This window comes from Taudactylus pleione, unplaced genomic scaffold (genome assembly GCF_031769625.1).
Source record: "Taudactylus pleione unplaced genomic scaffold, aTauple2 ptg001032l, whole genome shotgun sequence".
NCBI classification, from domain to species: Eukaryota; Metazoa; Chordata; class Amphibia; order Anura; family Myobatrachidae; genus Taudactylus; species Taudactylus pleione.
The window spans coordinates 13,370,321-13,442,409 of NW_028285433.1; the positions used below are offsets into that span (position 1 = coordinate 13,370,321).

At 42.4% G+C, this 72,089-nt stretch overlaps 1 pseudogene; it reads right to left on the reverse strand.

Annotated features, from left to right (window-relative positions):
- Positions 1-27,404: 27,404 nt before the first annotated feature.
- Positions 27,405-59,829, reverse strand: LOC148454105 (serine/threonine-protein kinase PLK2-like; annotated as a pseudogene).
- Positions 59,830-72,089: the final 12,260 nt, after the last annotated feature.

Sequence of the window (72,089 nt, forward strand, 5' to 3'; positions counted from 1 at the left end):
TGCGAAAATGTTCAGTCAGACACATCTCAGTATGCGGCCGGCACAGTCACAGTAACACTGGCCTCAGGCATTAGTCAGGAGTAGCCGTATTATACTTACATCCCATGATAGCATAGAGTATAGAACAGTAGTGTGACTGTGTCAGTAGTAATTGCTGTACTCACATTCCCTTGTTTCTATATAATATACTAATATAATTATATATCATATATAAAATAATAGTCATGACAGTGTTAATAATATATGTGAAAGTCACAGTTTCAATATTAAAAGAAATGAAAATAAAAATTGCATATATAATAGAAATGCAAACAAAATGACAAATACTAACATCTGAAGTTTTCCCCTCTAAAAATCAAATGGGAATCATCTTCTCGCTAACTGTAATAATAGAAATAACATTTAAGTAATAAACGTTTTGGGTACGGGATGCCGGCACATGGTTAGGATACTGACACCTGTCGGTAAGTATCCTAACGGAACAGTCATCCAGCGCTCCCTATAAATAACTATGGCCCTCATTCAGACCCGAACGCAAGTGGCCATTCGTACGTTAGGCGTACGTACCGAAATATGTTAATTTAAGCGCTCGCTCGTAATTTCGAACGCAGCTAAACTTCCTCCCCAAAGTCTACCGACCCCTCCTCTAGCTAACGAGCGTGCCAAATAGCGAGCGTACATCCCCATTGTGGCTTGCAGGGAACGCACGCACAAGTACAAACCGGAAGTGGCCCTGTCAGATTCCGATTACCTGCTTGTTTATTCTGCCTACCTCCCTCAATCGTATCATGCCAATCAATATATCAATTAGCTTAATTGCTCGTCAAATTTTTTTTTTTTTTTTACATGCAATAAACTTTACTCTTGTCCGTGTTTGTGTTTACCCGCAGAATATGCACGGCTTAAACATTCGCTTTTATTTGTCAAAATACATGTTTGAGGCAATTATCCATTTGTTTTCTGTGTTTTTACCCACGCATATTTTACTGGGTTCATTTCTTTATTTAAATTAGCTTACGCATGTCACTGCATCAAGCCTATCATAACTCTCAATAGATTTGTGGCCCTGTCGAACACATGACTCATACACTAACCAATAGAATTGGTCCTGTTAATTACCCAAATACATTAGCCAATCAAAAATTTTTTCTGGTCTTTATTAAAATTGTTTTATTAAAAATACACCATTGCCATCATGAGAGCCTCGGCATTCACCAGGCGCGAGCTCCTGGTATTAACCGAGGTGATGGACAGGCGGATCACCAGCCAGCCTCCCCCCATCACCAATCGGAAAAAGCGTTCCGCATATGCGGAGGTACGTGGCCGCCTGCGTTCCTTCGGCTCACGCTGCCAGATCGACCAGCTGGAGCGCAGGTGGTCGGACCTGCAACGGCGGATGCCTCGCTTGCTGGCATGCTTTCGCATGCAGATAGCGGAAAGTAAGTTTATTTGACTATGGTTTTCATGTTTATCTTTGTGGCCCTAACTGCGTGTGCATGTTTTCATGTATGGCCTATTTATTATTTGTACTCATATCTGCATGTGCATGTTTTCATGTATGGCCTATTTATTATTTGTACTCATATCTGCATGTGCATGTTTTCATGTATGGCCTATTTATTATTTGTACTCATATCTGCATGTGCATGTTTTCATGTATGGCCTATTTATTATTTGTACTCATATCTGCATGTGCATGTTTTCATGTATGGCCTATTTATTATTTGTACTCCTATCTGCATGTGCATGTTTTCATGTATGGGCTGTTTATTCTTTGTAGTCATATCTGCATGTGTATGTTTTCATTTTTTGGGGTTCAACAATTAGCGTTTAACAAGGTGATGTTCTAAAGTAACCTCAATTTGTTTTCCATCATTTAGGGGCAGAGCGCAGACTACGGTGTCATCGCCGTCAAAGACGGCGCTCTCGGCCCCTTTCCCCAACCCCCAGCCAAACATCCTCTCCCCAAAATACCCTAAATTCCCCCTCCTCCCCAGCCTGCCCAGACCCTGTCGCACATCCCTTTGTGCTACTTCCCCTCCATCCCAATTCCCCCTCCCCTCCAACCACCCCTCTCGTGACTACCCCCTCGGCGGAATCCGTCATCACCCCTCCCACCTCGTTGGGGAATGTGGCCACCTCCGAGGAGGACGAGGGAGTTGGTTCTGGGCCAGCCGTCATTTTGAACGGTATGTTTCCCTTTTATCCTTTTTTGTAGTTTAAAATGTTTTGATCTAATCCTGTGTCTGTGCCTTTTCCTTTATTTGGTTTGTCCAAAGTTTGGGTATATCTCTGTTTGTCTTTACCTTTTACTGCTGATTTCCCCATACACATATCCCACATGGCAAAACAGTTTTGTTTTTTTTTTTTGTTTTTTTGGGTGTCCATTTTTGTGTCCTTTGGTTTTTTTGGTTAAATGTGCTTTTGGTCACACTATTGTCATTTTTGGATAGCTCTGTTTTGCTTGTTTTTTCAGGGTGTTTCTTAAATGATGTATTAAGCCCCACACTTTTCTAACCCACAGAGGACCAGAGGCGTTTGGCGGACCTAGCCGGGTGCGTCCAAGTGATGCGGGGCCACGTGATCGGCCTGCTGGTGGTCCTTGACCGTATGGCTGGGATCCTGCGTCCATAATTTTTTATTTTCTACCAAAATTATTTTTCCTAATAAAAAAGTTAAAGTTAGAGTTCAGTCTCATTCCTTGTCTCCAAATCTTAGATTGTTTACACTTACATAAGTAGAGTCTTGCAGCAAGTATTTGCAACTAATGTCACTAAGATTGTGTGTTGTAGATTTTTAGAAAACAGGCACATGAAACAGCTAACAGTAACAATCGGCTTGGGGGGTTTTTTTGTGTTACATTTTTTATATAGTACATTTTACATGTTCCAATTTTGGGGGCAACCTGCTTAGCCCGAGATTCCAAAGCATACTGATTGTACATAATACCTTTTGGTGTTGGTTTTGACCCAGAAAGCATATTTAAATTTTGAACAAATTGCGACATTACAGGATTAACCCTTAAGCAATTTTAACGTGGGTGAACCTGGTTACACTTGCTTGCAATGTTCAAGAAAATTTGCAAAATTACACTCTCAAAAAATGTATTCAACACATAACTAAAAAACCAAAGTGTTGGCTCACAAACAATACACACAGTGATAACAAAATGTACAACCCATCAAACACCATATGAAAAAAGTAAAGAAAAATCAAGAACTGGTTGACGAATGAGCATGCCAACATGATTCCACAAATTGGGTCCAGAATATATATCCAATGTGTCCCCATGAAGGTTTGTTTTGTGTAGCAGGAAGTAGTCATCGTTTCAGTCCCAAAGATTATGAAATCAAACAGAAGATGGGAAATAATAAACAAATTAATTAGATGGTCTCCCAAAATCCTTACCACATTGTGTCAAAGAACTTCTTTTGTGCCAATAATTACCTAAAATATCTGGCAACCACATCATCGCGTATGGCCCCCCCACATACTGACCTCCGACCAACCTCGGGGGGGCCATCCTCAGGCAAGGCATCCTCTGGCTGCATTGGGACACCACTCCTTATGGCGATGTTGTGAAATATCCCACACAGGACCACAATTTTCGAAACCATATCCGGCAAATACATGAGCTCGCCACCAGAGCGGTGGAGGCATCTGAATCGGCCTTTTAAAAGGCCGATACAGCGCTCCACCACTTGCCTGGTGGCTGTAAGTGCGGAATTAAAATTACTTTGTGGCCCTGGTGTGGGAGCCAAATAAGGTGTGAGCAGCCAGGGCGTGCAAGGGTAGCCACTGTCTCCTGTGAAAAAGAAGTGACAACATCAGGATCACTGTGTATCAAGCTTAACATTGTTATGTACTAAAGGTCTCCACTTACCCAGAAACCACGCATCACCAGCTTGTAGGTTGTTTAATTTTTGCCATATCCCTGATTGCCGGATGACGAATGAGTCATGTGCACTTCCGGGTAATTTTGCATTCAGGGACAGGATCTGGAGGGAGGCATCACATACCACCATTACATTCTGGGAGTGATAGTGTTTGCGGTTGCGAAAAATGGCCTCCAGCCATGCTGGAGGCTGAAGTTGTATGTGAGTACCATCCACAACCCCTATGATGTGTGGGAAGCCAGCTATTTGGTAAAAATTGGCCTTTGCCACACTAAGGGCACCCATATCCAAAGGCCTTTGAATAAAATGATGGAGGTGCTTGAAAAGGGCCTCCATCACTGCCCTCAGGATCCTGGAAAAGGAGGATTGGGAGATTCCCGCAACTATTCGCACCGTTGTTTGAAACGATCCTGAGGCACAGAAATGTAACACCGCCATAAATTGCGTAAGTGGTGGTATTGCTGTAGGACTGTCAATTTGCCGCTCAAGATCACTCTCTATTAATGAGAGAGTGTCTATGATGATTTGGGGCGGAAAACGGTAGCGTCTTTAGGGGTGGGAGACATGGTACTGGAGGGATTATGTTTGAGGTGCTATGCTTCCCCAGGTCCCTCTACGGTCCCTGCCAATCTGCAGGAGCCTCTGTGGGCGTGCTTTGCACAAGCACTTACGGCCATTGTGGTATGTTTAGCTGCCCCTCCTGTGTTTTTCTCCCTGGAGTTCACACAGCAGCAGCTTATGAACTCTCAGAGCTTGCTTTAGGCGGCTGCACCCATGCAGGTGCTATCTCCCTGGTGGGTTAATACAGTTTCCACTGCATTGCAAAATGTCGCAGAAGTGCAGGGGCAGGAGGCCCCTCAGGGCAGACCAGCTAAAAGATTTTTGCCGTCGTCCCAATCTACTCTATATGATGATGACGAGGTCTCATCTGAAGATGGGGCTGACTCCGACTTCTCTACACGGGAGAGGGAGTCCAAGTCCAAGATATATATATTCTGGGTCTGATACAGGCTGTCCGTGCGACCTTGGTCATAGAGAAGGATGATCCTCCAGCACCTAAGTCCAGACATGCCCTTTATAAGCCTGTAAAGGTGTCCGCGGCCATATTTCCGTTGTCCGACCAACTGGTGAACCATCAGGAGGTGGCATTGAAAAATCCTGGGAAGCGTTACCAGCCGCGGAAGCGTTACCAGACGCAGAAGCGTCTGGCCCATGCTTATCCCTTCGCTGTAGACTATTTTTCAAAATGTTAAACCTCACCGGCGGTGGATTCCCACGTCACGTGCTTGGATAAAAGCGCCACTTTCCCTATGCCTTCCACATTATCACTGAAGGATGACACTGATAGGAAGGTGGAGGTTTGCCTGAAGTCCATTTATTCCCTTTCAGGTGCCGCATGCAGACCAGCTATGGCTATCGACTGGTTGGCTCGGGCTATGGAATACTGTGCAAACAACCTGGAGGGGTCCTTGTCTTCAGATGCGACCAGGGAGGAGTTGAATCTGGTGGGCAACTTGCGAAATTCAGCTACCTATATAAATGAAGCGACCTTGGATGTCAGCTTATTGAATTCCAGGATTTCTACGGCGGCAATTGCGCTTGCCGCTCCCTGTGGCTTCGCTCTTGGAGGGCAGCTGCTGACTCCAAGAAGGGCTTGGAGAGTTTACCCTATATTGGTAAGGTTCTGTTCGGCCCAGATTTGGTCAAAATAGTGGATACACTGTTACAGCTAAGTCAGCTTGTCTGCAATCTGCTCCTGCTCCCCCAGGGTCACGTACTTCGTCCTTTCGGACCTATCGGGCACCAGGTAAGGCTAGAACCCAGTCCTTTCCTAGGCTGTCTACCACTAAGAAAATTACCAAGACTAAGAAAAAAGCCTGGACTGCGAGACGTCCAGCTGCCAAGTCCAATGACAAGCCCTCAACCTGATGGGGCGGGATCCCAGGGTGGGAGGCTGACTTCTTCAATTCACCCAGCAGTGGTGTTTGACTACTGCAGACACCTGGGTGAGAGAAGTGGTATCTCGGGGGTACGCCCTCTCCTTCCGCAGACGGCCTCCCCATCAGTTTTTCTGCACAGACGTCCTGTCAAACAAGGACAAGGCCTTGGCTGTTCAAAGGGCAGTACAATCCATGCTGCAGGCAGGGGTCATTGTACCGGTCCCGTTATCCCAGAGGGGAACAGGTTATTATTCCAGCTTTTTTCTGGTTCAAAAACCGAACGGATCCCACCGACCTATCCTCAATCTCAAGTCCCTGAACAAGTTCCTCAGGATGACTTGAAAAAGCAGCCGCAGGTGAAACGTAAGTTGGCGTCCCTGTGGCTGCTGTACTTGTGTACTAAACTTGAATCATATGTCGACACACTGACTATAACTATAAAAGGTTATTAGCCGCACTAAATACGTAGATGTAATTCACAGTAGTGGCAGAGGCAATACAGCGTAGTATATAAGAAAGGGTCCTGGACTGCACACCCTGAATATATATAATGGGTGGTGCTACTTGTTGAGACTATTATTGCAAACACAGAAACGGACAGATCACAGGTGCTCAACTCCAAATTACTGATTATATATAAATACATTATGCAATAAAATTTTGCAATGAATAGAGGTTTTTAGCATAATCATGGCCAAGGTTATGGGCCTACCCATCATATCCAGGTAACCTCTGTAGGGTAGGTCCCTAACATACTAGGGTTCAAATCTAGAGCGCAGGATACACCCAAACCAGCTCAGCCGAGCCACCCCAGGGCATCGCTCTAATGAGAAAAGTGAAGTGTAAAGTAAGAAAGATAAGAGCAGCTGCTGCTGCTGCATGTGTAGGATAGAAAAGTGAAAATACAAATATAATAAAAAACAAACAGTAAAAGTGTATAAAATGTGCAAAAAATGAAAAATGTTATAATGCAATGCCCTGAAGCAGACCAACCAAAGCAATCCAGGGGACCCATGCCCCAAAAATCAACCCAAAGTTGCACTACAGTATATAATTTGTAGGACTTACCTAAAATTGTGCCTATTACTAGTGTGCATTAACACTATACTCCGAGCACGGAAACCTGCCTCTGCCAGATTTACCACAGGGTGTGGTATACCTACTTTGAATGGTGTCGTCCCAGAGGTTACAACCCCCAAGTGTTCAGGGTATCCAAAGTTTTGGCTTTCCTGTGGGAGGGTTTGGACCTTGGTCTCCACCTTGCTTCACTGAAGGTGCAGGTCTCTGCCCTTTCAGTGTGGTTCCAGTGAAGGATTGCTCCTTTCTCTGATATCTGCACTTTCCTTCAAGGGGTCCTTCACATTCAGCCTCCCTTTGTCCCTCCTTGGGATTTGACTGTTGTCCTTAGGGCCCTCCAGGGCCCTCTATTTGAACCCTGGACTCAGTGGATCTCAAATGGCTCACTGCTAAGACAGTTTTTCTTCAGGCTATTGCTTTTGCCAGAAGTGTCTGATTTGGGGGCTCTCTCTTGTCGTTCCCCATTTCTGTTTTTTCACCAGAAGAGGGTGGTGCTTCGGACTAGAAATTAACTGCGTGGTGCCCGGATGACTCCCATCATCACCTATACCCCAAGGTCTCCTGAGTGGGTCTTTTTTAGAAAAATTATCATTGGGAGCCTATGGAATCTACTATCAACAGTGTTTGAAGGTTTTCAAAGTGAAGAGGTCTATCTAAAAGGACGATTTTGGACAATTGCTATATAAAAAAAGAGGTTTATCCAAAAGGGACTAAAACTGGACATTATTTTATAAATTGACTATTTACATATGGATATTCATTGCGCCCTCTAAGTATTGTTTGTTGTATCTAATTTGTCAGGTTCCCACTAACAGGGGTTCCACTTGAGGTGCAGCAATCTCTGTATATCACAGCGCAAGATAAGGGCATAATCTAATCCCATATATATACACACACACACACACATCATAGATATATATATATATGTGTGTATATATATAAATATAGATATATACACATTTCTCTATCCATGTTTGTGAGTTATCCTCTGTCTCCCAGGCAGTATATAAATCTTACCCTACCAGGCTGGTGCTGTGGGTTCTCTCCTTCAGTGGCGCCATGATGTCACATGCGCCGGAAATAAACTTAATTGTACAACAGCAGAAGGGGCGGATGGGCATCTCATTCATGGCAGGCGATGGGCTCCTTTCACCTTGGGGATGAGTTAATAGTGGTGGGTTGGGGGGAGACCGTCCAGGGGCCCCATTCATTTGCACTTACAGTAGGGGTGGCGAGCGGGTATTAAGACGGGGACCCCTTTCACTTGCACTGGTAAGTAGTGGCACCATCCCCATTCATTTGCATTCCCAACAGCAGCGGAAGGGTGGTAGGAGCAGGCCGGGCCCCCCTTTTCTGTCGGAGTGTCCGGGCCCGGAACAGTAGTCTCGTCACTCCTCCCTGATGGCAGCCCTGCTCAGATGTCTGATGGTCCACGCAATGTTTCCAATGTTGATCCGATGCTGCATCTTCGGACGCATGCAGCAGATCTGCGTATCTGGCAGTGGGCCAGTTTCTCAGATGCCACCTGCAGCATTTGCAGAAGTTCTCAGATCCGCTACTACTGAAGAGGCAGAAGCTATCCCTTTTGTGTTTAGCTCTGAATCACCACCTCAGGGGTATACTTACTAAAGTAAGAGTCTTTTGAACTATTTTGCCCTTAGCAACCAATCAGATTCTTGCTATTATATTCTAGAAGGTCCCCGATTCTGAGTATGTGTATCATTATAATATGCTGTATTATGGAACGCATATAAGATGCATGCAAGAAAATGTGTATATATGCGAAAATGTTCAGTCAGACACATCTCAGTATGCGGCCGGCACAGTCACAGTAACACTGGCCTCAGGCATTAGTCAGGAGTAGCCGTATTATACTTACATCCCATGATAGCATAGAGTATAGAACAGTAGTGTGACTGTGTCAGTAGTAATTGCTGTACTCACATTCCCTTGTTTCTATATAATATACTAATATAATTATATATCATATATAAAATAATAGTCATGACAGTGTTAATAATATATGTGAAAGTCACAGTTTCAATATTAAAAGAAATGAAAATAAAAATTGCATATATAATAGAAATGCAAACAAAATGACAAATACTAACATCTGAAGTTTTCCCCTCTAAAAATCAAATGGGAATCATCTTCTCGCTAACTGTAATAATAGAAATAACATTTAAGTAATAAACGTTTTGGGTACGGGATGCCGGCACATGGTTAGGATACTGACACCTGTCGGTAAGTATCCTAACGGAACAGTCATCCAGCGCTCCCTATAAATAACTATGGCCCTCATTCAGACCCGAACGCAAGTGGCCATTCGTACGTTAGGCGTACGTACCGAAATATGTTAATTTAAGCGCTCGCTCGTAATTTCGAACGCAGCTAAACTTCCTCCCCAAAGTCTACCGACCCCTCCTCTAGCTAACGAGCGTGCCAAATAGCGAGCGTACATCCCCATTGTGGCTTGCAGGGAACGCACGCACAAGTACAAACCGGAAGTGGCCCTGTCAGATTCCGATTACCTGCTTGTTTATTCTGCCTACCTCCCTCAATCGTATCATGCCAATCAATATATCAATTAGCTTAATTGCTCGTCAAATTTTTTTTTTTTTTTTACATGCAATAAACTTTACTCTTGTCCGTGTTTGTGTTTACCCGCAGAATATGCACGGCTTAAACATTCGCTTTTATTTGTCAAAATACATGTTTGAGGCAATTATCCATTTGTTTTCTGTGTTTTTACCCACGCATATTTTACTGGGTTCATTTCTTTATTTAAATTAGCTTACGCATGTCACTGCATCAAGCCTATCATAACTCTCAATAGATTTGTGGCCCTGTCGAACACATGACTCATACACTAACCAATAGAATTGGTCCTGTTAATTACCCAAATACATTAGCCAATCAAAAATTTTTTCTGGTCTTTATTAAAATTGTTTTATTAAAAATACACCATTGCCATCATGAGAGCCTCGGCATTCACCAGGCGCGAGCTCCTGGTATTAACCGAGGTGATGGACAGGCGGATCACCAGCCAGCCTCCCCCCATCACCAATCGGAAAAAGCGTTCCGCATATGCGGAGGTACGTGGCCGCCTGCGTTCCTTCGGCTCACGCTGCCAGATCGACCAGCTGGAGCGCAGGTGGTCGGACCTGCAACGGCGGATGCCTCGCTTGCTGGCATGCTTTCGCATGCAGATAGCGGAAAGTAAGTTTATTTGACTATGGTTTTCATGTTTATCTTTGTGGCCCTAACTGCGTGTGCATGTTTTCATGTATGGCCTATTTATTATTTGTACTCATATCTGCATGTGCATGTTTTCATGTATGGCCTATTTATTATTTGTACTCATATCTGCATGTGCATGTTTTCATGTATGGCCTATTTATTATTTGTACTCATATCTGCATGTGCATGTTTTCATGTATGGCCTATTTATTATTTGTACTCATATCTGCATGTGCATGTTTTCATGTATGGCCTATTTATTATTTGTACTCCTATCTGCATGTGCATGTTTTCATGTATGGGCTGTTTATTCTTTGTAGTCATATCTGCATGTGTATGTTTTCATTTTTTGGGGTTCAACAATTAGCGTTTAACAAGGTGATGTTCTAAAGTAACCTCAATTTGTTTTCCATCATTTAGGGGCAGAGCGCAGACTACGGTGTCATCGCCGTCAAAGACGGCGCTCTCGGCCCCTTTCCCCAACCCCCAGCCAAACATCCTCTCCCCAAAATACCCTAAATTCCCCCTCCTCCCCAGCCTGCCCAGACCCTGTCGCACATCCCTTTGTGCTACTTCCCCTCCATCCCAATTCCCCCTCCCCTCCAACCACCCCTCTCGTGACTACCCCCTCGGCGGAATCCGTCATCACCCCTCCCACCTCGTTGGGGAATGTGGCCACCTCCGAGGAGGACGAGGGAGTTGGTTCTGGGCCAGCCGTCATTTTGAACGGTATGTTTCCCTTTTATCCTTTTTTGTAGTTTAAAATGTTTTGATCTAATCCTGTGTCTGTGCCTTTTCCTTTATTTGGTTTGTCCAAAGTTTGGGTATATCTCTGTTTGTCTTTACCTTTTACTGCTGATTTCCCCATACACATATCCCACATGGCAAAACAGTTTTGTTTTTTTTTTTTGTTTTTTTGGGTGTCCATTTTTGTGTCCTTTGGTTTTTTTGGTTAAATGTGCTTTTGGTCACACTATTGTCATTTTTGGATAGCTCTGTTTTGCTTGTTTTTTCAGGGTGTTTCTTAAATGATGTATTAAGCCCCACACTTTTCTAACCCACAGAGGACCAGAGGCGTTTGGCGGACCTAGCCGGGTGCGTCCAAGTGATGCGGGGCCACGTGATCGGCCTGCTGGTGGTCCTTGACCATATGGCTGGGATCCTGCGTCCATAATTTTTTATTTTCTACCAAAATTATTTTTCCTAATAAAAAAGTTAAAGTTAGAGTTCAGTCTCATTCCTTGTCTCCAAATCTTAGATTGTTTACACTTACATAAGTAGAGTCTTGCAGCAAGTATTTGCAACTATTGTCACTAAGATTGTGTGTTGTAGATTTTTAGAAAACAGGCACATGAAACAGCTAACAGTAACAATCGGCTTGGGGGGTTTTTTTGTGTTACATTTTTTATATAGTACATTTTACATGTTCCAATTTTGGGGGCAACCTGCTTAGCCCGAGATTCCAAAGCATACTGATTGTACATAATACCTTTTGGTGTTGGTTTTGACCCAGAAAGCATATTTAAATTTTGAACAAATTGCGACATTACAGGATTAACCCTTAAGCAATTTTAACGTGGGTGAACCTGGTTACACTTGCTTGCAATGTTCAAGAAAATTTGCAAAATTACACTCTCAAAAAATGTATTCAACACATAACTAAAAAACCAAAGTGTTGGCTCACAAACAATACACACAGTGATAACAAAATGTACAACCCATCAAACACCATATGAAAAAAGTAAAGAAAAATCAAGAACTGGTTGACGAATGAGCATGCCAACATGATTCCACAAATTGGGTCCAGAATATATATCCAATGTGTCCCCATGAAGGTTTGTTTTGTGTAGCAGGAAGTAGTCATCGTTTCAGTCCCAAAGATTATGAAATCAAACAGAAGATGGGAAATAATAAACAAATTAATTAGATGGTCTCCCAAAATCCTTACCACATTGTGTCAAAGAACTTCTTTTGTGCCAATAATTACCTAAAATATCTGGCAACCACATCATCGCGTATGGCCCCCCCACATACTGACCTCCGACCAACCTCGGGGGGGCCATCCTCAGGCAAGGCATCCTCTGGCTGCATTGGGACACCACTCCTTATGGCGATGTTGTGAAATATCCCACACAGGACCACAATTTTCGAAACCATATCCGGCAAATACATGAGCTCGCCACCAGAGCGGTGGAGGCATCTGAATCGGCCTTTTAAAAGGCCGATACAGCGCTCCACCACTTGCCTGGTGGCTGTAAGTGCGGAATTAAAATTACTTTGTGGCCCTGGTGTGGGAGCCAAATAAGGTGTGAGCAGCCAGGGCGTGCAAGGGTAGCCACTGTCTCCTGTGAAAAAGAAGTGACAACATCAGGATCACTGTGTATCAAGCTTAACATTGTTATGTACTAAAGGTCTCCACTTACCCAGAAACCACGCATCACCAGCTTGTAGGTTGTTTAATTTTTGCCATATCCCTGATTGCCGGATGACGAATGAGTCATGTGCACTTCCGGGTAATTTTGCATTCAGGGACAGGATCTGGAGGGAGGCATCACATACCACCATTACATTCTGGGAGTGATAGTGTTTGCGGTTGCGAAAAATGGCCTCCAGCCATGCTGGAGGCTGAAGTTGTATGTGAGTACCATCCACAACCCCTATGATGTGTGGGAAGCCAGCTATTTGGTAAAAATTGGCCTTTGCCACACTAAGGGCACCCATATCCAAAGGCCTTTGAATAAAATGATGGAGGTGCTTGAAAAGGGCCTCCATCACTGCCCTCAGGATCCTGGAAAAGGAGGATTGGGAGATTCCCGCAACTATTCGCACCGTTGTTTGAAACGATCCTGAGGCACAGAAATGTAACACCGCCATAAATTGCGTAAGTGGTGGTATTGCTGTAGGACTGTCAATTTGCCGCTCAAGATCACTCTCTATTAATGAGAGAGTGTCTATGATGATTTGGGGCGGAAAACGGTAGCGTCTTAACACCTCATCATCGGGCATTCCAAAAAGGGTGACACGTGTTCGATATATCTGGGGCCTTGCACGCCTACGATGCCTACGCCTGGGACGAGATTGAGGTTGGTCGGCTTCCGGGAGCATGGCCACAACAATCCGACCAAGATCAATCTGAAATGGCAAGAATTGAATGTAAGGTTTTTTTGCCCCCAAAAATTAGAAAAATAACTTATCTTTACGATACAATCCAATGATGCTTACATGCCGGGGTATTGTCATGATTTTCAAAGCCTAAAATTAAAGACAAACAAACAATGCAAAAATTTAGGGTGGCCATTTAGGAATCTAAATTGGGTACAATACAAAACAGAAAAGGGGATAAACACACATTTCGGCAAAGAGCAAAACGACAGTGCGCAGACTACCACAATTTGGGCCCCAAATTCTAAAAAAATTTCTAACGGTAAATCACAACCAATTTAACTACAGAAAATAACCAGCCAAAAATGCGCTAATTAGTTCGCAATTACAATACAGAAAATAACCAGATAAAAATGCGCTAATTAGTTCGCAATTTCAATACAGAAAATAACCAGATAAAAATGCGCTAATTAGTTTGCAATTTCAATACAGAAAATAACCAGATAAAAATGCGCTAATTAGTTCGCAATTTCAATACAGAAAATAACCAGATAAAAATGCGCTAATTAGTTCGCAATTTCAATACAGAAAATAACCAGATAAAAATGCGCTAATTAGTTCGCAATTTCAATACAGAAAATAACCAGATAAAAATGCGCTAATTAGTTCATACATTTAGGAATCACAAAACCAAAGGTTAAAACTGTAAGGTCAAACAAAGTTGCGTTAAACAAAACATGAACATTTAATAAACAAGTGAAAAAACAAACTTACCAATAGAGGATATATAAGTCACCGGATAAAAAGGTCGTTGGGGCAGAGCCAAAAGAAACATACCAAAGGAGAATTGGTAAAAAATTAGCGACCAAAATTTATCAAAAAGAAGGATACACAAAGTGAACAAAAGGAAGACGGCCAAAAACTTACCAAAAAATGACACGACAAATAAAACAACCACACCAAAAAAAGCGAACGGAAAGAAAAACTCCAAAAAGACACACCGAAAAAAACGTCAAACACCGCCAAATACAATTCCCGCCAACAATCCACTCCGACCAACGTAACCTCCAACAACCAACACCCGCCACCTCGACTCGAGACGCCTAAAGCCATAAATAGTGTTTATTTTCCCGCACAAATTAAGGAGGGATCATAGGAACGCACAATCAATGATGCGGACGAAAAATAAGGACGCATGTATAAATACGTCACGACCCAAAAAAAAAGTTCTGGTGTATTTCTTGTTTGGAGGTAAGAAATGGCTACAGACCAGGGAAACAATGGCCAAGAGTCGGCCGGTAAGTTTTTCAGGCATTTCCAAACAAGGATTATTTTGAAACATAATATAGTGAAAGTTTGCAAGCTTAAATTTCTCAACGTTTAAACAAATAGGTGAGGAGGATGACATGGAAGAGGCTGCTGGGCCCAGTATTCCGGGCAAAGCAGGGAAAAAGAAAAGGCAGCCACAATTCACAAGAAAGGAGATGGAGGTTTTGGTTCAGAAGTGTGTGGACATCCTGCCACAGGCAGACAGGAATATGGGTGCAAGCCAGAAGTGGAGAATGTGGGAGGCGATAGCCAGTGCTGTCAATAGGGTGGGTGATTATGTCCGTCTAGCCCGGGATGTCAAACGCCGGTAAGTAAAAACTTGACCCCCCTAAAACAAAAACAAAAAAAAAAGCAGGAATAATGGTTACTTTTTCACCCACAGATGGCAAGACTTCAAATATCGCCTGAAACAAAAAATGGCGGACAGGGCTAGGCATGCAAGGGGGACAGGTGGGGGTCTCTCATCCCTGTGTCATTGGAGTTGAATGATTTGGAAGAGCTGGCACAGGGGTGTGTGCAGGCTGTGGAGGTGTTTGGCATGTCGAACATGGATACGGACATGCCAGACTTTGCGGCTCCTCATGTTGTCCCGGGTAAATATTGTGATGTAACCAACTCTGAAATGTTATTGTGCCAATATGTAGATTCTAATGTGACTCTTTTCTCATTTTTCACACAGAAACACAGGCGGATGAGTCTGCTCCAGAGGGGAGCCTTGGCCGCAGAATTTCTGCTGTCTCTGCAGGGGAGGAACCAGTACATCCGGCTGAGGACCCTGCAGAAGCCAGTCCAGCGCAATCCCCCTCGCAGGCAGTGGCACTCCTCACAGAACTCAATTTTAAATCGGATTTCCATACGGAGATTCTGCAGAGGATGGACGCCAGTCTGCTACGGGTGGCTGAGGCCCTGGAGCAAAATGCTGCGGCCAACGTGACCATTGGTCAGGCCCTGGCGGAAAATACCAGGGCCAACATCCGCATCGCCAATGCCCTGGAGCAGCTCGTTCGCCAGCACATGGTGGAGCCGACCTCCCTTCCTGCCGGAACATCAGGATCCTCCACCTCTGGCACAACATCAGCCAATCCTCCAAATGTGCCTAGCCCTGTGCCTAGTCCAGAGGCCACAACATCTGCCTCTGGACAGGCCAGCCCGATGACATCCTGGACCCGGTCTGGCGCCCACCCTCCCCCAGCCAAACGGGGGAAAAAACGTTGACAGCACTGGCTACTTTTCCCACACTCCTCCTGTGCTTGCCCCATATTCCTTTCTGGCCAAAACTTCCCTCTCCTTTCTTGTGAATTGTTTTTAATTTTTTGTTTTAAGTTTCCATACCTTTTATGTTTGGCCAAATTATAATTTTTATTGGAATAACACTGCCCAAAAAGTTTGGGCCAAAAATGGGCCAGAAAATGTTTTTATTTTCAAATAAATTTTTAAAAAATGTTCGACATTGTATTCTGACATTATTTTATAAATGGTTTAGAGTTAATCCTGGCCCACAAGGCAAAAACGACCTCCCAAAAAAAAAAAAAATGTTTAAAAAAAAAGGGCTCTTTAAGGAACACTTTCAAAAATTACATAAGGATGCAAATTCTCCTGACCAAAGCAAAATGGTAAAAGACACACAAACATGATGACATTATTGTTACAATAGCACAAAAACAAAATTCAAACAAAAAAAACATACCTACAAATGTACGCTAATTGATTGTGTAATCCTGAAATTAGCAGCTATGATTTCCACCTGCGTACGGTTTTGTGCTAACCAAAAAAACTCTTTTCAAAACACATTACAAGCTGGTTTTCAATTCAAAATTGATTGTTTTTCTGACAAGCCGTGATTAATCGATGAAACATCGTGAAGGCCGGGACGGAGGAGAAGGCCATCGCCAATGTGGTCGAGTAATCCAGACCCTAAGCTGTGCGAGCAGTTTGAACGTAAAGAGGATCATCCAGTGACGTATGACTTGGTACGAACGCATTTGACGTTCACATCAGATAATGTATGTACGCCCCAAAAACGCCTCGCCACACCTGCGTTTTTCCATCTCCACCCCCGTCAACGCCAAAAAACGTCCTGTTCTGTCAATCACATTTAACATGTCACTTCCTGTTCGCAATTTGACGAACGAGACAAAAAAAGCTCGCAATATGCCGTACGCACATGCGCAGTGTTACACCGACGTATGCGCGGTTTCCCAACATCGGAACGCAACGAGTGTACTGCTGTTAACGAGCGGCTTTGAATGAGGGCCTATGTTTTCAGCAGCTCTCACATTGGTGACCCTTAAGGAGGGTATCCACTACACGATTAAGTGGAACGATTGAAAGATCACAATCGTTTGATCATTCAATTGTTTGCAAATCGTTGGCAAATCATTTGCAAAAGTGTCTAAAACGACCAGCAATGCGTGTGCCCGCTGGTCTTTTAGACATCTATGATCTCTCCAACATGCTGGTCAACCTGACGATATCGTCAGGTTGAACATGTTTCCAGATGATTGATGACCCTGCACTGAACGTCTGCCCGTTCAGTGCAGGCTCATCACACAACTGACAAACGACTGCACAATTACAATGTCGTAATCGTGCAGTCGTTTTCAGATCTGGTAGTGGATACCCCCCTTTAGGATACCAAATAGTTTTAAAATTAGTAAGATTTTGAAAGGTCTTGTAAAATAAATAAATAAATGACAGCTTATGTATAATAAAATAAAGTCACAGTGTTGAGACATAAAGTAGTTACTACATAAATTGATAGCAGTATGTTTATAGCTCTTTTTGGTATATGAAAGGGTTACGTGTATATAAATGAAAAGTAAATAAACATAATAATAAACCAATACTGATAAAATACTTGCTGGTTATAGCAGCAGTGGTAGAAACTTTTAAACTCGTCCCTCTCCCTACCTGTCCCTGTTTGCAGCGACTTCAGGATCTCCTCTGCGCTATACAGTGGAGAAGCAGCCGGGTCACTCGGAGACGGGAACTCTCTTTTTCACTATTCCTGTTTAGTGATGCCCCTATCACGTTAGCTGCGTATGTTCTTCCCGGTGTCTGTGCTTCCAGAGTTGTCTGGTCACACGTCTGTGACATCAGTATTGGATGAAAGTAAATACACCTATGCTTTTCGTCACGTGTGTGACTTTTTCAAGGTTGAAAAAGTCACACACGACGAAACGTGTTGGTATATTCAGTATGTATATCATGGTAAAGTGTTGTATTATGGGACATAGAAAAAAAAAAGTATTTACTGCATGTGTAAATAGTCAGAGAGACACACTTGCCCCAGTCATTAGTCAGGTATACAACTGTCAGTGGTGCATCTATAATGGGTGCAGGTGCCCCTGTGACCAGGGGGGCCCACACCACACACCTTGCACACATTTAGTGTACTTACCTCTCTGGAGTCAGCATTGTGCCAATCATAGTAAAAATGGTGCGGCCACCATTTTTCCGGAGATTTGCATATGCACAGTACAGATATCACTGGGAATATAGCACAGCCACCATTGTCCCAGAGACAGGAGGGGGCTAGCAAGGAGGCTGCCACAGGTCCTCTCCTCTCTTAATTTACCTCTGACAACTGTATATACTTCTATCCAATGATAGCATAGAGAAGTATTGTGAGTGTGTATTACTAAAGTCCCAATTGTCACGACCAGGGTTTCTCGGCATGGCAGTCAGCGGGTGATACCTGTGGGGACGCTATGGCGAGGGGCGTCTGGCGGTGGTGCTGGTCTCTGACGGGAGCATTGGCTATGCGTGGTCCTGTGCTGGCATGTTGGCATTCTGGGCTGGTTAGGCCTGGCGGTGTTCTTGTTCTGCTCCGGCATGGGCGCTGCCATCTTGCCTCTGGCCATGTGACATAGTCGCCCTATCCTGGTGTGTCACGTGCTCTCTCTCTGGCCTGTCACGGCAGAGCACTGGGTAGTTAAGGGAGTTCAGAGCTCCCTTTCATTGCCAGTGCAACGTGTTTCTCAGCGAAAGACTGTCTCCTGTCTGTCACTACCTGGGCTTTTTCCCATTGCCTCACTACAGTGCACCTTATTACTACCCGGACTTTTATGCTGCCATTTCCATGTCTACTAAACCACTCATTAAAAGTTCCATGTTCTCTTTTAAACCTGCTTCAGTGTCTGCTCCTAATACCACCCTGGGTCCACAACAAAACCAGAACCTCACACCAATTAGCCCCAAAGTACACACATTCATCTCTCTAACATGTAAATAGTTGTGTGTGTGTGACTACTGTGTATGTGTCTCACATGTAGTCATACACACATACACAGTAGCCATACACACACAACTATTTACATGTGAGACACATACACAGTAGTCATACACACAACTATATACATGTGAGATACATGCACAGTAGCCATATACACACAACTATTTACATGTGAGATACATACACAGTAGTCATACACACACAACTATTTATATGTGAGATACATACACAGTAGTCATACACACAACTATTTACATGTGAGACACATACACAGTAGCCATACACACACAACTATTTACATGTGAGACGAATACACAGTAGTTATACACACACCTATATACATGTGAGACAAATACACAGTAGTCATACACACACAACTATTTACATGTGAGATACATGCACAGTAGCCATACACACACAACTATATACATGTGAGATACATGCACAGTAGCCATACACACACAACTATTAATATGTGAGATACATACACAGTAGTCATACACACAACTATTTACATGTGAGACACATACACAGTAGTCATACACACACAACTATTTACATGTGAGACGAATACACAGTAGTTATACACACACCTATATACATGTGAGACACATACACAGTAGTCATACACACACAACTATATACATGTGAGACAAATACACAGTATTCATACACACACAACTATTTACATGTGAGACACATACACAGTAGTCTTATACACAACTATTTACATGTGAGACATACACAGTAGTCATATACACACAACTATTTATATGTGAGATACATACACAGAAGTCATACACACACACAACTATTTACATGTGAGACACATACACAGTAGTCATACACACACAACTATTTACATGTGAGATACATACACAGTAGTCATACACACAACTATATACATGTGAGATACATACATAGTAGTCATATACACACAACTATATACATGTGAGACACATATACAGTTTTCATACACACAGCTATATACAAGTGATACGCATACACAGTAGTCATACACACACAGCTATTTATATGTGTGACACATACACAGTAGTCATACAAACACAGCTATTTATATGTGAGATACATACACAGTAGTCATACAAACACAGCTATTTATATGTGTGACACATACACAGTAGTCATACAAACACAGCTATTTATATGTGAGATACATACACAGTAGTCATATACACACAACTATGTACATGTGAGACACATACACAGTAGTCATACACATCAATCGGTAAATTTACTAAAGTGAGCGTTTTTAGAAGTGAGTTTTAAAAGTGATGTTGCCCATAGCAACCAATCAGATTCTACTTAACATTTACAGTAACTAACACCTTCTAGAAGATAATAGCTAGAATCTGATTGGTTGCTATGGGCAACATCACTACTAAAAACTCACTACTAAAAACTCTCACTTTAGTAGATTTACCCCCAAGTGTCTTTTCTTCTGTGACAATGCTGATCGATAAACAAAACATACACATTGGTGCAGAACCAGAACCTGCCGCATGTACCAACATATGTGTTTTTTTTTGCAGGAAACAAAACAAGAATAAATTCCTAAACTGGCTGCGCTCAAAATTTCGAAGAACATCTAAATAGTAAGTAACTATGTCTTAGACCCCATCAATTGATTACAATTCACCAGACTATTATATGCACATGTACAATAATAATAAATGATTTACAGTGGTGAAGACGTATTGAGGGAAATGTAATAGGACCTGATTATGCAATTGTGCTCCTTTCCTTGTCATCCATATTGGATAACACTTCATTACCCTTGGGGTATGGAGGGTGCTAGTGCTGGACCCAGGAACAACTACACAACAGCTTGTTGGTATATGCCCTCTCTGAAAAGCATTGGCAAAACTGGGGGAGGGGTCGAGCATGGCACGTACCCTGGGCTCCATCGGACTGGCCACAGTCCAGGACAGTGATTTTAAGTCAGTGTAGTGTGGACCACAAAGAGTACACAGTAACAAACACTACACTCGTACTGTCTGGTGGCAGTGTGTTTGTTTTGGCAGCCAATGAGAGTCACACAGACTCTCATTGGCTGCTGCACCCACTACCGGAGCTGAGCTGGAGCTCAGTCATGTGCTCCACCTTCCAGCTCCCACAGTGAGTGATGGGAAAGATGTCATTACGTCTCTCCCATAGTGCTGAGTGGGAGGAGCGGGGATTCAGGTAAGTTTTTTTTTTGTGTGCGTGTCTTTAATATATATATATCCCGTGATGTGGGTTGCGGGCTTAAATGCATTGATCAATCCATGAACCAAATCCCCATTATTTATTTATACATCATTGTGAGTGTTTAAACATGGTGAGTGCTGGGTTTTTCTGATTTTATATATATATATATAATGGGCACTGTATAGGGGAGACTACTGGGACCACTATATAGGGGGGACCACTATATAGGGGGGACCACTACTGGGGGCACTGCATATAGGGGGGACTACTACTGGGGGTGCTGCATAGGGGGGACCCCTACTGGGGGACTGTATAAAAGGCACTACATAGGAGGGGACCACTACTGGGGGCACTGTATAAGGGGCACTACATGGGGTACTGCATAAGGGGCAATGCTACTGGGGACATTGCATTGCATAAGGGGCACTACTACAGTGGGCATTGTAAGGGGCATTACTACTGAGGCATTAAGGTGCACATGAAATGGAAAGGAATGTTCCTAGAGTGTCAGGAAACGGTGGGGAGTCATGTTGACACGCCCCCATTTTTCAGTGGCCACACCCATTGTGGATTGTGGCTTTTCTTAACTTGCCCTGGCCTCCAAATACCCTAGTTATGCCACTGCTGCAAAATACTCATTTTGACCAAGGATGGGAAGTCCATGTATCACACACCATCATGACTATTGGTGTCACTGGTTTGCTTTCAGCAGGGAGCCCTGGTGATGTAATCACTGCACTGTTTACATTAACAGCCCACCAATAACCAAAAGGAGCATCATGTGGTGTGCACCCTGTCACTGCAGAGGAGCTGGCATTTTGGTGTCACCCCTCTACAAAAGTGAAAATGTTAAATGATAATAAACTCCATAATCATTCTTATTAAAGTTGAGTCTAAATTAGGGATGGCCATCGACCGTTGATAGTTAACTACCATCGATGGTTAACTTCCGATAGTCGATGGTTTTGTCAATGATGGCAAAGATCCAGTGGTTCGCTGCCATCTATAGCTGACTAGGACCTGATGAGTTCTTTCTATCTCAGACGACTGGAATTTAGCCTCCCAGTGGTCTGCTAAGACCCACCCACAATTCTGATTGGCTTGCGACACGCCATGCCTTCCGGTGGCATTGCAAACTATCAACAGTAACATTGATGGAGCAAAACCATCTATGGGGAAATCACCGATGAAATGCTCGATGATAACCACTAACGGCCAGCCCACTGATGGGCATCCCTTGTCTGAATTCCCATGCCCAGCAACCCAGGAGGAAACCTCACCATACACAGGATGGGATGTACTAAACTGAAAAATTCTGTGGGTTTTGGGCATTTTACTGCATTTCTCATATATTGTATGTATTCCGGTGCTTCGGCTTGTTACCCTAATAGAAGGCTATGGGCCTCTTTTTGGGATGCCCCCTGAGAGGCATGCGCGTCGTAAACCCAGAAATCCCTCTATCACAAAGAACAGCACTTACCGATTTTCTAGGTACATATCGGCTAGTTGTCATCGCATCGCTGGATTTGATGTAGGTAGCCCAGCAACCATTTCATGCCGGGATTCCAATGTCCATCTCTAGCTAAGTCTGTCTGTGGGCGTTATGGCATGTGTTTACATAATGAGCCATGACTGATTATTGTTAACATGTCCACAGACAGCGCAGCCTCAATGGCCAAGCGCTACTTTGTTCTCTTCTCTATTTACAACAAAATGGCCACCAGAGCAGAGGGGACTTTGTGCATGCACGCACACCAGCCTCAAAGCTCTTGGCGCATGGACACGGTGGCGGTGCCAGTGATGTAAGAAGCTGAGAAACATGACAGCGGGGGCAGCAATGGCTCTTATCAGGAGATCAGGAAGCGTATCACGCCACCCAGTGGAGCCGCATTGTCCGAATTCCGTGATGGCACTAAAGTCAGTAGGCGCAACATCCGGGACGCCCACCTGCAGTGTCTCCATGCTTGCCCCCTCCATCCCCTTACTCCAGCTGCTGCTCATATGATGCAGAGGTAGCAGGATGACATCATGTATGGCTGGGGTCAGAGCAAGGCACAGGGATCAGTGCAGGACTTAATCTCTGGACTCTGGTACTAAGCTGACACAGCTCCTCTCCCCCTGCTGCCAGGATAGCTGCTAGTGCTGCCGGTCACAGGAGGAGACAGACTGTGGCATTAGCCTAGTACAGCAGGTTACACTGAGGCACTCTACTGCCCTGAGTGCAGGGAAATGAGGGAACCCTATAACAGCGCCACCTATTGCAGCAGCCATTGCTGAGTCACTGGCTTAGTCTAAGGAAGGGAAGTTAGTGGATGTAGGAAGGAAGGGGAAGTGGATACTAGCTCTAAGCCTTAAGGCCCGATTCAGACCCAATCGCAAGGCTGCGTTCTCACGCTGCTGGTCGATTGTCACCGTCTGCGCATGCTTATGCATCGCAGTGCGCGTGCGTGAGCCTCTCATAGCGATCGGGAAGTGATCGCTCAGAACACATAGACGGCCCGCTAGGTTGAGTGACAGAATGTGCCGGGTGGTAGCGGGAAGGACCAGGAAAAACGGGGGAGTGGATGTGCGAACGCAGGTATTTCTGAGCATCAAAACAGCGTTCTTTGGGCATGCATAATTAAAGTGAAGTGACATTGTACACATCACCTGGCTATTTTTTTTACTGCAGCACTCGCAGTGCTTGCGGAAGGGTAGGGTCTGCCACAAGCACTGCATATGCCTCCGATGGTTCTCGATGTTACAGATGGTTTAATACACTTCCTGGAGATGACGTGCTGAGAAGGGAAAGGGGGCGGCATTAGACTGGCTTGTGATCGCACAGCCGCCGCACGCTATGACATAGAGGGTGCCCTTAAGCCACCCCGTGCGATCGTGAGATTTGCATACCTGGCCCCTGACGGCTGCGTGCAAACGCAGCTTAGCGACTGGGTCTGAATCGGGCCCTTAGAGCTGACAGCGAGTCTCTAGTATCCACTACCCCTTCCTTTCTACATCCACTAATCCCCTCATCCTTTATTCACTGCCCCCTCTGTCTTCCATTTTTCTTCATCCATTGGTCCCCCATCCTTCCTTCTTCCACTGCACCCCCTGTCATACATCTATTGGCCTCCCCTTCCTCCCTGCATTCACTAGTCCCCACCTTCCTCCCTGTGTTCGCTGGTTCCCTCCTTCCTCCCTGCATTCACTGGTTCCCCCTTTTCTTCCCTGTATTCACTGGTTCACCCCCTTCCTCCCTGCGTTCACTGGCTCCCCCCTTCCTCCCTCCGTTCACAGGTTCCCCCCTTCCTCCCTGCGTTCGCTGGTTCCCCCCCTTCCTCTCTTTTTGTGTTCACTGGTTCCCCCCTTCCTCTCTTTTTACATTCACTGGATCCCCCCCTTCCATTCTTCCTGCATTCACTGGTCCACCCCTCTCTTCCTTCCTGTCATCACTGGTTACCTTCTTTCTTCCTCCACCCACTATTCAGGTGGAGGGGAGTGGGATTAATGTATGGATATTGGAATTGTCTGTTATGCAAACTGGTTCTTGGAGCTCATTGCAGGAAAAGTTGACAGAACCAGCAACATATTATTATGCACCTTTTGGTGCCTGCATCCTGCAGCATTTTTATTCTCAGCTACTACCACATGGATTTTCTAGTGTTAATTTGGCAGAATCAGTGAATCATTCTTATTTCTGATGTTTGAGCCCCATGTGTCTGCATATAGATGACGTGAGGATACCTAGCTGTCCCCTAAAATGGGGGGGAGGGGGAAGGGGCATTCAAACAGCAGGCAGACTACCCAGGGCCATAACTAGGGGTGTGCGAGCAGTGCACCAGCGCAGAGCTCTGTGGGCGGCACCGCTGGTCACTCATGGTCCCTGCATTTGCCTAGCAGGGCGCCCCTCATGTCATGTGGAGGGGGCGTTGCCTGCATCGGGCACCAGTAAATATAGTTAAGGTGCTGAGATTACCTGCCATCTATGACCTTACTTTGACAAAAAACAGTTCCTATATACAGTTATCATTTGAGCAATAGTTGAATCGTTATTAATGGAAGATATGTTCTACTCTACAATGCCCTAACATGCCTATAATCTCTATAGGAGACATAATTAAGAACAATCATTTCCTCTTCTGAAAGTGGCATTACATGGGTAACTCACACTTGTCTTTTTCTACAGGCTGCATTTATCGATCAGCCGTTACTGCATGATGACAAGTGCACAGTGATTGGTAACATCTTGAACCGAGTGAAAACATCTTGAACCGAGTGAAAACATCTTGAACAGTGTGAAAACATCTTGAACAGTGTGAAAACATCTTGAACCGTGTGAAAACATCTTGAACCGAGTGAAAACATCTTGAACCGTGGGAAAACATCTTGAACCATGGGAAAACATCTTGAACAGAGTGAAAACATCTTGAACCGTGGGAAAACATCTTGAACCGAGTGAAAACATCTTGAACCGTGGGAATACATCTTGAACCGTGGGAAAACATCTTGAACCGAGTGAAAACATCCTGAACCGAGTGAAAACATCTTGAACAGTTTGATAACATCTTGAACCGAGTGAAAACATATTGAACCGAGTGAAAACATCTTGAACCATGGGAAAACATCTTCAACAGTGTGAAAACATCTTGAACCGTGGGAAAACATCTTGAACCGTGTGAAAACATCTTGAACCGAGTGAAAACATCTTGAACAGTGTGATAACAAACATCTTGAACAGTGTGATAACATCTTGAACCGTGTGAAAACATCTTGAACTGAGTGAAAACATCTTGAACCGTGGGAAAACATCTTGAACCGAGTGAAACATCTTGAACCGTGGGAAAACATCTTGAACCGTGGGAAAACATCCTGAACCGAGTGAAAACATCCTGAACCGAGTGAAAACATCTTGAACCGAGTGAAAACATCTTGAACCGAGTGAAAACATCTTGAACCGTGGGAAAACATCTTGAACAGTGTGAAAACATCTTGAACCGTGGGAAAACATCTTGAACCGTGGGAAAACATCTTGAACCGAGTGAAAACATCTTGAACAGTGTGAAAACATCTTGAACAGAGAAGAGAATATGGAGTTAATAATTGGCAAAAAGTGCAAATTGCCTGTCTGGGAGACTATTGTGCATAGCATGGGAGAACGTGAAGTTGGAGAATTTCTGTGTGACACTCTGGTATGTATTGATGAAAACAAATAACAATTGAAAATGAACTGGAAATGTATGTCTGCTTTGATACTATACATTATATTGAAATGTAAGATCAATTTTAAAAAAATTGCTTTATTGTTGGCTTTGTAATGGGAGAACATGGCACAGCTAGGTTCTGTTACATAAGTAGCTATGGATAAGGAGCATAAAGTAGAACGTTTTTTAACATGTGGGAAAGTATATTTCTACACTTGGCTTACATAGCACTTCTTGTTATTTATTGCGAATAATCGACAATGATCCGCTCATTGATTTCTATTCAAACTCTGTTTAAAGACGGAGGGTGTGGGGTTCTTCGGGGGGGGGGGGGGAGGAGAGACTTGTTTTTCTTGTTTATTTTTATTTATTTCATTGTTTTGATGTGTATTTCTTTTATTTAAGTTACAAACCTATATGGCATCACCCCTTCCTGTTTAAAATCATAGTAAAGAATATTTATTAAATTATATCATGTATTCAAGAGCAGCACTAAGCACCATGGGCTCCATTTAGGGGGTTGAGCAAATCCTCGTGATCACTGATTTATGGGGGGTGGAGGTATGGGGTCTTCTGCCATTCCCAGAAACAGGCTGTGTCCGCCCCGTTTTCCAGGAGTGGCCAGCCCAGGAACTGCATGGACGTACGCAGTCTTCGGGGCTCGCATGCTGACCAGGCAGAGTAAGCTGAGGCTTACAGACTATGAACGAACAGGTACATTTGCACACAATGAGAAACTATGCATTGACAACTGTTTTGCACTTTCATTAATGACCTTTATTGATTACAAAATATCTCTTTGGTATAAAGTAGAAGATGATCCAGTATGAAATCTGAGTTGCTACAATGTACTCCAGAACTCTTGTTTTTCTCATTTGATGCAAATTTAAAACTCCATATTACCAGACTGCGCTGCATCTTTTCTCACTACTACCATATTGATATTTCTGTACCCTGACAGCTACTGTATCTGGCACAGAACCTGACCTGGCTTACTGCCTCGCTCCCAGCTAACCAAGTACACAACTTTAATGAAATGCTTTATCACGACTTCCCCACCAGACAACAATCTTTACAGGTGCTACATTCACTTACATGTGCCCACAATTCATAACATACCTTGTTCCTTTTCAATGGTTACCGTATTATTATAAGTTGTAACTACAGTGTACATTTGGCAGTCCCATAAAACCTGTCAGAAATGTGTCTTTGTGGATTGGCTAATCCCATTTCAGGCTTTGCAGCATTTTCAGGGCATATTCCAGTCTCTGAATTATGACTGGAGGACAACTGGTTTGCAGTGCTGACAGGGGCACTGTACAGCTCTGTCTGTCTTGGTCAATGAAACTCAGTAGATAACACTGCTGTCCTCTGCTTAAGATGATCTTTGTGCGGTCATGGTAAAAATTCACCTACCAATGAAGATAAATTATATAGCACATTAATATTAGGGGTCATATGCAAATAATAACTGAATGCCCTGTGTACTGCCGCTACTTCCCAGTGATGCTATTACTTGTGAATCTGATGTGGTTCCCAGAAAGCCACATGCAATATGCAATTTTTTTAAAAATGGCACAAAATCAAGCTATGTAGACTACTTTGTATAACTAGCTTGATTTTCCCATATCTAGATATTCTATCAAAATCATCAGAGATGATGTGTATAGTGGGCAGACTAGATGGGCCAAGTGGTTCTTATCTGCCGTCAAACTCTGTTTCTATAGTATGTGAATTGCATAAAGAACTTGTTTCCGCTAAGGAAATAATGACCTATATTTCATACCTATATTCTAGTGGCATCCAGGCAACAGTGTAAATATTCATGAACTGCATTGACTAGACCTACTTACCTGTTACTGAATAACATGAGCAGAGCCTGGTCTGTCTTCAGGAAGTGCAGGAGGCACAAAGTCCTGACGTTGGGGCTTGGTGCTGCATGGAGATCTCCACCCTGTAAGCAGAGTTTCCAGTTTAATATGTATTATGGAAGGGACTGTAGACATGACATGTAGCCATTCATTTATCGGAATCAGTCTGTTTAGCCGCTGGTTCAAATCTCGATACAGGAGATCCCAACGCCATCTGGTGAGTACTCCTCTCCCCCCCATAGAGGCGCCTAACCCTAAAACTCCTGAGGGTGCCTAACCATAACTCCCCCCTGAGGGTGCCTAACCCTAACCCCGGGGGAATGCCTAAACCTAACCCCCCCCTTCCCGCACCCTAACCTAATTCTCACCGGGGGAATGCCTAACCCTAACCTTCCCCCCCAAAACCTAACCCCACCCCTGCAGCTAACGCTAAAGACGCCCCGGACTCACCTCGTTCGGGTTGTCGTCCTTCGGCGTTTTGCCGTCGGGATTCAGATAGGCGTCGGTATTTTGATGCCTATGAAGTCCCCCGTCGGGCTTGTCGTGTCGGGATATAGACCGGCGGCATTTAGTCCGCCAGTCTATAAACGGCATCCCCATTTATCGTGTTATGTAAAGGGTGACAGCATTGATATAGTGAATAGCTTAATATTTACTCTAATTAAGTATCTAGCCTCTGCTGGTTACATAGGGACATGCAGAATAGAATTATACTTCAGAGTAGAAAATAGAGGTAAGTTGTTTAGGTGTGTCATGCCATCAGTTTAACAAACCTATTGTATTGGATCTTCTCACATCATCACTGACATATACTTGTTAAGGTGCATACACACGGGACGATTTGCTCCATGAATGAAATTGTCCCGTGTGTTCCCGGCAGGGGTATGCTCAGTGTCGATAATGACACTGAGCAGAAACACTGAATGAAGTCAAGAACGATTTTCGTTCCATCCTGGGATACCTTTCTCATCCCCGAACAGTTCAACCTGACATTATCGTCAGGTTGGACGGGAGGTTTGGGCGATGAACAATAACTACCAACTACAAATGGGAGCGCGCATTGGTAGTTATCGTTCATCGTTTTGGGGCAGAAGCTGAACAATTTTTTGACAACTGAACGATAACGACATCGTTATCATTCAATCGTCCAAAAAAATCGCTGCGTGTGTACACACCTTTACTCATACTTCTCATACAATGTGGAATAAAATAAAAATGTTACACAAACAACATGCTTCTCCTATGGCTGCTAAGTCCTCACCTCCAAGATAATTTCCTGCATGTACTCAGAGAAGAACCTCAGTATCTTCATCTTTAAGGTGCATACACATGGGATGATTCGCTCCATGAAATAAATAGTCCCGTGTGTCCCCGGCAGGGGTGTGCTCAGTGTTGTTAATGACACTGAGCAGAAACACTGAACGAAATCAAGAACGATTTTCGTTCAGTGCCAGGCTCCCTCCCTCATCCCCGAACATGTTCAACCTGACATTATTGTCAGGTTGGACGGGAGATTCGGACAATGAACAATAACTACAAACAGGAGTGCGCATTGGAAGTTATCGTTCATCGTTTTGTGGCAGAAACTGAACGATTTTTTTGACGATTGAAAGATAACGACATCATTATCGTTCAATCGCCCAAAAAAATCACTGCGTGTGTACGCACCATTACTCATACAATGTGGAATAAAATAAAAATGTTACACAAACAACATGCTTCTCCTATGGCTGCTAAGTCCTCACCTCCAAGATATTTTCCTGCATGTACTCAGAGAAGAACCTCAATATCTTCATCTTTACATCCAACTTGCAGGGCGGACTCCATTCAGGGAATGTAATGTGCTCGTATAAGCTAGTAGAATAACAAACTTTTCTGAAAGAAAGAGAGTGAAAGGATACATCTTAGCCACGCTGAAACCAAGTCAGAAACAATGGCAGTATATTGTTATACTTACTGCAAATGGGGGGGGAGAATAGTGTGTGTTCCGTCACTCAGAAGCACTCCGGTACAGTTGTCTGACAGCTGGTAACCAAAGCCATATTTATTAGAGTAATCCACCCACTTGGTCACCCACAGGATGGGGCAAGTTACCTTGTCTCTGGGATCCAATTCACCTGCTTGATGGAAAATGAGAAATCAAAACTAGCAGAAGAAGATAAATATATTCATTATTTAATATTATTTTACAGGTCAGAGGATGAGACCACCACCTCAGCTCAAGCAGCAAATCTTTGTTGGAATATGTCCTATTATAGCCCTTTACAAAATCCCATTTGCATAGTGCAAGGGATGAATTTCTTTTCTATGAAATCTCATTTCCTGGTGCCCAAAGATGTGTTGGCGTTTGATCTTATGAGCAGGCATTGTGACAGAAAAAGCCACACATGGCTCCATTGCGCATATATTGGCCACTGAAAATGTTCAAAAGACTTTTCGCTAATGTGATAAAACAGCGCCCTGGTCCAAAGTGATAGTGTTACATTACAATACACACAAGCAAATGGCCTAATAGGCCTTCCAACCAGATGGGTGATGTAAGTTCAGCATTGTTTTGCACTAGAAGTGATGCCGGACTTCACTTACTATGTGTAAATGGCAAAGGCCCATCAGGAGAGAAGTAGTCTGTAGCTGGCATCAGCACTGATGCATTGTGAGCGATAGCTCTTCCTCAAGGCTGTGACACAATGCTGAACTTATATCATCTATCTGGTACAAAGGCCTATTTGGCCATTTAGAACCTTATTTGTACTACTACTGCTCTATGTTTGAGCTTTTATCACATGTTTTTAGTATTGAATATCCAGAATATGTCTGTAAAATGTTTTATTAGTAATTGATCCGTTTTTATATTCTCTTTTGAGCTAATTATTCTGGGATAAAACTTACTCAGATTTATCTCTGAATATACTGTATTTTCTTTATTTGTTAGATTTTAGAATTAGCTATTTATTACGTATAGTATCACACTATATTATTATTGACTTCTCTTTTATGTTTGGAAACGCCTCTTTATTATTGAGAGAAACTATGCCACAAGAGAAGTATATGTACTCTTTCCTCACTCCCCTGTTTTAGCGCTAAGGGCTTTCATACTATTTCTATTGCTTTCACCTGGTATGATGTTGCAGAGACAGTTCTCTGATATAAGTGTGACATCTTCCACCACTCTCTCCATGACGGTCAATGTCTGCACTGCAAGAAAAGAATAGCACATAGAGCAAAGCCTGAGCTTCTGACAGAGCATGCCAGAGCAAAGTGTTAAAACGTAGCATGCTACAAAGTTATCAAAATGGGAAATGTAATTGAATGTGGACATGGTGGAAGTAATCAGTTTTCCAATTGCTCTTTAATAAAAAATCTTAATTGTTCATGATCCATTCTTATTCCTAGTGTTGATTGTACCAAAACTTATTGCAGGTGTTATTGAAGGTGCAGGCAGCATATCTCAAAGCCATCACGTGATACTGTATCTTAGTCTGCTCAGGAGCTATTTCTTTGGTACACACCTAACTCATACCATAATGACGAATGCATATAATGGAAAATGAGGATTGTATCCATGTACTAATAATAATTGATTATAAATAATCTGTCATTGTCAGGTAGCAGCCAATGGCCTCCAGCACTTGCCACAGAGCTTCTCTCTGGACATTAGCATAGCACCATAAAGGAGTTGCCAAGAGTATGGTCATAATAAGAATGGGGACTGTCCAAGGTAGATGCCCTGCAATCTCTGTGGATTGGCCAGACACATCTACAGAGATGGTACCTAATGGATTAAGAAGGGTACTGCTGAGAGGATGACTTATTCACACTGATAACATAGGAGACTATAGTAAAGGACAAGCCAAGGAGGGTAAGAAAACTGATATTCCCCTTAGCTTTCGCCTGCCCAACCTACATCATTATATCTATTTCACTTCTCACCAAAACCACCCTATGCACACAATGAGATGTGAGGTAGCGTTATCAAGAACATTCTATAAAATGATAGGTAGAAGCAAGATGGCGAAAGCAATGCAGTAACAAATAGCTGTAATCTTAGATTATCAAAAATATAGTAGGGAAAGGTTTAAAACATGACACTTAGAAATACATGAGGAGAATAATTGATGGTATGCAGGATTGGATATCTAGGTACTTGATGCATACCATTTCAGCTTTACAATCAGCTTAGTAGGAAACATTCTTGATTTCAGTGTTGTCAGAAAAATGCAATATATGATGTAATGTGTATTTACACCATAAATGGTATGTTGTGTATTGTGTTCTAATGTCTGGATGCTATATATATGTGGGTGCATTACATTTCTGACTGGCCTATTTTTATACCTGTTGTTCATACATTTTATGTAAATAAAGTAATTTTCTATTAAAAATGAACAAACATATGCACATTTCTCTGTAACCAAACTTGATACCTTACACATTGCTTACAGTAACTTGCACAGTAGGAGATGAGATACAACTGTGACTCTGTATAATGAAGTATATATAGCCAGCATGGTGTCATACAAGGCACTATTAGCATTATCCCACTGGTAAAACTGGCGCTCACTCTGGGAGGCCGACCTGCTCCTGTGGCTCATTCTTCCTTTCATGAGAATGTACAAAGATTCATGACCAGGTCTTGTTGTAACATCTCCTTTTTTTCTCCCTGACAAAAGACGCACAAGAGGTCTCTCCAAATGTGGAAAACTATGCCTGTAGCACATGCCGTCTCCAGCTACCCTCTTCTTCATACCTCACACATCTTATCTGTACTGAGAGACATCAGACTCTGCGTTGGGACAATCATGGAGCTATTATGTCCCCCTGCTTCTGGAAACTCTGAGAAAGCATACAGATACATAGAGATTAATGAGGGCAAACACAAAGGATGGTTTTATCCAAATGTGATATTATGGCGTTGTATAATGTTATTATGATATATTTAGCAATGTTGTTAATTAGCAGGGAATGCATTAGTTTGATTATATTTGCTCCCTCCTTACTATAATATATTTAATGACCTGCACATATCACTGTATCAATTGTTATCTTTGGAAAGCATTTGATAATGAGACCTGAACTATACAATAAAACTCTAATACATTTTAATAACTTTTCAGTAGTGCATAAATGTTAAGAGCTGAATAACTATACAATATATGTATTTTTTAAGTCAACCTTATAACGGATGAGAATTTTTTACTATATAATTGTGCTTAGGACAAACACATACATAGGCTAAGAACTACAGTAGTTTATTTATCTGATTGGTTAATTACCAGACAACTGCAGGTTGTTGTACTATTTCCCCCACCTCTTGGAGTGTTGCCCCCTCCATCAAAAAAAGAGCAAGTTTGTTATATAATGCTCCAAGTGAATTATGAGGAAATATTAGAATTGATCATTATTATTCATTATACAGAGAGGGCAAAGGTACTATTAATATAAACACTGTATGCTATAAAAAGAATGCCAGTTGCACTAACATTTCTAGCATAGCACAAGCATTTGCACAAGATGAAGTTAGTATGCTTAGCTATGTATAGCTGGAAGCTGACAAGTTATATACCTGTGCATAAGGATCTGTATAATACTCCTCTATATAAAACTTTAGCTGCCTTTCTGAAGAATCTGGTGAGGTGGATGGAAAGTGACAGGGTGGGAGCTGTGTGGCAGGTGGTAGATGAGAGCTTCTCGGGAGTGATTTCCTGAATACAAGAAAAGACTCAGTGATGATAAAAGACTCATTTTATGCTTGTCCTATGGCGTTCTATTAGGTTACATACAACTTAGTAAATACATCCCATTGCACAGTGCAGCATTTACATGTAGTTGCTTATGACAGCCCTCCAAATATGTACTGTAAGGGGTATATTTACTAAAGTATGGATTTATACAAGAGGAGATGCTGCACATAGCAACCAATGAAATTCTATTTATCATTTATCTAGCACCTTCTAGAAGATAATAGCTAGAATCTGATTGGTTGCTATGGGCAACACCTAAACTTGTATAAATCCCCACTTAGGATAGTGAATATACCCCTATCTCAGTACACCAGTGAGACCGTTCTATACCTGGGTGAAGAAATCATGGGCCAGGATTTCCTCTATACATGGCCTATTGGTGGGGCAGCTCACAAGTAAAGAGATGATTAGTCTTCTGCCATTAGATGATATGTAAGATAGTACAGGAAAGAATCCTTCTCGGATGAAGTAATACATCTCTTTCTGTGACTGGGCTCTGAAAGGAGAATATCCACACAGCATTGTGTACCTGAATGTGAGAGAGTGGAGCTGTAACTTCCCATAGCTTAGTATTGTGTAAGTACAACAGCACATACCCCCTCGCAGAGTCTGCACTCTATACAGAAACAACATAAGTCACCTGTGTACCAAATCCCATATTGGGTTGGTGTCAGATCTGTGTTTTGTAACCAGCAGTGTCAGTAAAAAGCAGCAAATATCTATTGATCATCCCTATCACTACAGTCTATGGCATATGCTATTTGCTGGACCTCTAATGTTTCCAAAGCTTCTATAGCTTACTAAGGTTATATGTTGTGTTTTCCCCTAACAGATAAAACTGCTGAAGGTCCAGGACCACTGAAATGAATTATAAATGCTGCAGCCTATCAAACACAAGCTGTAAAAGAAAAAGCTGTTAAAAATGACTAAAGTACGGTGTGAAGTAACAATGTGTCCCCTAGCTGATCCAACACACACAAACACATGACAATGCTGCTAAAGAGGTTTGTAAGCAGCACAAGCACACAACTTCTAACACACAAGTGTGAGGCCACCACGAGAATGAAATATGATGCTACTACTGTATTTCCATAAATATAGCTATAAGTGGGAATGCCGAATGCTTTATTTCATATATCACAAAGGTCCTGATTCAGAGCTACACGCAATGCTGAAGGTCACATACCTGAGCAACTTTTGATGCTGCGCGTGTGCGAATATCCCTGATATCTCCTATGGTACTTGTGTTACACACACTGGGCCTGATTCAGAGATGGATGCTAATGCGATTTTCATGCAGATCGAGTGATTGTTTGCTATCGCACATGCGTATAAGCCGCACTGTGAGTGACAGGCTGTCAGCGTTTGGGGGTGGTGACGGGGGGTGGTCTGAGAAACGCAGGCATCTGTCCGTGTAAACGCCGCTACATGGGCGTGCATAAATTATCCACTGCGAGTGTATACGCAGCTCTACATGTCTGAAGAGCTCCCAAGGCAGCGGCTGGTCAGACCTGCCGCAAGGCCAAGATGGCTGCTCGATGTGCATCAATGTCACCAATATTTACGTAGGTATGCGTCGTTGCACGCAGGTGAGAAGGCAGCAGTGGGCGTCTATGCTCAGATGATCTTTGCAGACATTAGCATATTGTCACAGCTGCAATCGTACGAGAACGCTGCTGCAATCACATTAGTGTCCATCTCTGAATCAGGCCCAGTGTTCACACAAAGGTGCTGTTGCTAATAGCTATGGTATCAGAAGTGTCGTGGGGCGTTCCTGGGTGGTAGCTTAGAGCACGCACGGAGATGGTCTATCTTATAGACGTGTTATAGGAGTGTTGTGAAAGTGGTTGCGCACATAGGCGCTCAAGTAGATGACCATACTCAGACGGAGAACCTGCACCTGTCATACCGAATGTGCACGTTTCCATGGTAAAAGATGCACCAATCTACAGACTCTGACAGTGGGTGTCTCAGTCCTTGCACCTTCATACTCATGGATGTACACCAGGAAAGGGCTTTGTGGTGGTATTTACATAAAGTCGCAGATGAGCAGCGCCAATAGACACAGTAGCAGCTGTGCACACTCCTGTATCAGCCCCAAAGTGTGGAAACTTGCAGTGCAGAAGTGGATGTTTGCAACTCATTATTTATTTATTTATTTATTTGTTTAATCTTCATGCTTTAAGGAGTGCTGATCCTGATTTCTATCAAAGGTTAAGGCTACTTTCTGTACAATAAATAGCATTTTGGTACTGCAAAACAGACTTTAGACACAAAGGTGTTATGATTTGAATGTTATGCTTTTAGAAGGGGAGATATTGCCCATAGCAACCAATCAGATTCTACCTATTATCTTCTAGAAGGTGCTAGTTAAATGTTAAGTAGAATCTGGTTGCTATGGGCAACATCTCCATTTCTAAAAACTCTCACTTTAGTAAATATACCCCTTAATGTACTGTAAGTGACTAGACCTGCACTCACACACTTGTAACAAAAGTCTGCTTTACTCACTTCTCATAACCAGTAACGCTCAGCCATTCATAAATGTTCATAAGTCTTAACCCTCTGCTGTTTACAAGCATTCATGCCCATAGACTAATGTCAGTCTACAAGAAATGTCATTTAATGCAGATTGTCCAAAACATTAAGTAAGCTTTACAGCAGCTATAAAAGATATCTATGGGAGCGCTCATTAAGCATTTAATACACTGTGCTCTTGGGAAGCCTTGAGAACATGCTCCTAAGTTTGGACAAAGTATAAGATTTTGGCTTCCAATAGGCCTTTTTTTCAATGCCCATGTGACTAATAAGATCTTTGAACAATGTCTATGGATATGATATTCATATGCTGGTTGGTATCCTATTTAATAGTAAGTGCTGGCTACCTGGCGCTACAAGTAGACAAAGGACATCATCAAACATTATGTTGTTAGTGCAGGAAGAAGAAACTGATTGGTTGACATTCGTGAAGCATAGTGGTTTTATCCAAAGGAGCACAATAGAATTAATTAACTAATTAAAAAAGTAGATCTTTAAGGGCAAAAAGAGCCCAAAGGCATTTCAGACATTGCACCGTCAAATATCTATATAATTACACAGTTACATAATGGAGACATGTATGAAAAGGTGTGCTGTAACCCATAGCAAACAGTCACATTATAATTTACATTCTTATTGTACAGCTTATAAAGAGAGAAAGGCAACATCTGGTTGTTTGGTTGTTGTGGATCTTTCAGATGTCTTGTCAATGTTACTGTTCCCCCAGACCTTAAAGTCATGTTCTATCCATGACCAACAAATTGTATTTGAGGGACAATACAAAAGCATGAATCAGTATTTCCAGGTCTCCCCTCAGACCACCTTACTGCATAACATACAGTACAATCATTTACTGTATATATTTGGAGGGAATGGGTATCTAGATTAGATTCAACTTTATTCTGGCTTTCCATAGAACAAACAATCGGATATATATAACAGTACTTACAACTAAACTATGTTTACCCCCGGATTCCTCACTTTCTATGGGACATCCTCCAAAAACTGACTTCTAGATTATTGGGGGAATTCAATTACCTGCAGTAATTTACTGCAGGGCTAATTAATCCCCCATGGCTATTTAATTAGCCCCGAAGGCAGCCTGCAGGCTGCACTTAACTGGGTTTTTGTTTTGGGAGGGGGGGTCTGATTAGACCCAAAAAGAAATCCTCTGTAAATTCCCTGTTATCGGGAGCTAAGACCCTGTTAACGCATAGGTCCATGAACTCATCACGGATCATTTGTGTTAACGCCCGTTAATATGAGTGAATGCCCATTGACGCATTAATTTAATGGGTGTTAAAAAGTGTCTTGTATGGAAAGGGTCTCTAATTGAATAGGTCCGGGGGGGTTGGGAACCAGATGACAGTGGTCAGAATCCCAATGCCAGTATCTAGATGGGGTTAGGAGGATACCGACACATGTTGATCTTTATCCTAACTGTCCCCCTCTCCCTACTCCTAATCCTAACCCTCCCCTCCTAGTGCCTAGCCCTAACTCTCCCCCTTTAGTACCTAACCCTAGCCCTCCCCCTAGTGCTTAACCCTAACCCTCCTCCTAACCCCAGTATTTACCGTTGGGATGCGGGAGCTGGGATTTTGACAGGTGTTGGGATTCCGGCGCCAACATCCAGGCTGTCGGAATTCTAAGTACTCCCACCCGGGGCGTTAAAGCCAGAGGCTACCACCCTTTTTCATACCTGTTAAAATAACAAGTTTAATTGAATTCCCCCTTATATTTGATGTTATGAGATGTATCAAACCTTCTAAGAGAGAAAAGCGGTGAAGTTGCCAATAGCAATCAATAAGATCTAGATATAATTTTATCTATTACATAAACTTCCCATCGTCTGAGGATTGACCTGCGTGTGAATCAGTGACAATAACATACTTAATTGAAATAAAGACACGGAGACTTGTATTTGGCAGAATTTGTTAGCTATTTATTTAAAAACATATAATGAATTAGTTACTATATTAATTAAATTAATTTAAATATGGTGGCAAAGAAAGAACGGCTAACAACAGCCCAAGCCTAACACTATAAACACTCCAACCACAACACAATACGCTCAAGCCTTCTATCTTGACTACCCACCCGGTAAGGTGATGATGCTGCCCCCGGCAGGGTGGTCCAGCAGACTTTATGAGTCAACGAAGGTGAGCAAAACAATGAGTAAACAAATATTCACAGTGCTAATAGGTAACCTGCCGTTCTTTCCCGCCTAAAATAGCCAACGAAACAATCACCAAACCCAAATCAAAAAGAGCCCATAAAAATAAACTTTAGGGAGGGAGGGTGGGAAGACAGGAACAAAAGAGGCTGACTCCGCCTCCAACAATCTCTAATATCCCTGCTATAACCTACAACCCTAAAAACCCATTGGCCCTAATTATCACATGATTCCTCACACTGGTCTGCCCCCAGCCTAGGAAGTTTAACCCTCTCCACTCCTATAAAGTCATTTCGTTTATCTTCTATGAAATTTTATGGAATCTGGTTGGTTGCTATGGGTAACTACTCACCTGTCCTATTTAGAAAGTTTGATGCATCTCCCTTTATGTCCCAAAAGAGGTCTGGCCTCGTTCCTGCCCTTGGGTGCATATTTACAGCAATTAATCCTCTGAATCTCAGATATGTATATTGGAATTGAAGATTCTTGACCCTGCAAGGTCACATTCATATGACTTAATCAACAAACAGTATTTATTACAAAAACTGAATTGTTCGTCCCTGGATGGCTTATGATGGCACATGATAGACTATATGCTGCCGTTTTTCAGATCTGTATACATAAATAGGATGGCTCTCTCAAGGTTTGTAGAGCTGCCAGAGAATTATAGAATGATATAAATACTTGGATTGTGGGACTGGTGTGAGCAGAACCTACTATTCTAATGGTATTATCATGCTGACTATGTCATGTATTTTAATGCTATGTTGCTTCCTTGACATTTGTAGTACAGGGAAAGGAAACAGAAATGTCAGTACTTTATCATACATCTCTTACATTATGCATCCAAGAGCCCAGATGTCTGATTTGAAAGAGTGACCATCCTTGGCCAGAACTTCAGGAGACAGGTAGTTTGGGGTGCCACATATGATGCTGGGGTGAAAAACACATCTGTCAGAGGATGCGGAAATCACAAGCATGCTTCAGCAGTTAGATAACATGGACGGTATCCTTACCCTGGGATCTTTTCACACTGCTCCACAGCCAATCCCAGGTCCCCAATTTTTACAACCATGTTCTTGGCAATTAAAAAATTACCTACAACAACATAATGAACTGTAAACCCTGAATACCAGAATTGGGTACCTCAGTTGTGCATAATGCATGCAGTAATATATCATAATCCCTATACGTGCATGAGATTTATTTATTTTTTAAACAATATATTTTTATTTAAAAAAAATTTCAATGCAGCAGCTGAAATCACTGAAACCACGTGCAATACAAGGTAGTTATCATTGACCAGAAAGTACTGAAAGGGGAACAAACAACCAGGGAGAGAAAGGGAGGAGGGAGGGAAGGGAGTACAAGACAATAGTATTAAAGTAGAAAAACAAAAACATGAGAGTAGGCCAATATAGCTTGCAGACATACAACTATGGGCCTGATTCAGATTTGGGAATAGAGTAAAGCCAGGTACACACTATGCGATGCGATCCATTTAACATTCTATCATTTCATCGTGGATCAGAATGATGGACCATGCGAATCGCGTAGTGTGTACGGACTATCTGCGCACACCCACGATCACATGCCAACGAGGGATCGTTCAGTCGGTCATTACATCGCTCAATGTGTACCCACGGCCCGTCGGCCCGACATATCATCCGGGTACACATAGTGTGTACCCAGCTTAAAATAGAGCAAGTAACTGTGCACCTGATCAAACCACGTTACAATGTAAGTGGTGAAAATACATACATTTTTTTTTGCATGTAGGGTAAATACTGGCTGCTTTTGCATGTAGCCCACACATGCTGGAAAGATTTATTTTTACACTAAAAATGTAAATGTCAGTTTGGGCACAGCCCTCCCAAATCTAAATGTATCTACCTAATCAGGCCCTATAAAGGTAATCTGCAAACAACATGAGAGACAGAACCTAATTATGGATTGGAGGAGGAATGGGATGGGTTAAGATGTTCGGTATAATATTCAAACAATGGGCTCCATTTAACTAAAGGTGAGATGGTAGATGTTGAATATTTCAAGCCTAAAGATTCCTTTTCATTATTTCTATGAGTATCGGCAATAATCTTAGAAAGGGGAGAGAGTTTCCAGTATTGTGCTAGGCCGCCCTAGTAGCAATAAGGATATGGCCATGACATACCTGTAATATGATATGAGTTGAGGGGGATAATAGTGAAGAAGTGCAATTTCAGGATGGGTGGGAGCCTTAACCCTTACAACAGTTACCTTGCTCGCTCCTTCTACTGTCTGTCTGCTCCAGTACCTGCTCAGACTTCTGACACCACCCACGGCGGCTCCTCTCATTCAGCGTGCGTGCCCGCAATAACGTTTTTCTTAAGAGCACTGATGTTATGACGTGACGCCACGCCGGCTTCAGTGCTCACATGGAAAACATTATTGCGGGCACGCCGGACAATGCGGCATAAGTAAGGTGGGATGTGGAGCAAGTCACTTGACTCACTATTATGTAGTGGGGGCGCTGGCGGCAGGTGGGGTAAAAGTAGTGGGCGCTGGCAGCCGCAGCACACTGGTAGGAGCAAGCACTGGCATGTCAAGTCTGCCACCGTGGGCCAGGGAGCGTAATAGTGGGCGGGTGGCAGGAGCAGGCTGGACCGCAAAATATGTATATTTGAGCCATCGATCTCGGGCCGCATAAAATGTACATTTGGGCAGAATGCGGCCCTTGGGCTGCGAGATTCACATGGCTGTTCTAGAAGATATTAGCTAGAATCTGATTGGTTGGTATGGGCAACAGCTCCACTTCTAAAAACTGCACTTTCGTAAAAAATATACCCCTATGTTTCGTATCCTCTCTGAGACAGCCATTTCTCTCACTCCCACTTCCAAAACTTCTCCCATGCTGCTCCCTACTTATGGAACTTCCTACCCCGCCTGACCAGACTCACATGCAGCCTTAATCTTTCAAGAGCTCTCCTAAAACCCTCAAGTGCGTTTTATACATGAGACCCCCTGTGTGTAGGCAACAGGCGCCCCTTAATATGCCCAGCAGAGGTGTAATACTGTTTGTTCTGTAAAAGTAAAATGGAACAATACTATTCAATTAAACTGTGCAGCCAAGAGCCCGAATGTTAATGGAGAATGGAAGAATGGGTACTTGTTGTGTCACTTTTCATCATTCCATCATGTAACAAAATGGGGGAAATTCCAAATGAGTGTGACTGTATTTCATAGTCACTGTTTGTGTTACTGTGTAGATATGTGAATTTTCTTGTGTATGTGTCCAATATCTGTGTTAAAAATGTCACTAAAGCATGGTATTGGTGCTTGCATGTCTGTACATTACGTGTTTGCAAACAGATTGCAGAAGAGAAGCTGCTCCTTGAACTTGGTCTGCAGACAGAGGAATTGGACATTACTAGAATAGATGCCATGTGTTCCTCTGAGGCTCCTGCCAGGAACGGCCATGCTAAGTAACTGTCTGAGTGTTACATTTGTAACTAGTATAATCTGTGACCTGTCTGGTGTGAGCACAAAGGGTCACTGGCAGGGTGAGAGGACCGCAGAAAAGGGTTTATTTCTAGCACATCACATCACTTTTTGTTATTTAGAGCAACATCATCATCAACATTGTGTATCATTTATAATGTTTGACACAGCAGTAACAGACATGCCAACATGGCCGTACATGAGGAAGATACAGTATGTGTCTAGTCTGGTTATTTCCAAATACATTCTGACTAAATGAATCTGATTCTGAACTCCATAAAACAATTCAATGGGCTTATTTTGTATTAACTAATAGAATGTGTAACCCTGGTTAGGGTTACGGAGATAATTCATATATACAATTGAAACAGGTATATATTTTCATTCATCTATTTACAGCAAAATGCCATTTATGAGGTAAATGTTAAATATACTGTAGGGATAGATGTGATGTGATGTAAATATAAGTAAATATGTGGAAATGTATGTACCCTGTACATGTTAAATATCTATGATGTCAGTGGACTTTGGTGCTTCATGCTGCAGATATACATTTCACAGACATTGGTGATAGTTGCAGAAGGGGGCGGAGTAATATAGATGGGAGTGAATCAGTTCCTGTCAGGAAAATAGGATCTGGTGAGAGGGAGGACATATAACAGCTGTTAGTAGCAGCTGAGAGGCAGTCTCCTGATCCCTCCCTCCAGTGCCTGCCCTCCTGTCACCCGGGCAGCCAGTGAGCAGCTATGAGCTGCCGGGCGCAGGGGGGCAGAGCCGGAGAGGGAGCCCAGCAGGAGCTGGGGAAGAAGGTGCGACAGTGGCACCCACCCTGTCTTGCCGATGATGCCAGAGAGGCGGCGTCACGGGAGGTGGACCTGCACCGATCTGGGTGATCCCTGGTGAGAGGAGGCGGCTGGCACAGACAGCAGGCCAATGGTCGCAGTGGGACTGCCGGCGTCATGGAGCAGGCGCCGGCTACAGTTGGCTAGGAGGTGGCTGTCGGAAGTCCCCCTGTGATGGAGGTCTGAGAAGCGGGTCCTGGGCAGGCAAATCAGCCTGAATTCAGGCTGACTGCAGAGGCTGAAGCAAGCAGCAGCTCCCACTACAAAGGACAGCCCGGAGGCTGTATCTCTATACCGCAGGGGTGTGAGTACAAATACAAGCACCACACTCACAATAATCACCAGCTGCCCTTCAAACATTTCTCAAAGGCTTAATTTCTGCCTATATAACAAAGTTTAGGTAAAGAACGAAAACTAGGAAAAAAGACAAATATGTCTATATGGGCGCACTCTTGTAACAATATAGATAGATTGGAATTTATTAAAACTTAACTTTTAATGAGATTTAATAATTAAAAGAGAAGAGAATCTCTTCACTACAAAGAATCACACTTATTTATGGATCGATGTGTAGATACAATGGTCAAAAGAATGTAGAAACAAATATTAAATCAAGGTCATACATACACAATAATTATTATGTTTATAGATCAACGTATAGATACAACGTATAAATACAATGGTCAAAAATGTGTGGAAACAAATATTAAATCAGGATGATACATACACAATAATTATTAAGTTTCCTGCAAAAAAGGCCTAAGACATAGAAAGCACGAGGTGGTGTGCACTATGTAGAATATATCTATTATAATTAGCTCATGCTTGAAGGCATAATGCAGGAAGAGATGGCGAAAATAAATGCTTGTATTAGAAGGATCTCTAAGGTCCTGTTTCTGTGATTAAGGTCCACAATGGACACAGGGACACCACACACCACAAACATCAAATATGACTGACAAAGAATGAATCAATTCAATACGAGTAATATGTACAATGTTAGTCAATATGATTGCTACTGATACCAATCACAGTTGATTGATAAAGGTCCACAATGGACACAGGGACATTACACACAAAAACCAAAAAACATCAAATACGACCGACCAAAAATGAATCAATTCAATACATGTGATATGTACAATGTCAGTCAATATGATCGCTACTGATACCAATCACAGTTGATTGATAAAGGTCCACAATGGACACAGGGACATTACACACAAAAAACAAAAAACATCAAATACGACCGACCAAAAATGAATCAATTCAATACGAGTAATATGTACAATGTCAGTCAATATGATCGCTACTGATACCAATCACAGTTGATTGATAAAGGTCCACAATGGACACAGGGACATTACACACAAAAAACAAAAAACATCAAATACGACCGACCAAAAATGAATCAATTCAATACATGTGATATGTACAATGTCAGTCAATATGATCGCTACCGATGCCATTCACAGTTGGGTTCTCCCAATATTAATAAATAATTCAGACATAGATCAAATGGAAAAATCACATATAATTAACAGGGTACAAACCTGAGTGTATATGTATAATACTAGGAGTCACATATGGTTAGAGGAAAACAGTAAAGTCTGAGGTGAGAGAAACGCTCTAAGTCTCTTCTACTGTTCCCAGTCAATCAAACTGGGAATGAGAGAGTGACAATGGCGTAGCCTCAGATGAAACAACAGGAAGGCACTTCTGCTTTCTGAGATGTAGCTGCGTCTGAGCCCTGATACCAGCTGGGCATTGCAGGGGGAGTCACATGCTATGGACTCAGATGAGAGAGCGTATCTGAGCGATAGTGAAAGTACCTGTGTCAGAAGCGGTTGTGCTGGAGTGCAGTGTGTGTGAGATCCAAAAGCTAAATGCTGTCACAGCAGGACGCGCGTTTCACCGGGAAGGCTTGATCACCTGGTCATTAGGCTGCACTACTGCTTCTCATAGTTAAAGGACAGGCGTCCAATCATAGCGTTCATTATCTGAGTGACTGATACAGCAGCCAATCATAATAGGGTAGCATTAATTAATGCTCATACAGACGGAGTTTAAAAGGAAGTTTATCCAGACACAAAATGAACATAAATGGGTGTTACAAATGTATGTAAATGAGTGTTATTTGAGAAAGGAGGGTTTGTTAGTCTCATTAGGAAGGCACTTATTTAATCCGTTAAGTAACGGAAAGTATGTCCTAAAACGAGGCGGGGGACCAAGAGGAAAAACAAGATGGGAGCCCCACTCACCAAGCAGATATTCAACAAGGACCAGCAAGAGATAGAAATTCCGTCTTCTTCATTGAAAATCATTAATCTATCTGATCATATCCTTAATGATTCTCAAACCCAGGTTCTAAGTAAAGGTCTGTCTTTTTCCCCCACTAATCAGTTTAATCGATTTCAATGGGAAACCAATCTCAGATTATTTGGTAGGAAACTTCTCCTAACCAAATTCTTTAATTCTAAAAGTATTGACTCAGCAGAGACAAATACGAGTCCAATAGATGACAACATTTCTCAATTGGAACAAAAGGCCCTTGCAGCCTTGGAGGAACTAACTGACAAGACCAATGCATTACCCATCCGTTCTAGACCTCTATGCAAAAAACGCTCTACCTTTTTTCCAACAGAGAACATATGCCCTGCAGTGGGTGTTTTTATTAGATGTTTGTCTCGGGACTTTGATGAAATCTATAAATGACAAAGACAGCGTAAGCCATACAATAATCTTAGTTGGCCACTTCGTATAGCCCTGGAACAGATAAAAAACTGGGATGATGTGGTAATAAAACCATCAGACAAAGGCGGAAACATTGTAATCTGGCCATTAAAACTGTATCTTCGTGAAGCAAATAAACAACTACGAGACACCTCATGCTATACGACTTCCTTATTTGATCCGACTGTAAACTTTAAGAATCTCTATTCGAGGATGATAGATAGGGCTTTTTACAATGGGATCATCACTAAAATGGAATATGATTATTTGTGGGTATCTCACCCCAGAACACCAACATTTTATCTTCTACTCAAAATCCACAAGACCTTGGATGATCCACCTGGTAGGCCCATTATGTCAGGCAATGGAGGACTATTGGAAAAAGCCAGCTGCTTCCTCGATATTCATCTGAGGCAACATGTACTCAGTTTACCATCTTACATAAAAGATACAACGGATGTTCTGAGAAAAATTCATGATACCACCCTTGAAGACACTCACCTCCTGGTCTGCCTAGATGTTGAATCCCTTTATACATCCATTATTCATAATCTTGGGATCAACGCAGTGAAATATTTCCTCACAATGGAAGGTCTAGGAGATTTCCAGGGCTTTCTTCTAGAACTCCTGGATTTTGTCCTGCATCATAATTATTTTACCTTCAACAACCGCTTCCATGTACAGATCAGAGGCACTGCGATGGGCGCAGCTTGCGCACCTACATATGCCAACCTCTTTCTAGGGTGGTGGGAGAGGGAACATGTTTTTCAGGATGGAAATTAAATTTATACTCAGCATGTCATCACCTGGATGAGGTATATACATGACATTTTGATGATCTGGGATGGCACACAGAATCAACTGGATGCGTTTGTCCAACATTTGAATAACAACAAAATCAATCCTGAGAGACAGATTAGTCAGGAGCCACCTCAATTTGCATTCAAATCTAACCTCAACCACTGTTGGGAGCTACCCCTGTGGTGCTTGTAAAGTGTGTGCACACATACAAAATGTGGATAAGGTCACAGATAAATTTGATCAGGTCATTAAAATGAAAGAATTTTACAATTGCAGAACAACGAATGTGATCTATTGCATTACATGCCCATGTGATAAAAAATATGTGGGCATGACATCTAGGATGATGAAAGTCAGAATCCTTGAACATCTGGGAAATATTCGAAATGCTGAGACCGATATAAAAAAGATGAAACAACTAACCACAGTGGCCAGACATTTTCACTGTAAACATTCTGGGCGAACGCAAGATCTGAAGGCTTTTTGCCTTGAAAGAATCAAACTCGGCCTAAGAGGAGGAGATCTTAATAGAGCCCTCCAACAAAAAGAGAGCGAGTGGATATTTAGACTGGGCACAGTAATACTCGGTGGTCTCAATGAGAATATTAATTTTAGTGTTTTTCTTACAGAATAACTCATGTCCGTACTCCTTCGTATCAATGACCTTCTCAAGGGTTCGATCTCTCTGCTGACCTGTCAATTCTAATTCACTACACACATCATTGGTTTATTTCTTTCTCATGCCTCTCAAATCCTCTCTTATTTTATACTTGATTCAGACATATTCCCTGTATGTTTCATAAATTCTGAACTTTTGAATTTTCGTATTTATTTATTTTTCAATCACTTTATATATTTTATATCTTATCTCTGCTGTTTTCAGGTTTTACACCAATTTTTACCAATTAGTACCCACAACTCAGTCACTAGATCATCATCCCCTGCACATCACAGCACTTACATCACTATATTTTCCTTTACTCATTTTACTTTTATTTCTTTTTCACCTGTTTTTTATATATTTCATAGTCCCATAGGGTCACCTTCATTCAAATCCCTATTACACCTCAATTATCTGTTTAAGCTTCACACTTTCTCAACCATGTCACAACACACATTCACAACACTACCCGTATGGGTCTGATTGATGTAACAGTCACTTACCCACCTAGTCCGCTGAATAGGCGCTTGACAAAGACTATATTTTATTTTTTGGATTTTATCTATGTTTACACACATTCATTCCTACGTAGTCTAACACCTTTCAACATCACTTGCACTTTTACAGACTATCGTCACCACAAATCCCATGCTAACAATTTTGGGTATTGCACATACCTTCTTATTTGTTAATCACTCATTTCATCAGTAATCTCTTTTGAATGTTATTGTTATATGTTTCATATCTGAGACTCGGGCCTTCTTTATGTTTGCAAATACTTTTAAAACTACTTCACCTACATATGCTAACTCCGCGCGATTTTAGAACATCTTTAGAACCAAGCGTATGCACGCAATGGCTGGTACTCCTTTCGTCTGAATGACTGGCTTGCCCGTCAATAGTAAATAAATCCTCATGATCGGATTTGCTTTTTGACATTTGTATTTAATATGTGTCTCCTAACTGAGAATTACCCATTTTTTCATCGATTATATCTCCTTCATTTCCGAGTGTGTTTACATTGATCTACGATTTCTTACATATTCTTTCATAATTGATCAATATCAATCTCTAACAGGTTATTACTTAATTTATTTGTATACTCTTTCATATACTTTGATATTCAATTAGCATTCTCTGCTGCAGATTATAAACACATGCTTCACATTTGAATTCTTTAGTTCCTCTCAGTATGCTTAAATGCTTTCTTAATTACTTTGTTTACATATGCTAATTTCCTACGTGGTCTGAACACCTTCAGAACCACGTGGATGTACGTGTTGGCTAGTATTTTTCTTTTCCTTCCTTACAATTGGCTGGTCTATCTATCATTTATAAATACAGTCCCATGATAGGACATACTTTCCGTTACTTAACGGATTAAATAAGTGCCTTCCTAATGAGACTAACAAACCCTCCTTTCTCAAATAACACTCATTTACATACATTTGTAACACCCATTTATGTTCATTTTGTGTCTGGATAAACTTCCTTTTAAACTCCGTCTGTATGAGCATTAATTAATGCTACCCTATTACGATTGGCTGCTGTATCAGTCACTCAGATAATGAACGCTATGGTTGGACGCCTGTCCTTTAACTATGAGAAGCAGTAGTGCAGCCTAATGACCAGGTGATCAAGCCTTCCCGGCGATACGCGCGTCCTGCTGTAACAGCATTTAGCTTTTGGATCTCACACACACTGCACTCCAGCACAACCACTTCTGACACAGGTACTTTCACTATCGCTCAGATACGCTCTCTCATCTGAGTCCATAGCATGTGACTCCCCCTGCAATGCCCAGCTGGTATCAGGGCTCAGACGCAGTTACATCTCAGAAAGCAGAAGTGCCTTCCTGTTGTTTCATCTGAGGCTACACCATTGTCACTCTCTCATTCCCAGTTTGATTGACTGGGAACAGTAGAAGAGACTTAGAGCGTTTCTCTCACCTCAGACTTTACTGTTTTCCTCTAACCATATGTGACTCCTAGTATTATACATATACACTCAGGTTTCAGACCCTTTTGCTTTGAGGTCAAGCCTGCACTGGTTTGTACCCTGTTAATTATATGTGATTTTTCCATTTGATCTATGTCTGAATTATTTATTAATATTGGGAGAACCCAACTGTGAATGGCATCGGTAGCGATCATATTGACTGACATTGTACATATCACATGTATTGAATTGATTCATTTTTGGTCGGTCGTATTTGATGTTTTTTGGTTTTTGTGTGTAATGTCCCTGTGTCCATTGTGGACCTTTATCAATCAACTGTGATTGGTATCAGTAGCGATCATATTGACTGACATTGTACATATTACTCGTATTGAATTGATTCATTCTTTGTCAGTCATATTTGATGTTTGTGGTGTGTGGTGTCCCTGTGTCCATTGTGGACCTTAATCACAGAAACAGGACCTTAGAGATCCTTCTAATACAAGCATTTATTTTCGCCATCTCTTCCTGCATTATGCCTTCAAGCATGAGCTAATTATAATAGATATATTCTACATAGTGCACACCACCTCGTGCTTTCTATGTCTTAGGCCTTTTTTTGCAGGAAACTTAATAATTATTGTGTATGTATCATCCTGATTTAATATTTGTTTCTACACATTTTTGACCATTGTATTTATATGTTGTATCTATACGTTGATCTATAAACATAATAATTATTGTGTATGTATCACCTTGATTTAATATTTGTTTCTACAATCTTTTGTCCATTGTATCTACACATCGATCCATAAATAAGTGTGATTCTTTGTAGTGAGGAGATTCTCTTCTCTTTTAATTATTAAATCTCATTAAAAGTTAAGTTTTAATAAATTCCGATCTATCTATATTGTTACAAGAGTGCGCCCATATAGACATATTTGTCTTTTTTCCTAGTTTTCGTTCTTTACCTAAACTTTGTTATATGTGTATTGCACAAATTTTTTGGGGTGCACCACCAACCTAGGGTCATCCAGAATCTATTCTATGTGATAGACCATCATGTTGGTACATATTATCTTATTATAAAATAATAAAAATTTGCATTACTTGTGCGGACTCACTCTCTCCTTAATTTCTGCCTAATCATATAACCGACTTACTAGCAAGCTGAGGCAGCAAAGAGGAGGGACCAAAATGGATAGATAACTCAATATCTATAAGAGACTGGGACTTAGGAATACAGGAAGAATTTGCAGCCTGAGGCAGATATAAGTCAGGGGGAGTTGGTGTATGCATCTACTGTCTAAAATAGTGCCAGTTACACTTATAATCCACAGCACACAGCACCAAACTCAGGTTTTTGCATTGGCAGGACTGCTGTATAAATATAATTATTTTGGAGTACGAATAGTTATGTTCATTGTGACTGTGATGGAATAACCCCACAGGACTATATTTGTTGATATTGCAAGGCTTATATACTTACCAAGGTACCAGCATAAGCACATTATATGGACTTAGATATATTGTGGAGGGGAGTCCAGTTATACTAATCTATGGCATGACAAAGTCTATAATACGACCAAGGAAAAGGGATGGCTTGCTAGAGGAAAAGCCCCATAAGGATAATTAACAAAGACAATATCTACACTTCAAAAACTGAACCGGGACTACAAACTCTGGATTGGAACTATTTATAAATATAGGGCCTGATTCAGACCCACTCGCAAGCGGCTGTCCGCTCGCAAGTGGGTCGATGGTGTGCACTGCGCATGCGCACGACGGAGGGAGCTCCGTCGTGCGCATGCGCCAGACGCGACGAGCGAAGGACTTTCCTTCGCTCGTTGTGTCTGATCAAAGGGGGCATGCTGTCGATGTTGATTGACAGCACGCCCCCTTTGGTGGGCGTGCCTCCCAGACGGGGGCGTTCCCAAGGGAACGCCTACCGTCAGAAGCCGCCCCACTGACACCACTAGTGATGTCAGTGGGAGTGATTTTGGCTCTGATAGAGCCAAAATCACTCCGGGCCTTGCGGTTGAGAAACTCAACCGCAGGCTCTGGCTCGCAGTGGCGATGGTCGCGATGGTCAAGACCATCGCGGCCATCAACCTGCACGCTCGTATAGGCTGTGGGTGGTGACCCACAGCTATACGAGCGTCCAGGAGGACGCTCCATAATTATGGAGGACGGCCCTCATTCAGACCGTGCGCTCTGCTCAGAGCGTACGGCTCTGAATGAGGGCCATAGTCCCCTAACTAATGTTATAACATTGTTTAAGTTTAAGGGTTTTGTATATTAAGCATTGTATTGATGTAATACATGGAGTTGTGTTTATCCTCTGTATATTAACAGCAGTTTATATGCAAAGTACAAGTGAAGATCCTTTACTTATATTCCTTATAAAAGTAACTTTAATGTTTTTTAAATACTGTGTGTTTACTTACCTGGAGTGATTATGGTGGGAGATCCATTACTGCGGAATCTGTGGAAGGAGAAGACATTGGTGGTAAATGTGAAGTGAAATGATACAGTATTGTATGTGATTACACATTATCTATACACCACACTATATATTCTATCACTGGGTTTTCCCAGGTGAGCCCTTTTGACATTCAAAATAATTAACCTGGGTGGAGGCACTGACAATGGGGACGTACACCACTAATAGAGGGTAAGGGTGGGTACATTAGGAGTAACAAAGGTGGTAGTAACCTGGTGACCCTTTAGTGGTAAAAAGGAAGGTTACAAATGCAAGGGGCTAATTTATTCAAAACATAAATACATGTATCCATAAAGGCATGTCTCCATTTACAGATCTTTAGCTGGGTAAACACGTAAAGATTTTCTGTCCAACCATCCAACTAGTTGATTGGTTGGAATGAAAATCTGGTAAGGTATGAAAGCAAATGACAATCAGCAATTTGCTCCCAAATGCTGGAAAATGGACAAAAAGTGTTGTTTGTACAAATAGTTTCGATCAAACATTTAACAAACTTGTGTGACGACCATTTTCATCTGTTTTCTGGCATTTAGGAGCAAATTGATGATCATCATTTACTCCCATACGTTACCAGATTTTCATTCCAACCAATCAACTGGTTGGATGGTTGGACAGAAAATCTTTACGTGTGTATGCAGCATTAAGCTCAGATGAGTAACTTATAAAATAACCAAAAATAGAATGAAGGCTCGAGATGCTAAGAAAAAAAGACCATTGACAAGCTATTCCATTTTTCCTTCCACTATTGTCTCTACATATAAATATATAGTACATGACTATATATGGGACATTTATAATACAATATAAATATGAATAAATATTTTATGACTAAATAATTATCTATACTTTTGAGCTGATTCCACAATGGTTCCTCACAGTAGAAAATGTGAAGTAAGGGTAGCAATGGGAAAGGACAGAGATTAAGGGGCCTATTCATCAACATTAAAATAACGTTTTTAGGGACATTTTCCTTAAATAACGTTATTTTGGTATTCATGAACAGATTTAACACAGGAGATATCACAGATATCTCCTTGCTAAGTTCCCCTGCGTTAATTTCCACACTCCCCATACATTAGTATGGGGATGTGGAAATTATGGTATTCATCAAATTCCGAAAATTATAAATTTTCGGAATTTGATGCAGTTACTATTCGCCACTGTGAGGTGGCGAATAGCAGAATCCACTTACCTGTATCAGCGTGTGCAGGTCCCCCGACGAGTCTCTCCGGTGCTCTGCTCCGTCCTCAGGCTCCGGAGGCTGGACTGTCATGTGTGCTCCCCGAAACCACATGACAGACCAGCAGGACGGAGCCGGAGGCTGCTGCGCGGACAAGTAAGTCGGGGGGGGGGAAGGTGAGCGGAGGGGGGAGGGGGTGGGGAGGGTCGGGGGGGTACGAAACTTAACTCATCTGTAGGCAGTGCTGCGCATGCGCTGGTTTTACAGATGTAACAGCGCATGCGCAGCACTGTTTCCAGATGCGATAAGGTAGTGTAGGCAGGGAAAAGTATCTATTTCCCGAAAAGCTGTCATTGCAAAAATGACAGCTTTTGGGAATAGATACTTATGGAGAGGTGGAATGATGAATTCAACCTATAATTAGCTAGAACTCCATGAGAGTTCTAAAGCTAATTATCTCCATTGAATTTTTGCGTTTAATGAATAGGCCCCTAAGGCCCCAATACATCAGAGATTGATTGCAGTAATCGTGCAATTTGCAATCGACTGTGTATAAAAATCTTTCCCTTTTTCAATCGATTGCAGATTGCGGAATTGCCACAATCGATTAAAAAAGGGAAATATTTTTATACACAATCAATTGCAAATTGCACGATTGCTGCAATCAATCTCTGATGTATGGGGGCCTTTAGTCAGTGATGAAACAAACTGGACATTATACTGATAACAAGCGCCTGAGTGTTTCCTTACTGATCTGTAATTAGCTAATAGAATAAAGTGCATAAGCGATCCCTAAACAAGTAGCAATGTTTTTTAACCTTTTTGAGACATGAAAAAGTAATTATTTGTCCTTGGTTAGTATCTCTATATGGAAGGTATAATTGTTTTCTATTTTTTTACAATGTTGCATTGAAGTCTCACAAGGCACTGTTGTAGTACTAGTACACACAATAAGGGGTATATTTACTAAAGTGTGGGTTTATAGAAATAGAGGTGTTGCCCATAGAAACCTATCAGATTCTACTTATTTATCTAGCACCTTCTAAAAGATAATAGCTAGAATCTGATTGGTTGCTATGGGCAACAGCTCCACTTCTATAAACTCTCACTTTAGTAAATATACCCCTCAGCAAAACCAATGGGGAACAATTAGTGCTGATATGTTGCGTGGTGTCCACGTGGGTAACATCTATACTAAAGCACAGAGGGTTATGTTTGTAATGCAGTGACATACCTCCCAACTGTCCCGTTTTTCTGGGACTGTCCCGCTGTCCCACCCACGGGCCACAGTGTCCCGTGGTAGGGGGGGGGAAAGTTGGGGAGAGCACAAACCGCAGCTCTGCACAGCAGAGCAACGGGTGTGCAGGAGGAGAACAGATGCCGTGCGCATGCGCACGGCATCTGTTCTCATGTGTATGGACTGCCTGGGGGCTGCACAGCATCCCGGAGAGTGCTGGGCATTCCCCCAAAGTGACAAAAACTGGGGAAGCCGCGAGGCTCCGCCCCGTTTTCCATGGGATCCACCCCTTTTGCGCAAGCCATGCCCTTCGGCGCGCGACCTTTCCCTCCTTAGGATATTAAATTGTTGGGAGGAATGCAGTGATAGAAACTGCTCTTGAGGATGAGGTGTTGTTGAACACTACAAAACAATATATATGTAGCTGTACATACACTGAAGAGGCTCTCGTGTCTTATTGTCTGCATGAATACACCTGTAGCTCACTGCTGTGTTGTTTTATTAGGCATACAGTAAAGTACTGAGGTAAATTTGTTTCTAATCTGTTAAAAAATGTATTCTAGATATGCTGCAAACTTGTTTCATACAATATCTAGAAACAGTATATTTTATTTTTCTTTGTATTAAAAGAAATTGTAATATTATATAAAGTTCCATTTTACCAAAAATCATAACGTGTTTCACCTACCTCTGCCAGATTTACAATGACTGCATAAGAGTAGGGATCTGGGGAACGCCCGGCATGTGAGCTTTACATGTACTGTTAATGAATGAGGCTGTGTTATGTAAAAGGATGACATGCCATATATTACAGAGGTATAAAGAGGAGGATTATGGGAATACTTCTGAGTTTTATTACATGCAGAGTATGTGAGGAAGTGCCAGGTTTACTAAGGCTGTGTGTGGAATGGCCTATTTCTGGAGCCAGACTGTGACTGAATATTCTAGGGAGACACTACGTGACCTTTTTGCTTTGGCTTACAAAATAAATTCATGCTTTGCTGAATTATACACCACCACACTATGAGAATGGCTACAGGTAACATTGAGCTGGTAATATATAGTCACAATAAGATATGTTACTCACTTAGTTTCAGGTCCCTGTGGATAATGCCTTGCTGGTGTAAGAACTGTACCCCTTGTAATATTTGCTTCATGTAGTACCGCACCTCTGGCTCTGTCAGCAGTTTACGTACCCTGAGGATGTGAGCAAGAGACTGCAGAAGAGTAACAAAAGCGTATCAGTGTCAACAATAAACATTGGTGTATTCAGATGATCTGTAGTTGCATATGCACTATAGGTGTTTCAATTTCATATCAACAGTATATTATACATATGTACATAATGTACTGTTGACATGCATTTGAATATGGCATTACCCAATATGGACAACCTCTGAAAAGCTATGCTTTTTGGAGCTTGATAAATAAGGGCCAGACCTGCAGTCTTTTAGCTTTGTCTTGCATTAGGCTTATGTTAAATAGTCCAGATACATAAATCATACAGAGATCATAATTTAACTATTTTAGACAAAAGGGACTTGATATATAGGTCCCCTAGGACCTATGTTAGAGATAATGCCCTGTGATGGTGGACGAGATGTATCAAAGATCGTATATAAAATGAGATAATTTCCATTAATGATCATCGACTAACCGGCAATCACTCTGTGGGTATGTATCAATATATACAATAGTTGCTAGGACAGCTCCTCTGGTAAATTGCTGTCCTGGTGAAGTCTTTACTTCTGGGTTCCAGACACAGCAGTTGTAATGACCGTATACAGCCATCGGGCTGCTTATGTGCAGGTGGCCGCTGATGGCACCAAATGATGATGTTAGCTATCGGGACATGGCAGCAGATATCAGAGAAATGTTATGCAACATTGTATTGATACAACTCGCACACTTTATTAGACAATACCTTATTATACCAATTTCACAGTATGTGGCTTTACAGTCTAAAGGCCCCCGTACATTGTGCAATTTTTTACACGATTTGGCTGTATTTGATCAATTGGAACGACCAATCGTGTAAAAAGTGCAGTGTTTGGGGATGAACATGATGCCGATGCGCGTCCCCGCCGTCGTACATCTTAGTCCCTGATCAACTGAACCTGCATAAAGATATCGACCTATCTTTCATGATTTTCACACATTGTTTTGTGTGCGTGCATAATGAACAATGCGATGGACAATATGTTATCACTTTTCCTCCCATTATTTAAATTCCAACATTGTGAGGTTGTTTGCTACAAATGATCTATTGTTTACAATCTGCAGTCGTTTACGACCCATCTATATTGTTTGGTCGTTTGTACAATCGTTCCGTGTGTGAGCACAATATGACCGGGAGAGTTCAGGAATTCAAGGGAAATCGCAAACGAGATGGATGGTTTGCAAATCGCACTGTGTATGGGGGCCTTAAGCTGTTAGTGCCCACCATCCCTTACAGTTACATTAGAGGAATGCATCAAACCTTGTGTCTGCAGTATTCCAGTATCAGGTACATATATTTCTGGTCTTGAAAATGGTGACAATGGCCCTGATTCAGACCCACTCGCGAGCGGCTGTCCGCTCGCAAGTGGGTCGATGTTCTGCACTGAGCATGCGCACGACGGAGGGAGCTCCGTCGTGCGCATGCGCCAGACTCGACGAGCGAAGGAAAGTCCTTCGCTCGTTGTGTCTGATCAAAGGGGGCGTGCTGTCGATGTTGATTGACAGCACGCCCCCTTTGGTGGGCGTGCCTCCCTGACGGGGGCGTTCCCACAGGAACGCCTCCCGTCAGAAGCCGGCCCACTGACATCACTAGTGATGTCAGTGGGAGTGATTTTGGCTCTGATAGAGCCAAAATCACTCCGAGCTTGCGGTTGAAAACCTCAACCGCAGGCTCCGGCTCTCAGTGGCGATGGTCGCGATGGTCACGACCATCAAACTGCACGCTCGTATAGGCTGTGGGTGGTGACCCACAGCTATACGAGCGTCCAGGAGGACGCTCCATTTTTATGGAGGGTGGCCCTCATTCAGAGCGTGCGCTCTGCTCAGAGCGTACGGCTCTGAATGAGGGCCAATGTTTCTATGTTTCACTGGCTGTGTAGTTCAATCTCTTTTTCAACCTGTTTACAAAACACAGAGCTGTAATGACTGAACGGTAGCATAGACACAGGGCAGACAGCATGTCATGTTACTATATATTAGATCTACAAAGCCACCTATCAAAAATGCATGCATTACATATGGGGCTGATTCAGAGATTGATGTAAATTCAATGTTTATGTAAATCTCCAATGTTTTTTATCTGTGCATGAGCCGCACTGTGCATGGTGCAGATCTGGCCCTGTGACATTGGGGATGGTGTCTGGCCCATTTTCTGGGCATGCCTGGGGGGGTGTCTGGCCCATTTTCTGGGCATGCCAAAGCCAGTGGCTGCGTCCTTGGATGCAGCTTCACAGGCCCCTGCAGCGTGATTTTGCCAGACATCCTGAGTAACCTGATGTCACGTAGTTGATCTTCGGACGCATTAGTGGATCAGAAAGTTTGCAGTATGCGTATTTTTACTTAATACTCCTCCTGCGGCTTTTGCATATTTAGCACAGCTGCTGCATTTCACCTACTATCCCCAACACCCCCAAACGCTCACTGCCTGTCAATCACTCTGCGATACATATAGATATAGACAGATATCCATATATATACACACACACACACAAATAGAGATATATATATAAACACACACTCGTATGTATATATATAAGACCGTCGCGACCATCGGGGCTTGCGACGAGACCTTTGTGGTAGGGTCTCGTCTGCCGAAAGCCCCAGAGACCTTTCACCTCTAATAGAGCTGTAAGGTCTCCCTCTGACATCACCAGTGATGTTAGTGGGGCCGCAAACAAACGGCAAGCATTCGCTTGGGAACGCCTCCGTTTGTGAAACCACCCCCCCACCCCGCCTACAAAATGGTGTGAGCTGTCGATCACCATCGACAGCCGCCCCTTTTGTAGTAAGCCCTGGAGTGAGAGAATTTCTCTTGCTCTGGGGCTTGCGCACGCGCAGTGCAGCCGCTGCACGTGCGCAGGGCCTCTACATCGACCCGCTTACAAGCGCATCGGTGCTTGCGAGTGGGTCTGAATGAGACCCACTGTGTGCTGGGCTGCTGTGAGGGAGGGGGGGCAGTGGTGGACCTGGGCCCCCGCCTGGCCCCTCAGGAAGCCTGGGTCTGGGTAATTTCTACCCGCTCCCCCCCTTTCGGTGCCCCTGGGTATTCCTCTGCTTGGTATGTCCCTTGTCCATACTTCTGTGGGCTTAGCTTGGCCTCTGCTGCTCCACTTTTTTCATAATTTCAGTGTCCACCGCAGTCTCAAACTGTCAGCTCATTTGCTGATGGATTACTGTGGGGAGTAAAAAATAGGTGCTTTGTGCACCCATGAGTGGACGGAGCTTCATGTGCTGTGCGTAGGCGGAGCTTAGTGCACCTGTGAGTGGGCGGAGCTTCGGTATCCGTGAGTGGGCGGAGCTTCATTGGCCATGGGTGTCGGGAGCCTGCTGATATCTACTGGTTACAATTCTCCCCCGATAATTTTCACAGTCCCCATACTTTATTATGGGGATGTAGAAATTATGTTAATGATGTTACAAAATGATGTTACAAAATTTATAGAAAGGAGATGTCTGGGCGTGGCCTGACTAGCAAGCAAAGAGGCTGTGTTTCAGCAGAGCTCCCAAGAAAGCTGCCTCAAAGCACCCCATTTCTGCTGCCCCAGGGGTTCCCCTCGCACCTCCTGCTCCTCTACTACCCCTCTGCCTCATCATCTGAGCTCTGGGAGTGTTTTCTGACTTCTGCAGCCCCGCGGCCTACTTCACTCCCAGAAGCCGGGGGCTCGATTTTGGAGCTCCGCGGGTCGGCGGCGCCGCGATCAGCCGCAACTGGCTCCAATTACCGGCGCTACCTCCCGGTCCTCCCCCTGGACCTCCCTGGTGGTGTGTGGCCCTCTGGAGGGGAGATATCTAGCCAGGAGACCCCCTAACAGCAGCCGCGGCCGGAGCCGTGAATCGCGGGTGGCCGCCATCTTGTAAACGGCCCTGGAGCCTGGCCTGCATTTTAGACCACACCAGCCTGCTCACAGTCTCCCCAGATCATCTCTCCCCTGCTGTGCTGGCTCCCTCCTGTCAGACCTGCTTCTCAGCCCTGCCCTGCAGCGTGTGGGCCCTCAGGTGCCTCACCTTTCTTGCTGGACCCTTCCTCCACTGTAACTCTCTCCCCTTCTGAGTTACCCACCTTGGATTGATAATCCCTACGCCACTGGCAGACCCTTTTACAATCTGCTCTCCTCCAACTACATCAATGAATACTGTGCTCTAACATCAAGGGTCTCCTCCACCCTGGCAACATCGCCTGGACACCTGCTAATAATCGGAAGGGTGAGTGTATTCACGATAAACTGAACATTTGATTATATAAACAAGGGATCTTATAATGGACGCGACCTGGCGGGCGGGTTCAGCGGATTTGGATAAGTGCGGATTCTGATTTGTCCACTTTATATCACACAGTCTGCACATCTTCTTACAAAGTCTGCACCTACTAGAGGCCCCTAAACTTTTTCACTCTCCTACACCATTGGCCGGGCTGACAGGCAGCTCTAAAGCGAACACGCATATCCGACTCCAGTGGAACCTCACTGCCACCTATAAACCGCCTTATGACACTGAAATAAATGTGTTTACAACTTGAAGCAATGACTCCCTGAGAGAGTTGGAGCAGTGCCCTCCTGTGGTTCTTTTCTTAACAAAGGCCGCACAATTACACTTTGTGCATATCTGCAGACGTCCGTCATTTCAGGTCCTCTGTCGCTGTTCAACCAGGCCTATAGAGTCCTTTCAGTCACTATACTTACCTCTAACCACCTTCTCCCTCATCGCCATTATGAACAGGTCAAATACTAATACCAGAAAACGTGTGGGTGGTGACATCTCTCAACACTTTCCTAAAGGTGACAAATCATCAGCGGCCGCCGACCCTCTGTCCCCCAGTCCTCCCCATGCAGAGGTAGAGGACACACCTTCTTCAGCTCTATCCACAAAAGAAGATATAATGGCTCTGCAATCCCTTATTACTGACTTCAAAGAATCTTTAGAGTCTAAGTTAGATAAAGCAGTTTCCTCGATCAAATCAGACCTATCCTCACTTTCTACAAGAACCTCTAAATTAGAATCACGCCAAGACACTCTTCAAAAATTCCAAAATGAGACTCATAGGGACATCGATCACATTATCCAGGATCTTGCTGATCTTCGTACCAAGAATGAGGATTTGGAGAATCGAGAAAGACGAAACAACCTCCGCATGCGAAATATCCCAGAATTGGTCTCTCCGGATAACTTAGAGACTTATCTCCATAACATGTTCTCCACCATTCTCCCTGACTTATCCTCCCATCCGTTGCCCCTTGAAAGAGCCCATCGAGCCCTGAGACCTAAACCAAGAGAAGGTGAACCCCCAAGAGATGTCGTCATACGCTTCCTAAGTTTTAAGGACAAAGAAAAAGTCTTGGCCCCTACACGTGGAAAACCCCATGTTCTCTACGACAACATCAAATTACAATTCTTCCAAGATCTGGCCCCCATTACAATTTTGAAACGCAGAGAACTTCAAGATTTAACGAGAGCACTAAGAGCACGGGGCATCCGTTATCGTTGGGGTTTCCCTTTCAAACTAATGGTTGACTTCAACGGCAAAACGATTATCATCAGAACCCCTAAAGAAGGCAAAGACTTTCTTTCCCATTTGGAAGACTCCGGCCCCTCTCCAACTGCTTCAGAGGACATATAATATGACCACAGTTACATGTTGTTTTTTATTCCCACTTGGGTTCACTTGCTATACCTGAATACGCTTCCGAGAAACATACTACTATTGGGCGGAGACTACCATCCCCCGCCCTGGGATCCTAATTTTGGTCCTGAATCTCTACACAGACAGTCATTTCGTATCCTTTTTCCTAATCATAATACTATGCATTAAGATGTTTGTAGTTGTTTTACCTGCTCTATTGATTCATAGTAGAATTTTCTTGCTATATATCAACGCTGTCTCTTAGTAAGTCCATCACTCCATCGGAGCTACAGGTATGCTCTGTTCATTAGGACTTCGCATGTGGGTCCCACACGACCAATATTATTCTATTCTTTCATTGTTTCTAAGAATATCTGATAAACATATTTGAAATGTTTATGTATGTTTTATATGCAGTTATAATTGATGTTATATTTAATAAGTATACCCTTATCTGGGCTCTTCTATATGTTTTCCCTCCCCTCCCCTCTGACATTTCACATTGACATCTCTTCAGATGTCCCTAGGTCTTCATCTACCTTTACTACACAACCACAATTGGAGGGCCAAAGCTCTCTGACACCCTCATCTCTCTCCTCTATTTTCAGCATTCTCCAGTACATACAGTTACTTGTTTTCTAATATATTTTAATTAAGTTACCTAAAGGTAGTTCGGATTCCCTTCCCTACTACCTTCCTGGACTACCTAGTCCCACTTTCCGAGTGTGTTTTCCCCTGCTGGACACGGGGAACTCCCACCCGGTTCTCTCCCCCTTGTCTTCCACATTTCTAATTTCTCTCCATATCTCATTTCTTTATTTATTTCTTTATTTGTTCTTTTTCTTCTTTCTATCTCTCAACGAACCAGGAATCTCCCACCTACATTATCCACATTGAGTATCACGCTCTACCCAAATGTCGCTAACTTTTGCCTCCCTTAATTCCAAGGGCTTAAACACCCCTCAGAAGCGCTCATCGCTCTTCCGAACTATCCGAGATCTCAAGGCAGGGATTATTCTAATCCAGGAAACTCACTTCAAAGCACAGTCACATCCCTCACTGCATACTAAAAGTTTCCCCACCGCGTACTATTCTTCTAGTCGGTCTAAACACAATGGAGTAGCGATACTGATCAATAGTAAAATCCCTTTCTCTTTACACACAGTACATACAGACTCAGACGGGAGATATATTATCTTGACAGGCAAATTAGGCAGTTTAGAATGCACGATTGTTAATATATATGCTCCCAATTCAGATCAATCATCATTCTTCAAATCTGTTTTCTCTAAAATAAACAAATACAGGATAGGTAGCCTCATTGTCGGAGGAGACTTCAACGCAGTCCTTAACCACGAGCTTGATAAAGGTCCTACCCCTACCAGAACACGACCCTGTCCGGCAACTCGCTCTCTAAATAATCACCTCAGTGAATCGGGTCTATTTGATACATGGAGGGCCCTTAATCCCTCATCTAAGGATTTTACTTTCTTCTCGATACCCCATCAGTCCTACTCGAGAATAGACCTTATTTTTTGTAGTACGTCAGCCAGTGAACATCTTGTTGACTCCTCTATTGTGTCTAATGCTTGGTCAGACCACTCCATCGTCACGGCGTCCTTCGATTTTTTTGGATGTTCCACCCTCGCGACCCCCGTGGCGTTTGAATGAGACTCTGCTTACCTTTCCAAAATTTCAGGAAAGGGTGAAGTCCGCTCTTGAGGACTATTTTTCCTTAAATAACGACCCTACTTGCACCCCTTTGGTGTGGGAAGCGCATAAAGCTGTTATCCTTGGGCACATCATTAATTATGCTTCTTTTAGAAATAAGGAGCGTAGGTCCCAAATTAAATTCCTGACTGGAGAGGTTCAATGCCTTGAAACCGCCCATAAACATACTCCCTCTAATTCACTATACGTCCAACTGACCTCCTCCAGGAATGCTCTCAATGCCCTTAATGCTGAAAAGACTGAACAGGCCCTACGTTGGCTCAACCAAAAATTTTATGAAAAGAGCAATAAAGCTGATTCCCTACTGGCCAACAGATTGAAGGCTCGCAAAGCCAGGACTGCTATCCCAGCATTAAACGATGACAGTGGAACCAGCCACTATAGTCCATCCACTATCAATTCTTTATTTAAAAATTACTACGAATGCCTTTACAATCTCCCCCCAACAAATGACACTGACACCTCAACTGCGGACTATCTAGCTTCTTGTAATCTCCCCCAAATTGATTCCGCCACCTCTTCCGCGCTAAACGACCCCATCTCTGCAGAGAAAATTGTTTCGGCTCTCAAAACACAAAAGTCCTCGAAGGCGCCAGGTCCTGATGGACTTCCAATGTCCTACTATAAAACTTTTCAAACTTCCTTGATACCTCACCTAACTGTGGCTTTCAACTGTATTTTAGAAGGTTCTTCATTTCATCCGCACACGACTAGAGCTACCATAACCGTCATCCCGAAGCCTAATAAGGATCCCCTTTTAGTGACTAATTACCGTCCCATTTCACTACTTAACACTGATCTAAAGCTCTTTGCTAAGGTGATTGCAAATAGGCTAAACCCCCTCCTTCCCTCTTTAATCCATCCCGACCAAGTGGGCTTTGTCCCGTCCAGACAAGCATTAGACAACACTAGGCGCACAATCGATCTAGTCCACTACATTAATATTCACAAACTCCCCTCTCTGGTGCTTGCTCTGGACGTGGAGAAAGCCTTCGACAGGGTGTCCTGGCCTTTTCTTTTCCAAACATTGCGCCAATTCGGATTCCGAGGACAGTTTTTGCAAGCCATCCAAGCCCTCTACTCCAATCCCTCTGCTACGGTCTCAGCAGGAGGCCTGATCTCCGATTCCTTCTCAATAGCGAATGGGACCAGACAGGGATGCCCTCTATTGTCACGCATATTCGCCCTTATTATTGAACCACTCGCTTCTCATGTACGGGCCAATCCCGATATTACAGGGATTAAGGTTAAACATTCTCAATATACTCTATCTCTATTCGCGGACGACATACTTTTCACGCTAACAAAACCACTCACCTCTCTTCCCAATCTTTTTCGAGAACTCTCTATATATGGCTCCCTGTCTGGTTACAAGGTTAATCATACCAAATCCGAAGCCCTTCCTATACATCTACCTGGCAATATGAAGTCATTATTGCAATCAAATTTTAATTTCATATGGAAAAAGATTCCCTCAAATATCTAGGAGTATTCATTACTAAATCCTATGATTCTCTATATAAAGCCAACTACCCCCCCCTCATCAGCTCACTCCAGAGAGACCTGCAACAATGGCAAACACACTTTCTCTCCTGGGTAGGTCGTATCAACGCCGTGAAAATGAACATTCTCCCCAAACTATTATACCTATTCCAAACTCTCCCTATTCCTATCCCCTCCCACACCCTCAACACACTTCAAACCGCACTCTGTAAATTCATCTGGAACTACCGAAAACCCAGAATCCGTCGAAACATAGTCACTAAGCGTCCCTGGGACGGAGGCTTGGGGTTACCCTCACTGCACCGCTACTATAATGCAACCCGATTAAGTCAGTTGGCCGCCTGGCACTCACTTCGCCATGTTAAGAGATGGGTTGACCTGGAGAGCGACTTGGTAGGTGTACACTCAGTCTCTTATCTACCCTGGACACCCCGTAAACACAGACCTAGATCCGTTCTTTTATTCCCCACTATAGCACTGACGCTTAATAACTGGGACTCCCTTAATAAAAAACTGGACCTTTCTCCACACCCTTCCCCTCTAACCCCCATTTGGAACAATCCTGCATTCCCCCCTGGTCTATCCCAGACAGTGGCTTCCCCCTGGATTTCAGCAGGCATTACTAGGCTTCACCATATGGTTGAAGTTTCCTCACCTAGATCATTTTCGGACATTCAAGACAAACATAAAATTCCCAACAAACTTCACTATCAATATTTACAAATCCACCACTTCGCTAGCTCGAATCCCTCCACCCGCTCCCCTCCTAACCCCACACCTATAGAGAGATTATGCATGCATAGACCTAATGACAAAGGAGCTATCTCGCACCTTTATCACTTCATACTGGCGTTGAAGCCTCCTCCGCTCGAAACACATGAGCAGGCTTGGGAAGCGGATCTTGGCCTTTCTCTCGGGGAAGAAGCATGGGACACTATACGCTTGACTATTTCTAAATGCTCCATTAGTGTGGCCATACGCGAGAACTCATACAAGGTATATACCAGATGGTACTTAGTGCCAGAGCGTTTACATCAAATCTACCCCAGCACCTCCAATCTTTGTTGGAGAGGGTGCGGTCAACTCGGAATTTATTTTCATACGTGGTGGTCATGCCCCCTGATTGTCCCATTCTGGAACATGGTCCGTACCCTACTTTCCCAAATTCTTACCATTCCGATCTCTTTTTCTCCTGCTACTCTTTTACTCTGCGCTCCGATTGATTCCATCCCCAACACTACAAATAAACTAATTCTTCACGTTTCCTGCGCAGCCAAATTTCAAATCGCTCGTAATTGGAAAGTTCAACACACTCCCAGCCGACAGGAGCTAATAAACAGAATCTGGTTTGTAGCAAATATGGAATATATCACCAGTCTACAAAACAATGCTGTTCGGAAATTTCATATCATTTGGAACCCCTGGTACACCTCTCAAAATTCACCTCTCCCAGGCCTTGGTTAGCTTCGATTCAACGCTTTCCATATAATTACATATAAATACATTATCCACCTGTGGCTTATCTTCTTACACTTCTCCCCCCATTTCTTTTCTCTTTTTTTTTTTTCTTCCCTCCTTCCCTCCCAATCATATACATTAATCCTCACCCTATTCTCTATTATCCCCTTTTCTATTCCATCATGCTCACGTTCTATTTGGTTTTTGACTGTTAACTATTCATATGTTCCGTAGCAAATATCATTACCTGTCTACTGCTGATATACTATTGAATAATTTTGTCTGACACGTTATTTGTACAAAATTACTATGCCACCATTTATTTTCAAAAAACGAATACAAAAAAAAAAAGAAAGGAGATGTCTGGGCGCAACTAAAATGGTATGCTGTAGCTCCAATCCTGTCCTACTCTTGCCCAAAATACAAGAAAACAATAGTATATACAAATAGATTTTTAGAATAGGATCAAAGAGAATTCAATCTGAATGCCTTGAGAAAGATTTGTTTGAAACGCGTTGGCTGCTGGGAACTGTGCAATTGAAAAGGACCAGAATTTTTGAACCCTTAGACTATTGGAGGTATTTTTAGGTGACTGTACTGTTGATCCGGACAGCTGTACAAACTTACCATCTATATTACTCCCTCCCTGTCTCTTGGAGAACAATAATCTATGGACTTTCTTGGAATTGTGGTGTTTTTATGAAGAAAAATTCTTCATGTTTTTAAAGTAAATAAATTTGTCATTACAAAATAACAACATTACTTTTGCATATGAGATCCTATGGAGAAAACCCAAATAAAGATACCTTTATATGAGGATGACACATATCAATTATTATTAGAAAGGTAAGCAGGAGATATCTGTGATATCTCCCGCTTTGCTTTTTTAATGAATGGCCCCAAAACTTAATTTCTACAAAAGCAGGTGAAAATGTTAAGTGACAATAAATAGACCCCTTGGAGAGATAGAGACATTGCTGCGATCAAAGCTGTTTTCGATCCCAAGTTACTTACAGTTTAGAGAATCTTTTGGTCTACCCCACACAGAATTCTTTAGGTACCTACATGTGCTGCACTATGTACAAGGTCTTCTGTGTCTCACCTCTGAGTTTCCTGCGGGGAGAGTCACTATCATGCAGGGTCAAATTTAAAATCAGATTCCTTTATTCAAACCTTATGAATTCTGCTTGAGATGCAGTGTGGTCACAACTATGGTTAGCATGGTGTTGTAACTTCCCAAATCTTAATGACCTAGGGGTATATTTACTAAAGTGCGGGTTAGCAATCAATCAGATTCTACTTATCATTTATCTAGTATCTTCTGGAAGATAATACCGTAGCTAGAATGGTGGAAAAGAGGTATTAGTGTGCCTTGAGGACCGAGGTTGGGAATCACTGCCCTAGGCAATCAACTAGTTTTCTTGCCACACTAGTCTAAATTAGCAAATGTTATATTTGTTGGTAATGATAAAAGTGATATGAGTATCCCCTGGTCAGGAGGCCCACACTCGTATATGCATCTAGGCAGTGATGTACACAATCAGAGACTGTATACACACAATCATGGCCCTTTTTATCCTATCCACTAGTTGTACATCTTTAACACAGATCATTATGTAGTTCTAAAGCTGGGTACACACGTAAAGATTTTCTGTCCAACCATCCAACTAGTTGATTGGTTGGAATGAAAATCTAGTAACGTATGGCAGTAACATGTTCATCAATTTGCTCCTAAATGCCAGAAAACAGATGAAAAAGGTCGTTCAGACAAGTTTGTTAAATGTTTGATCTAAACAATTTGTTCAAACAACAGTTTTTGTCCATTTTCTGGCAAATTGCTGATTGTCATTTACTTTCAAACCTTACCAGATTTTCATTCCAACCAATCAACTAGTTGGATGGTTGGTCTGAAAATCTTTACGTGTTTAGAACTGTATACAAGAAAAAATACTGGAGCCGCACTGAAAAAAATCCTACAAAATTGGTTAGTTTAATATCTCTTAGGTATACCTAGAATAGACTTGTGGATACCACACTGGTGTGTATTAATATTCCTAATATGGATCATAAGACCACAGTCTAGACCTATCACTAGGAAAGTCTATGGTGCTCCCCAGAGTCAATGTAAACATATAAACCAGAGAAGAAAGAAAAAAAGGACTCTTGGTGGGGGCACACTATAGGTATAGAGATTAGTCGTTAAAAATTAACTTTTATTAAATGCAATAGTAAAAAATTGAGCAACTAACAAGTACAAAGACATACAATACACATATACATCAATCAAACGGAGAAACACTCTCCACTGTGGATAGTAAATAAAACTAGGTAAGATGGTAATGAAATAATATAGATACAAAATGCGCCTTAAGCCACAATTAAGGATACTATACTAATTAACTCCTAGACATATATAAATAAATCCAAGGAGATATATACCTCCACTAATGATTGTGAAAGGCCAAGCAATCAAATACTGAGATGGTATGAGTAAATGTCTATGCCTATGCTCACAAACAAACTCCTTCAAACGGGAATTGGTTACTAAAATCTACGTTCCCACAGAATAATATTATAAATGTACATTGACAAACAAGGAAACATATAATACATATATAAGTGAATCCAAGGAGATCTACCTCCACTGTGGATATATAAAAAAGCCAGGCGAGATAGTCTAAATGATTAATCGTATATGCCTATAGCCACAATATGATGATAAATATCAAGGATAAATACACAGTTTAGGGCATGTCACAGAAGGGCGATCACTATTAATGCTAATATTACTCTCCTAATGGGATAATTCCTTGATATACATAGGAGATGATCATACACATAATGATAAGCCCGCATGTACTAAGAAATAATTCAGACAAATTGTTATTAAATAAGTATTCCTCCAGTGAGATGATTAAATAAAGTTCAATACATGTCACATGTTTTTCATCTCACACTTAGCAGTTACATACATACAGCACTGAAAAAAGTCAGGATAAACCTCATTGATAAATATAAGTGTGATAATATTCACAAATTGTAAATATACCCTGAAGGTATATAGGCATATGAATCACTAGTTCCTCTAAAAAAATGAGCTCTAAATGCTGCAAATTAGAAAGCCATATGAGGGCATAGAGGTAATCCAGCAAGTGTCTGTGGAATGAATCAGTAAGCTGTCAGGTTAGGTGGCCGTCTGCCCTGATGCGCTAGGCAGTGCAGGGGGTAGCTACCAGCGACGAAACGCGCGTCAGACTGACATTTCCGGGTCACGTGATGCGCACACGTGACTCCGGGTCTCCAGCCACACATAGCGGCATGTACCAGCAGTATTCCCGGCACCACTGACTACTAATCAGGACAACACGTTGATCAGGTAAGTGGCGCATACCCCCTGCACTGCCTAGCGCATCAGGGCAGACGGCCACCTAACCTGACAGCTTACTGATTCATTCCACAGACACTTGCTGGATTACCTCTATACCCTCATATGGCTTTCTAATTTGCAGCATTTAGAGCTCATTTTTTTAGAGGAACTAGTGATTCATATGCCTATATACCTTCAGGGTATATTTACAATTTGTGAATATTATCACACTTATATTTATCAATGAGGTTTATCCTGACTTTTTTTCAGTGCTGTATGTATGTAACTGCTAAGTGTAAGATGAAAAACATGTGACATGTATTGAACTTTATTTAATCATCTCACTGGAGGAATACTTATTTAATAACAATTTGTCTGAATTATTTCTTAGTACATGCGGGCTTATCATTATGTGTATGATCATCTCCTATGTATATCAAGGAATTATCCCATTAGGAGAGTAATATTAGCATTAATAGTAATCGCCCTTCTGTGACATGCCCTTGATATTATTAATTATTATTAATTATTATTATTAATATCCTTGATATTTATCATCATATTGTGACTACAGGCATATACGATTAATCATTTAGACTATCTCGCCTGGCTTTTTTATATATCCACAGTGGAGGTAGATCTCCTTGGATTCACTTATATATGTATTATATGTTTCCTTGTTTGTCAATGTACATTTATAATATTATTCTGTGGGAACGTAGATTTTAGTAACCAATTCCCGTTTGAAGGAGTTTGTTTGTGAGCATAGGCATAGACATTTACTCAAACCATCTCAGTATTTGATTGCCTGGCCTTTCACAATCATTAGTGGAGGTATATATCTCCTTGGATTTATTTATATACGTCTAGGAGTTAATTAGTATAGTATCCTTAATTGTGGCTTAAGGCGCATTTTGTATCTATATTATTTCATTACCATCTTACCTAGTTTTATTTACTATCCACAGTGGAGAGTGTTTCTCCGTTTTATTGATGTATATGTGTATTGTATGTCTTTGTACTTGTTAGTTGCTCAGTTTTTTACTATTGCATTTAATAAAAGTTAATTTTTAACGACTAATCTCTATACCTATAGTGTGCCCCCACCAAGAGTCCTTTTTCTCTTTCTTCTCTGATTTATGTGTTTAGAACTGTGTGGCCCATCCACTTAGATGAATCAAGTTGATCAGGCAAATCATCACCCACTTAGCTTATGTAACACTTCAGCAGCTGTAAAACGCACATAAGTTGACATTTCTCTCTCCAGCTTTTCATTGGTCTTGTTAATGAAGAAAACAGAAAGGTTTCTGATGTACAGGGAGAGAGCTTCCTCCCAGCCTGAGCCACCTCTAGTCACTGGCTACTGTGTGTAATGTTATATCCAACTCTTTAAGCAGTACCGTGCAGTCTCCAATTATATGCTACTTGCTTTTGGGGTGGTGGTTTAACACATAACAGGATTATAAAAACAAAAATGTCAAACAAATTAGCTCCCAATATTTTAATGGGAAGAGCAGGAAAAAATGGTGGGAGGTTAGTTCAGGAAAAGGGTTAATGAATGTGAACTGTAGTGGTAAGAAAAGACAAATGTCACATCCCAACTGTTTGCCTTCATATTAAGTTCTAACAACCTGACCTTGTGAGATGCAATTTGAGATCATTGAGACCAGTAAACACAGTGTGGGAAGCTGCATATTATGAGTGCTATTCTTAATCTGATTAAATAATCCAGCTGCTGCCTCTCTGACACATTATTTTATATGTGCCACAATCTGGTACATTGGTACTCCGAACATAAGCAGAAAAAGACACACACACCAGAAAATGTGACACGATGGATAAGGTCTACAGCAGATCACTTATTGTGATGGATGGATTATGGGTCCCCAGCATAATACATACAAGGTTCTCCAGCCACTTTGCAAATGTAATTGAGAGGAGTAAAAGTGAGTGTACTTTCTTCAGATTACTTTGACCTCTCTGATTTCTGAGAAGCAACTGGGATACCCAAGAAGGTTAAACTCAATTCAATCAATTGCAGCAACACTCTCATGCTTTAGGAATAGTAAAACATGACTCTCACCCTTTTCATGCCAGCTACAAATCATAAAAAGTGAGCTTCTGTCACTACTTACCAAGCATCTTTCAATCACACAGTGGGGTATATTTACTAAAGTGAGAGTTTTTAGAAATGGAGATGTTGCCCATAGCAACCAATCAGATTCTACATAACATTTATAAAAACTGTCACAGTACTGCTTTCATTTCCACTGTCTATGAACCTCCCTTTTCTCGTGAATTTATAGAGAGGAGTGCATCTCTAGCTCATAAGAGTCCTCAAGGAACCTGCCAAATTAGGAGGAATGACAGACCCAGGTGTGGTAAAAGCAAGGTGCCCATTTTAAATTAAAAGTTAAATCCATTTGAATCCCCTCTCACCAGTACTGCAGTAATGATCAGTGATGACTCAGGTAGTTGTCCTGGCTGCTTGATTAATACTTAGCAAGGCTCCCTCCATTTGAGGTCGGCCATGTTGTGCTGGAAGTGGTTTTAGTCCAGAGCCCGTGTTCCCTTGAAAAGACTGCTAAGATTAACTCTGGGCAGGGTCTGGGAGGTCCAGCTCCAAATGCAATGAGGTCCCTATATGCCAAATGGGTACACCTTTGATTTATACCAAGCTTCATCAAACGACTCAGAGTCAACCACCACAGGGGGCCTGCTGTAGTATGACATCGAAGGAGAGGTGAGACTACCCTCCAAAAAGCAAACAATTCCATACATGCAAGTGTGCATAAGCTGTCAACGACTGCCAGTCCTTGCTGTGACTTGTAATTCCACAATAATACTTAATTTATTTATCATATAATGGAACCGGCCTAGCATGGCATACCATGTGCTGGTGTAACCCTCACTTCCTTAATGGACTCTGCAGTGAGGGGGTTAGTGGAGGAGGGCCATCTTCTGCAGGCCCTCTGCAGGCCCTCTGTCTGGGATATACACAGTAAAGACTGTTGCAGGCTGCTGAAGAGACTATAAATAAATGCTTGTGGGAAGGAGTCAAGTAAATATAGGTGCTACTAGCCATTTAGTCAGTGCTGAGGTACCTCACTGAAGGAGAGGCTCTTGTTAGTCCCTCAACATGTGGTTAAAACATGATGTTCTGTAGAGACACTGAGATGACTGCCCTTGAAGTATGCTATTATATTCAGTCAAGTAGTCTTCAGTGATACAGAGTCAGAGTAAGCATTAGTCAGAATCTATGTCAGCGTCAGAGTCAACATCAGTCAGAGT